Consider the following 72,089-nt stretch of genomic DNA (forward strand, 5'->3'; position numbering starts at 1 on the left):
GTGCGTATATTATATAAATAAAAAAGATTGAATCATTTAAATTCCATAGAATTTATACATTGAAAATTATAATATTGACTTACATATATATAATGACATTATAAAATTATTACATTTTAGATAATTATAAGGACTAATACTTAACACACAAATTTATTTTATCCTTGCATTATTCTATTTCGCATTGTTTTAATTTTATTGTATATTGAAGATGACCACATTTAGAGGGTCAAAACGTATATTGTAATTATGTAATTGTACTTTATAGTTTATAATATAGATAACTTTCACTAATACGATCCAGTGTGTGGCATATGCTTGACCTCTTATTTTATTTATTTTTAAGCCATTTAAATTTATATATTTATTTAATTAATTAATTAATTAATTTTATTTTATTTTATTTATTTATTTAATCAGATTAATTAATTTTTTAATTTAATTAATTTTATTAGTTCGTTTAATTTTTTACTTAATTTAATTTAATTTTTAATTTATTTTATGAATGTAGACATTGTAAACAGCAGCTTAATGGACAAAACGCTTTACATGTGTGTGTCACACGTACGACTGAAAAAATTTTGAAATGATCCTTTTTTAGGACTCGGTCTGTAGATCTCGGTATTGGCTGCACCAATGTTATTCGGACTGGTTGCAATCGAAAGATACCGATGACATTATAGAATAAAAGTATTTTTAGATTTTTTATTGGGCTTTCAATTTCTGAGTAATATTAATCTAAAGTTTGTAGATATCAAAACTCCAGATAAAGCTAGCGGTAGCATCGCGAATTTGGCAGCGACATGAACATATACACGATGATGTTCACGCGTCAAGCGATCATGTCAAGAGGTTATATTTTTATTTTATGCACCTGGTGTCGCGATGCTACTGTGTCGCTTGATTAAATTGTATTATTCCTGTATGTCTTAATAAGTTCCTATTTTCAATTATTTTTCTTCTTGTCTAATTTCATGTTCAAGTGAAATAAATACTTCCTTCCTTTAGCAATTAGAATTTTTTTAGATTTAAATAATTTTAGATTAAATATAAATTATATACATTTAAATATATAAAAACTTTAAAGAGAAATATCAATTATATAAAATAATGATAATTTTATACCTTTTATACCATTACGCATTAATTTATTAATCTCTTTTAGAATTATATTTATAAAATAGATATATTTTAAAAAATTATTTTGCATATGAGGCATCCAAACAAATCAATTAGTCGAAGCATCTATAATATCTACATGACACTTAATGAACCATCGACCGTTTCAATACGATGGACACTTGAATTAGCAGAGTACTGTCGGCAAGCCGGTTTTCCCACCAAAGAAAGGGGAGAAAAATCTCCAGGAAAGAATCGATTCCCCAAGTTACCTACGCGTATTCCACGTATCATTAAATCACATGGCTCAGCGGGCAGCCATCGGCAATATGCTACTTGTTTACTAAATCACTTCTCATTGACTACTCCACCAGGCAAATAACCGCTGACAATAATGAGGGACACTTGATTGTGCATCAAAGCCGAAGACGCGTGTCCCGCGTACTGTTCGTTCGTTGAGTGCGTGTGTGTGGTTGATCACGCACAATGCCACGCGTGCGTACGCGGACGTACTTTGTAGATATTCGACCGTGTTCGACTGATCATATATAATGCCGAATAAATATGTATGTATGCGTATATGTGTAAATGTGTGTAACCAGCAATGTGTATGAAATGTGAGGATGGTTCAGTACGTGACATCATCCCAAAGGGAACGATAGACAAACCTTAAAGATAGTTCTTTTTAACCGATCCCATGAGGTGTGTTAACCCTGTTCCCGTTTTTGCGGAATTTTGTTGTAAGTTTTACCGCTCTACTCTCTTATCTTTACGATGCAACATAAAATCGTGTACGCCATTGTGAAAAATTCCCGTCGGGAAAACGGAGATGGATGGGTGGTACCGTGAGAGTTTTCGTGAGCGGTATTAACAGTGAAAATCGTTTCTGCCTATATTTGTTCGTTTCTGTATTCCCTAATCCGATTTAATTCGCGTCAGTAATGTCGCGTTTCTCGGCAATGCCGCGTTCTGAAAGGTAACGTTAATTACTTAATAGCATTGAAATATTGTGAATACCTCATTGTTGCATTGTTATATTCTAACGCCATTAAGCACAACGCGCAACTGAAAGTCTAACTTTAACTTTAATGAGAAAACGCAGTAGCATTAGCCTCAGAGAACAAAAGAAAATGTACGTTCAGACAACGAAGTTTTTTAAAAGATTCTTGCGAGACGATTAACATTCTTTTCGTGTTGTTACATATAATAACTCTCTCTCTTTCTCTCTCTCTCTCTCTCTAGACTTTTTTTTATTCAGGTTGGTGACATTCTTTCATAATTTGATTACAGATAGATGAATAGCACGCGCGCGCGTATGATTGAAGTGCATTGGATTGCACCCGTATGCTATATCGATTGTCGGCGAATCTGCATGACAGAAGTCCAAATGTCACTGGATTCGGCGACATATGATGTCCGATCAATTTGAAGTCGACAATAAGAGAAACTCCGCTATGCCGAGAACTATCTGGGATCGTTCGCAACTGTTACGTCAACATTGTACCGGGTGATGAGTATGCAGAAATGTAAAAATGAAAACGTGCTTGGTCATTAATACGAATTTGTCGTATGGCTATATTTCAAATGAGATCGATGACGATTTCATTTCCGTTCGAACGTTTCACCTCCGCATTCATCGGAGATGCGTAACAGCAACATCAGTCTCGAAGAATGACGAGGAATCATTAACTTTTTTCCTTCGAACCGTGTAGCTACGCTTCTCGTGTAAACATCGCCTTTTTTTATTACACTCTAACAGTCTAACAGAATCCCTACGTAAAATGTCGTTGTGAGGGATTATTGAACTGTAACAAATATTTTATGTAACATATTCGAATGGGGGATCTCGTACTTTTTCCTAGCTTCGCATTTACAAATTGAATTTCTGCGAATTAATGATAGATAATGGTTGGAATTTGTATCTTCTATGTCTCAATTGTTATACCTGAATTGTATCGGAATTATATTTGCTTCAATTATACTTCTAATTTCTATATTTACCGGAATTAGAAATAATTAAAGCAAATATGTAGCGTAATTATTTTATGAATCCAAACATAACTTTAGAGAAAAAGGACGAATGATAACTACTGCAATACTGGCATTGCATTAGGCTGCGACTGTGTATTCAATCATGCAAACAGGCATGCATAGTGCATCGCGTGCTAATGTTACCCACATTAGAGCGTATATAATGATTGACCTCTCCCCTCTTTCCGACTACTGACTGGTGCTTATTACGCGGTATCTAGAACCGGCTCACGATATCGATACAGTATATAAGGCGTATTAACGTGTGCTGTTGCGTCGAAGATGGAAACCATGACGGGAGCACACGTGCAGCCTGTAGTATAAAGGGTAAGCGAGCGAAAAGGAGAACAAGAAAGAGAGAGAAAGTGCATGCGGCCTACACCCCGCGTGCTCCGATTCCAGATGATGTCGGCGTGTTAAGTTGACCTCACCGGGGTTAGAAGTCGACTCGCGTTACTAGTCTCCCAGTTACTTCGTACCAATCGCAACTGCCACGTACGTGCACACTGTGTTCTCTAAATTGCCTTGAAACTGCCGTAACTGTTTCGCGCGATTCCGATATCACGAAATTCGAGACGAGACTTTCCAACGTGCCGTACGCCATCAAATACGCTCAAAATTACGCGCACCAATACATCTAATTTCACATTTGACGAAAATTACAAATCGATCAAATTGATTTAGCTAGTTAGCGTAATGCAGTATACCGAAATTGAAAAGGTCAAATTCTCTGGCAGATGTGTTCTTACTTGAGTATTTTAGTATGAATATTATATATAAAAAAATTAATGTATTATATATCAAACTGTAGACAGAAAAAACGATTCTGCAGAAGTATCTTAAAATACAGCTTATATAGATACAGATCCGAAAATAACTTTATTATCAAAGTAATCATGTAGAACATTCAAACAGATTGTTAGAATGTGAAAACTTTTTGTATCATTGCTTAAGTTTTAGCAAAATCGTTTATTCCATGTACTTTATAATTATCTATTATATCTGTCGTATTTTCTTTTCTCTCGTCGTCGTTTAATATCTCAAGAGAGAACTGCGTTTGTCTATTCTTCGAGAGTTTTTCCAAGATTAATATAAAGACTTCCTATTACACTGACAACTAAATTAACGTTTGCAACGGAATGTCTGCCACATCGTGAAACGAAAAATGCGCAATCTCTCTTCGTTTCTCTTCCGAGATACGCGGTTCATTCAGGAACGGTTGAAATCGACACAATAGTAATTCACGATTCTACGCCAGTGATGTAGTCTCGACGTGCCGCGAATATAGCACGTCATTGTGTCTTTTTCGACGCTTTAGGGTCGCGAACACATATTGCTTATACGCTTCGAGAACGTGCTCGGATGACGCATATTTGTTCTATTTGGTCGTGGACGCCCCGACGTTCTACGGATTCCACGTGGCATGCATCGGGGATGTGCAGGTGCGCGCGGAAAATACGAGGCGGGAGTGTCCCGTAACGAAACAAACTTGCGTGAGCAATTTAATTAAGAGTTAACCCCGTGCAATTTCTCGCCGATTGCGTAGGTCGCTCGTTTGCGCGTGTCAGGACTCATCACGTTGCAGGCTGCGCCAATAAATGGAAAAACACTGCGAGCGACATTTTGAGCGGAACGTGACATTTTAGAGTAAACAAATTTCGTAATTCTTAAATAATTGTGTAGCTGAAAAATATTTGTGTAAGTTTAAAAAAATATGATCTATTAATGTAAAAAAAAGATTATGCTACAATATGTAAGCGTTCACAAATAAACATCGCAATATGCATTTGCTAAATTGTTATTTGGAATTAGCAAGAAAATTGCTTGGCATAAAAAAGTAAGTTACTAGTATTTGAGAATCTTATTCCATGCATTTAGTTAATGATATATCTTTTAATTGACCAAACAGACTTGATTACTTATACTGATTCCTCAAGTAACTATAGCCAACTTAATTTCTACCGGGAGTTGAGTTCTCTGGAGTTTACTTGGTAATATCAATTTATGTGCTTGCAAGGGATGTCAAAAAATTATGCGAAGCTTCTGTACCTACTTTGCGGACAAAAGGAAAAATAAATGAAACAGAGATTTATTATTTTCTTATATAGAAAAATAATGAAATATAATGTGTAACCTACAATAAAAAATATTTAATTAGTATGTTTTAAGATAAATAATTATATATAAAATAAATCATTTAATAAAAATAAATAAAAATATCATTGCATTATATTTCAATTAGAATTATAATACTTAGATTAACTTTAAAATTATATTAGAATATATAGAATGTTATTTAATCCTCTTTCACTAACTTTATTGAGAAATTGAATATTCTCTTATGAAAGCATTATTCATGATGATATTCGTGATAGACATCATTAATATCATATAAACAGTTCTATAATGGCGCAACAATATAGTAAGTAATCCACATTGTTTCCAATGTTCATTTATGTAGAAATTTTGATATGCCATCATTGATTATGATTAAATATCCTATTCTCCCATATTCACATAAAATATAAATTTATTATTATAATATATTTTAGCAATTTTTTTAAATTACGTACCAAGTAACTACAGTAACTACACTATTTCAGAAAAAATCAAAGAAGAGCAAGTATCTATTCAAATTTTATTTTATTCAAAATTGTATTATTGACTCTTTATAGCCTTATAATTTACGATTGTTTATTTGTTTTTAACAAAAAGAGTCTATAACTAGTTTTTATATTAATTATTTAAATTTTTGAAAATTGTATTATGTTCAGAATATCCCCTTACACTACAATGTTCAACATTAAATTAATTAATGTAATCCGAAAATATTAATTAATAGCACGATACGCTACAATAATTAAAGAAAAATATTACATGATTACTAAATATGTCACAATCATACGTACAAATCACAGGTTTGATCCGCGAATTAATTTTCGCAGTACCATTTATTGGTGCTTTTGTGACTTCTTGAGAAGACAGCTTTCGCAATCATGATGCGATCGATCGACGATCTCGCGCTCTCATCGAGGAGGAGTTATAAATGCAAGGATCTTTCATTCACAAGACCATCAATAACGCGCAACGGGTCCTGAAAGCTATAGGTGCTATGTGCCGACTCCACCCAGTTTCCACGCTTCGCCGCTCCCGTCTAACAAGGCAGGTTCAAGTGCCCATTGTCGGGTTATGAATACGGGAAACATGTTCGAGGTCCTCACCCCGTACGTACTCGAGAAAAGCAGTTACAAAATTATGATATATCGCGCGTCACGCTGACGGCTGCGACAACGTACGCATATATAAAAGTGCGAAATAAACCCGCGGTATATAGAACCTGAACATTTCGTAGCCGTAACTGGAGTATGCTCCTTTCTCTCTTTCTCTCCCTTTTTCCCTTTTTTTTCCATATTTATACAGCAAACTCTGATTTTGGTAAATTTGATGACAGTGAGCGATGGGAAAAAAACTATTTTGCCATATGCGTTGACGCTCATGCAAAAATGGAAGTTAGCTAATTTGTTTTCACGTTATAAATTTTGTCTTTGATTTTATGTGATATCTGCGTGAATTTTTATGATGGATTTTCTCGTAATAATCAAGAGTTATGTTAATACTATGTAACTTGGAAATATCAATTTTAATTACGGTCGTACAGAAATATTTAGGAAAGATGTACTATAGAAATGAACGAAAACATTATTCTAGATTGTAATATTTACAGAATAAAAAGTATAAATGTTTTTTTTTAAATTATTTCACCATCTTCCAAAACGCCTCTTGCAATTGCATGCAATTGCTGGCAGGACAGGTTGTGCAGCGTTTGACAATTGATCTGTGCCAACCTCACGAGTCACAATAATTACAGTTAAAAATACACCGAACTTAGAAAAATTTTAGCGACGCGTAACATGAAAGAAATCATCACAATGGATTTTACCATGTAATGTTAAAAGTGGCACATCATGCATTTATTGATGTCATAAAGTTTCAGTTAGAAAATAAATGTGACCGCCGACTGCGACTCGAGGGTTCACGTTACATTCTGGCACAATAATGGTAAAGTTATTAGCTCCCGAGGCGCAATGAATATGCAAGCGATCCGCAATGAATCGGCAGACTTTCCCTAATAACTAGACGATGATTTTATATTAATTTCAGATACCGTGAGAGAACGCAATCGTTATGCTTAACCAAGTATTGTTTGATTTCGGAGTCATGTTTCAGCTCGCATTAAGCTTCGTAGCGGAAAATAACATGAAATTACAAAAGCTATAACGAGCAGTTGCATAAATTAATCAGTTTATCGATCAGACATAATTTTATTCGACGTGTCTTTCTGATGGTCTATGTAATGCATTTTAATCACGATAGTACCGTAATAATTATTAGCACCCTACGCGAAATCCATTTGTACCATAACTTCTCTCCTCTTTGGCCAACAATTGTCGTCGGACAACGGATCACCCTTTGTCGCGCATTCCACACTTTATCTCCCTCGCGTTGTTTGCGCAAGTTGCATCCACAACCCTCTGTCCCCTTACTACCTAATTTAATAAACGTCCCCGCATAAGGAAGGGAGAAATTGTGGTTCGTCCGCTAGAAGAATGACGATTCGCTTCTCTGACGCGTATAGCTCATCTCGGCATCTCTTTTTTCAATCGCTGTGCTTGTCGTGTCCGGAATGTTCAATTTGTACATACTTTGCACTTAATGTCGCCTGCTAACGTTCCTCGCGCCAGTGCTTGAACGGTATCGAATGACGCAACGGTGCGGAATTTAATGACGGGTTCAGTTGAATTTACTCTCGTTTGCGTTCTTGCTCACAGCGTGTACTTCGCGATTAATCGTCCTATAAATTGTATCGTCCATTAATTATTCAACATTTGTATTATATATCCGATCCGACAAATAATTGTTTTAACATATTTATATCAAAGGGTTTAAAGCATAAATAATGTGCGATCTTTTTATACGATAGTATTTGTGGATAGTTATAACTTATTATATTACGTTAATCAATACTAATTACGAAATATGTCTAATTTATAGAAGAGATAAAAAAGGATACTTGCGATATTGTGATCGGTGGATAAAACTTTAGATAGCCAAGCTGAAGTAAACTGAATAAGGGATTTAATGTACCTCGATAAGTGAATAAGTTGTTACATTAAGTTACTAGTGTAAGCCAAAATATATGAGCAAGATAAAATTATATTTATAATCTCTAAAAAATAAAATGTTTAATACGTTTCATTAGAAAAAATTATAATACTATACTCTATTTTCATAATAATTTGATCTAACTGTATATAGGAGACTGAAGTCAAAAGTATATATAACACGGATATAAATAATTATAAACTTCTATCTCTTTCATACACTTTTGTATTTTGTTTATTTATGTAATTTATTGTAATTTAATTTTTTATGTAAATGTTGCAACATTTATACGTGTTATTTTTAACTCTCCTAGTTTCTCTTAATAAAGCTATTCATCCATTTTAATTATTATTCCCAGAAAACATTTATATTTGCATAATCCCGCTTTTACACAGCGATTGGTAATGCCATTATACATATATGACAAATCACATTTCGCTAGTCACTTTACGCGTAATCAATGAACATAAGCGAAAATTGCAATTAATTAATTGAAATGCGCATTTCATATTCGATCGTTATCTCTCATCGGTATAAAATTCGCCGTCGACGAAGGATTTGGTATTTCAATTTTTCGACTAAAAGAAGAAAAAGAACGCGATAAAGCTTTCGATGGGAAAAAGCAATACGCGCTATCAAAGTGCATATAAAACCCCTTGTTCAGTCCGCTCCAGATTGGCTATCTTTCTAAAGTTTTATCCACCCATCGCGATATACCGCAAGTATCCCCTTTTATCACTTCCATAAATTAAGCATATTTCATGATTAGTACTGATTAATACTGATTAATCAATTTTTTTTTATAATCCCCATATACATTTTTATAGGCTGAATCTAAAATAACTTATCTTTTTACTTTAGTCATGTTTTGTATACACATATATATATATATATATATATATGTGTGTGTATGTATGTATCTGTGAGCGCTCTTTCTTATTTTATTCGCTTATATAGTAAGTATCTAGGTCTTTAATTTATTTTTTTGGAATTTGTTTTTGTGTATAATTACGTTTCTTAAATATTAAGTTATCGTAAGTCCTTTGAATTAAACATAATTTGACATTTTATGGACTATTATTTAATACAATATATTAAAAAGACTGTGACCCAGATGGTTCGAGTTAAAAGTCGCGACTCTGTTGGCACTTTATCAAAGACGTCAGGCAATACAGCACTTTCATAGTGCAGCCAGCAAAAAGAATTACGGAGAAGCCGCACTCTCGGTCGCCTGTGAAGCTTTAAGAAACTCTGAGAAATAAAGATTTATGATTGAGAAAGCTGGTTGATCTTGGAGCGAAGTAGAGAAGAAAAATAAGTTTCGACATTAAGGGGTATCAAAGAACTTTGTTCATTTTTTTTGTTATTTTAAATTTCCTAATTTACGTATAAAGCGATGTCTATAATGAGATTTTAAGGGGTAAAACTTAAACTTTAAACTTTAAGTTGTAAGAAATTGACCAATCACAGTTAAATGTGTGGAGAACAATTGACTATGGTTGGACAATTTTTTACGGCTTAAGTTTTACGCCTTAAAATCTCAGTAGACGTCATTTAGAGAGTACATAAACTATATAACTCGAAAGATGAAACATATTTAAGTATTAGGTATAATGTTATTTCATCTCAATAATGATAAAAAGTATAATATTACAACAGATATAACAGAATCGTTCAAATCCTATATTTATGACACATTGATTATACGAATAAAATATCGAAAGAATTCAAGACACTTCGAAAAATTTGATTACCATCCTCAGAAGAATGGATATTTGTATATCGCGAATGTGTTGTACATGTTGATAGAACTTAATTATTGTTAGAAGATATGTAATACCGTTTAACATGTTATTTACTTAGCCTCTACCACCTTTTTATTTGTCCTGCGTACCGTTTATGTAGGAAAAATACGCAAAATCAAAAAGGATGTCGTTTGTTTTTCATAGTGGGCGTAAAAAGGACGTACACGTGTAGTGCGACATACATAAATTGTTGTTTACGTATTTTATTTTATTATCAAGAGTGATACAGCATGTGGGAGTACAGAGTAGGCAGTATTATCGTTAAACATATGGCACCTTTCTTCTAGTAAGATTCGATCGATGCGTTAGTGAACCTCGGTTCATAGGAAGAATGTATAGGCAAGCTCTTTGATACAGCTCGGAAATTGCGAAGCACAACCTCCGATATTTTCGCTCCTGACATTTTTCACACTTTCAAGCGTGCAGAGATAAGTAAATAATAAAACGCTGTTCCGCAATTAATCTCTCATGTGGTGGATAATATACTTCAACAAAATTTTAATTTTACATCTAAATATATATCAAGATATTTCTAGATTAATAAAATGAATAAATTTTTGATGAATATAAAATAAGCTAAAAAATTTATAGAGAAGAACATGTATTTTTTTTTAAGACTTGCGCATATTTAACCTTTAAACATTATAGAAACATACATATGGCATATTCAATCTAATTCGATTGCTTATAACTTTCATAAAAATAAACGTATTGCAAAAAAAAACGCTGATGCCATTATGTATGATAGGCATCTTTATTAATTATAAAAATTATATATATACCAGTAATGGAAAAAGTATTAAGAAAGTGTTAGAAAAGTATTGGAAAAAGAAAAATTAAATGTATCATATATAGATACAGGCGTTTAACACTAGAATCGCCGAAGTTTGGCACTCCCCCCTCCCAGACCTCTGTTGGGACAAATTTGTTTTATTTAAATTATTATAACTGACTACCGAACCAATGTAGGTCAGTTATAAGAAAAATCAGAATTTTCGAAAGGTTCACCATCAGATTCACATTCCGAAATATCATTCAAGAGATCCATAATTTCGTTTGGTTGCAGTGTTTTATTACCCACAGCAGACATGATTTCACAATTACGCACGCCTTTGTAAAAAAAAAACAAACATACGATCGAGTGAACACTGAAATAATAACTGAGAAATAACGTCCGATCACGATGTTACGCTTTGATCACCCCCGCGAGGGTAGATCACGCATCATAACTTTCCTTGAATAAAATGTAAACAAAGTTTGAGTAAACACACGGTTTAGACTCAGAATTCGGGTAAAAAATGGCCCAGTGGCGGTTCTAGGTAAATTCAATATTTTTTCAGAACCTATCGTATGGACAAAGATAAAATTGTTGGTAGTAGTACATTAATTAATTAAAAGTAAAAAAATTTTAAAACTTTAGATAAAAAAGTGATAAAATTAGAGATGACAAAAATTACCGGCGGGACAAAATTGGCACGACGGCGGTTTTAGTGTTAAAGATTAAAAATAAATATTTGTCTATTGTCAATTAACATCAACAATGATCGTTTTCATTAAAATGATTATTTTGTAACGGTTGAGAGCTTTCTTCACTGTAATAGAACTATATCTTTCTTCAGATTTAAAAGTATAATCCAATCAGTACAAAGAAAACAGTTGCAAAATAAATATTCTACTAAACGTGACCATTGTGTCTAATGGCCTCATTTTTCACGACAACCTGATTGATTATTTCATAATTCGTTTCTCGTTAACCGCGCGTCTTTTTGAAAAAGGTTGTTTGTTTGATCGGTAGCATCAATTTTATAAGACCCACTGCAAAGATCTCTCCGGGGAAATCAATAGGATCACTCTTAAACCTTTTTTCGTAGACCTGGCCTTCCGGTTTGAACGCAGGATCGACTTTTCAAGTGACACCCATGATGATATCCTGCGGTTTTTCGCACTCTATTGCGACTATTACTTCGTATGATATCTATAAGAGCAGGATGCCATTCGTTCGATCTCCATTCACCGCGCCGTCGATGAATGAAGTCGAAAAAGGCACTTGGCCTTTGCATCTCAGCAATGTCCTCCAACGCCAAGTTGAATCTCCTTTGCCACCCCCGAGAATGCCCGAACCACCTCACTTTTCTATTCTCTCTTCGTTGAGCTACATTTTATCATTGTATACACTCGGAAGCTCAATGAGAATTCCCGACGATGCGAAAAATTTAAATTTTACGTGGGCTCGTTCTGCCTATATCGGGACTCTTCTATAGGTTACAGGTACTCCAGTTACAATGGTGAAGTCTCGAGCACTTGTGAATGAACTGCTTACTACGGTCCACCATACGAACCAAGAAAAAGAAGAAGAAGAGCCTAACCATCTGGTCAGTGTGACTTACTACGAGAATAATACGAACTCTCCGAGATCATTGAATTCAACGGTGATCCCAACGGAGATCTGGGGTCTTTATGTCCAATTTAGGGTACTCCAAGAGAGATAGAGAAACCGTGCAGAAGAATGATCTAGACACGGACACATGTTTCATTGAAAAGTAGCACTCATTCGCCAGAAGTTTGGCCGTCGTCCTTTCGCCAGGATGGAGGCGGGGTCGATTATTGATTTCGTATTAGCGCCTGTAGACCGCGAGCGAGGGAATTTCTCGTAAATTTGCGTCGGGCCGGAACGATGTATTTCTCTTCCCGCGTTTCTCCTTTTTTCTCATATTTATAGCCGCAATGGTATGTACTCAACTGTCTCGTGCTACCGCCCGCGTTCTTTACGATCCGCGTATAAAAACACTTTTTATGCTTTATTAATGACATAATAGAACGATGGTCGCGTAGATTGCGATGCTGAAAGTCAATATTTCATACGCCATAAATTTCGATTGCTTACTCACTGAGAGAGTGAGGAAATTTTTACGCGAATAGGAAATTTTTCGTGTAACAAATATATCGAAAAAATATCGTAAGAGGATGCTTAAAATAAACCTAAATTTTTGACAAATAGAAAAATAAAAAATTCAAAAGATCTCTTTACTATATCTTCTGAATTTTTTATTTTTCAAATAAGGTCACGTTATGTATTACGTGTAGTCTATCTATATTTATTTTCGATGTGTAATAGTAAGATGGCGGTATAAGACGAAGAAAATTTATTATTCACTCAATTCATTACATATTTATGAATATCGATTTCATATTAGAGGTGTGTTCTCAATATTCCTTTTGCGACTTTGACTTTTTCGAGGTTCGTATCGCAGATACAAGGATACAGGGATGTCAGGTGTCGCCGCATAAAAGATCGATTTCCTCATTTAATTTGTCATTAGTGGCACGCGGTACAATTTATAGCAATACTGCGAACGCGTTTCTTGAGACCATAATGAAACCGAGGAAATGCGAAAATCGTGATAGTTGATGAATAGTTGACTTTTCCTATTCAGCTTACTACCGAAAGATGTTTTCTTGCGAAAATACGATATTTATATTCAATGTTTTCTTTTTCTATATGAAAATAGATTGACGATGAAACAGACTGAAAATACAATTTATTAGAATCGTTCTTGCGAAACGTTGCACATCGTTTATTGCAATTTAACGAACGAAGAGCATTTCGCGACGTTTAATCCTTCAATTTCCGATCTGTCTCATCCCTATGAAGAAAAATACAGATTGCTTTCCACGTAGAGGAAAAAAACAGAGTATCGCGTTTTATATCTTTCTAGGAGGCAATATACTGTCATTTGCTTTTTTTCCAATCGTCATAGATTTTTTGCTAAAGGGTGAAGATCCATAATAAGTGTCTATTTGAAAAAAAAAAAAAAAAAAAAAATTATTTGCGCTTTTCATTTTCTCGGTATGCTATATGTATACCCCATCCCAGATTCGCCTACATTGACGGGAAAGAAAACGTTCTCGCCAAAGTGTAGCAACGATTTTATCGGGAGTGTACCGCTTCCTTCCCCTTACGTGAAGAATTTTACGGGAGGTATCCCCGCAGGGGTTTCGCGAATCAATTTATTCGGCGGTAAAAAGGACGTGGGGTCCCTTTTTGTCGCGCGGCAAGAATTTCTTTCGAGAGCACGAGCGTCGGGCGGACGCGAATCGAAAATGTATCGAAGGATCGTCGTCGTCAGAATAGAGAAGCTTCATCAATTTCCATCCTTTGTGACGAAGCCACTCGCCCCACCTAAAACCATGATCGGTTGGACCGTCGTTAAAACTGACCCCTTCTCTCCTCTCTCGTCTTCCTTTACCGTTGAAAATTGCATCACGTGCGGAAGCGTAAAGCCAATCTAAAAGACGCGACGTCGACGCCGATACGCCATGTCGCGTCGCGACGCCCTTTTATGAGTTAGCAGTTCACTTTTCATGCTTAATTGCCGGCTTTATACCTATGTGAGATGCAACGTACTGCATGCATCTTGCTTCGATTAACAGCCAAGAGAGTGGGTGTGAACTGACATAGACAAAGAGTGAGTTATGACACAAATTACTCTTATATTTTTTATATTTATAAAAAATAATTTATTGATAAAATATTGTTGCAAGAAAATTTTATACCCACCATTAGTACGATAAAGCAATTTATCATTTAAAATAAAGTTCGAATGTAAAACAGGCCAAAATATTTAAGTTAAAAAAAATTAAAATAATATCTAATTTATTTAGAAAAGATTAATACATATAATACAATAAAAATTCAGTTTGCAATATATATATATATATATATATATACACACACGTCGAAATTTTTATTATATGTATTAATTCTTTTATTTTTATTATATATATTAATATTTTTTAATTAAATTAGAAAATATATTAGAAGATATTATTTTAATTTTTTCCAAAAAATACTCTTAAGTATTTTGATAACTAAACAACAAATTAAATTAATGCTATAATGTTATATCTAATATATGTTTATTTATTTTTTAAAATAAAATTTCAAATATTTTTATTTTTATTTTTTATTTTAAACAAAGTCTCTTTGTACCTTTTGCAAAGCTAGATAAATGTAACTTACGGTATTACAATACAGTAAAGAAATTCTGTAGTTCTTGCTAATCATCGATTTCTTCACATATAGCTGTTGTTCAGCTTTTAAGCGAAATAATCTCTTGCGGTAAAATGTTACAGCATCCGCGAAAGAAATGATCCGCTTTAAAAATACCTTCAACTGCTTTTTCTCTTATTCGTCGACTTATCTTCTCATTCGTAAACTGCACGCTAGTTTTTTTTTGTTATAAATCTTAAGTAACGTTTATAATATAAAAATTTTTTGACGCATGCATGATAAAATTTTCAATTGTAGCTCTTTTTAAATATGAATATATGTTGCCACGAATTTTTGAAAATATTATTTTACGTACTAATCAGTACTTAAACTATTGTTTAAAAGAAAAAATTTTATTAAAGTTTTGCGGATTCTATTCCTTTTGAAACAGATATTAAATGATATTAAAAGCGGCAAAATTCTGTAAATTTAAAATTTATAAATTATATAAATTTAGCAGCAATGTGTAAGAAGTTATAGCTTCTTAAAACTGTGTATTTTGCAAATCTAAAGATATAAGAAAACATATATTTGTAGATTGTATTATACATATAAGGGCAGTATGTGAATTTTAACAAAAGCATGTGAGAATTTAAATTAAAAGCTAAATTATTTCGCAGTAAAGTCGTGTATAAGCTCTTATGGATTTCCCATCTTGTGCAAAAAGGCCAAAGTATTTACTCTTTTAGTTTTCTTTACAAAGCAAAAGCTTCTTTAGAGCCAGAAATTGGTCCTGTCAATGCCTTAAATATAATCTATGTCTTTACTTTAATTTCAGTTTTATTAAGAAATATTTATTCTTGCATTTATAATCATTACACATAATTTAAACTTTAATTAAAAATATATTATTTCTTTATACGAGTGAATGTCCTTTATATTTAGTAGCAGTAATTTCTTAGCTCAGTTGGATTATTTATATCATTACTTGTATCTTTTATATAAAGTGATTGATATAAAGCCAAACCAAGGATCGAAATTTACGCGAACAGTATGTACATTTAATTGCAACATTGTATTTTCTTCGCACCAATAATGGTGTCGACTCCAATAAGCTTCTATTTATTTTATATCATTTATATTATTTCGAATTAAATGTATTTATATAATTAAATTTATTAACATTCATGTGAGAGTACTTTTAAATTAGTGAACCCCAAAACAAGCGAAAGTGCATTAATATATTGTTGAATCTCACGATATAATTCGCAATAATAAATTGTAAGCATTTCTCACCACACGCGTTAATTACTAACTTCGTGGTTAGTAATGGTTTGTCGATATAAACACAACGGCTCTCGCGCATTTTCGCACGTAATTGTAATTCTGCTCCACAATTACTTAAATTTTGCCCTAATTGCGAATTCCACGATTCATGATTCTATTATCTAGTGTATAGTCAAGTGGTTATTACGTTTATTGTTTATAGCCATACAACAATGCAATAGCGTTAATTAAAATACGCATTTTCGTAAAATAAAAACAAATTGAAGGATACGATTGAACAAAAATTAAAAATTATAATATATAATATCATTATAAATAATTTATTTCTTTATTTATTCACATAATTTTTCATTCATACTATTATTCACATAAAAATTCTATAATGCCATACGCGATATAAAAAAAGAATTTTATAAGAACCAGAAATTACATGAACGGATAAGATAGAAGTAAATTTATAGATCGGGGCCATGCACAAGAACTCGACCATTGTTCGATGAAATACAACGAAAGCAATAAAAAAGCACTTAAAAGAGGTAACCATGGAGAGTACATTTGTGGGTTAGCTTGTGAATTTCGTTTGGTTTCACAGCTCTAAATACGTTCTCTTTAAACGACTTCGTAAACGAGCTGCAACTACCGTGTACCTTTCCACATGTCCGTGTAAGTTTTTACCTTTCTTTAGATCTCCCTTGTGTACGGTCGGTTGGATCAACGGCGGCGATGTACTCGAGGAAACATTTACGGTTCGCGACGAGCGCTCTCTTCGTGGAGAGGCGTGAAATCCTTCGTGCTTTTCGAAAATCCTCGAGAGATCCACCATGTCGAATCCCGATGGAGGGCTCCATAGCGCATCCGACAAATAGTTTGGTTCTAACGCGAGAAATAGGCGTGGAAACGAGACAGCTGCCAAAGACTTTCGCCGACTTTTGCGGATTCGCGTGGTTCAAGCGAACTTTTCGAATAATCGCGATTTATACCGTGAAGTTACGACGCTTGTCGTTCTTATGTGCACTGAAAGAATCTGGTAATAAGTACCAAATGTTCAGTGAAATAATTTCAATCAAATGTTTAATTAATAAGAAATCAGTCAATGCTATACACATGCAGTCGTTTTGGCTTTTGTAGATTGTCTGCTTTCTTTCATTCTATACCTTTGACCAAAAATTAATGAACTTTCTGTTTTTTTTTTCTTTTTCTTTTTCATTCATTTAGTTTTGTCTGTTATTTATTCTGTATCTTAATTATTACGACGTGGAGGAGCTCGTTGTTGATTGAAAAATTGTATTGATTAGTTATATTAATTAATTTGTTCTCTGAAGAGAGCTAAAAAGTTAGCCGAAACATGTAAGAGCGTTATTTTTATAATAAAAGAGCGTTATACAAATAAATGATTTTTGTCACTTATTAATGGTGTTTTTAATTACGCGACTTCTGTGTTAGATTCCTATTGCCCTTTATTCTCTCCAATTTGTTTTTGAAGGAGTTGTAAGGAGTCTTAATTGATTTTATTATTTTAAAGTTTGTTTGATTAATATAATCAAAAATAATTTTACTTTTTTAAAATATTTAGTAAGTATTAGCAAATAATAATATAACTAACTAACGTTTGATAATAAATATTGCTACTGAATATTTAGAAAAATAAAATCATTTCTCATTATATTAATCAAACATTTAATTGAAATTATTTCACTTAATATTTACCAATATTATTAGATTTTTTCAGCGTAAAAAAAATTTCAAATGTATTTTTGAAAATATAATGAAAGTTAAATTGAAAGTAACTTTTAATTATTCTATAACAAAATGTATCATTGAATATCGTAATAAATTCATATATTATGTTTAATGAACTTTTATTGACGGTTTGATAACTGCTAAAAAATTCTTTTTAGACCCTGAGAGATTAAATTTATTAAAGAGTTTTTTAAAGGCTTTCAGTTACAGCTAAAGATACACGAATAAAAGAACTTCAGTTAAAAAATACATTTACTCAACTCGAGGATGGTATTTGAGAAAGTATATAATATGTATACTGCGCGATCTGTCCTACTTATTTAGGAATCCGGCGAAACTTTTATTGTGCTTATATATAGTATACTGTCGATAAAATAAAATTCCCAAGGAGTACGTATCTTTTACTGGCAAGCGTACATTTCCAGCAACGATCACAAGATCGTTTGCTTGTTCATCTTTGAACCTTTGGTATTTATGATGAAAATCAACGAGTCTTGAAAATCGAACGATCAATTTTCTCACATAAGCAAACTTATTTTCATTTTAAAGTACAAGATTCACCTTCGATTCAGCCAATTTGTCAGAGAGTCGAGCGAGACAGCGCGGCGCTGACAAAGCCGACATGTTAGGGGCAGAAAGTCTTACATTGTGGCGAAACATACCACGCGAATTCGAAAGGCACACTGGCGGGGGAAGAATATTGAACTGAAGAAATCTGGAGAAGCAGCGAAAATTTTCGAATAGCTCGATAGTTTCGCTGGTAGGGTACGCAAACACCTGGTGGCTACCTGAATACTGTGTGAGGCGTGACGTAATTTATCCGGTGGCCGGTCACGAGCGGTAACCCCTCTTGACCCGACCTTCTTCTTCATTAACGCGGGCAATAGGATGCGCTCTCTGACAAATTGTTGAATTCTAAGGCAAGGCAAGAAAAATCGAGTTCAAGATTGGGAAACTGATTGAATTGGAGATCTGTACCTTGAAGACCTTGATACGATAAATCTAATTCTGAATTAAAGACAAATCAAAGACGAATATATTAGAATTTTTTTCAAACTACTTTTGTCAGACTTCTACACTAAAATGACTAATAAAAGAAGTGAATTAAATTTATATACAGCTTATAAAATTTGTTTTAAAAGAAACAATATAATAAATTACATTAATAAATAATAATGTATTAATTGCTAACCGATTAAAATGATCTAGATTTTTCTAAAACCTAAGTAATTTTGAATTTGTAAAAAAATCATCAAAATTTTTACTACTCCATATAAATAATCCTTCCATATTAAATTAGAGATAGTTTTAAAGTGTATTTTCTGCTTAACTTTTCTAACAAGATAAAATGACAATACTTTATCATCGAAGACAAGGATCATTTGGCTTAATTCTTGAAGTGAAAAAGTACTGATGACTCTCATGCTTCGACTCTAGGATAAAAATTTGTCGTTGGTGTCGGCAGTGTCACGACAGCCAATAAATTCTTGCCGGTCCGGATCTCTAATCCGACTGCCTATTTCTGCACCTGTGCAGGAGACTATAAACCGAGAATTATGCTCGGTCGAATTCGCTTTTACTACCGGCCGTACGATTCAGCGCTGGTTTTGACCCCATTAATTATTCACATGCGAGCAAAACCGCAGCGACGCTATAGAGAATTGATGAGCCTGCCGTTTCGTCGTTAAAATCGAAGTTAAATAAAATTTCCTGCAATTATGGTAGGTATAATACATATTTCTGTTAACACTGTTGTTAAATATAATGCAATATGATCATGTCTCGTAAAATTGCAATTTAAATGATAAAACTCGTTTAATTAACATTAAACATATCCGCGGCAACATATATTAAATATTTCTTAAAAAGAGCAAAACTGTATAATAATTATTAAAATATAATAATTATTAAAATAAAAGCGTTAAAATAAAGGCAATTGAAAAATATGTGACATGAAAACGCAAAAAAAGAGAAGATAAATTTCGTTTATCGTTTTGATGTGACATGTTACATAGAATATTAAATGCAGAAGTTAATACTGGAAAATCTTAAAATTTAAATTGAGCATAGTAATAAACATAGTACATTAAATTACAAGTCTTTAGACGACGATGTGACTAAAACGCGAAATCTCGTTAAACTTAAAGTCACGGTACGTTTGCCCTTCCGAACAGCTATAGTGAGTAATCCTTGCCAATTCAACTCTCTTCTCGCGTAATTCACTACTAAACGGAATCGAAGAGCAGATGCCGTCACGATGCATAGCGATCAATTGACGAACCCAATTACAAAATTTACGAGTTCAAGTCGAGATCGAGACGTGATCGTACGGTTCGCTTATTAATTTACGTTCCCGCCGGAAGAAAATCTCGTCGAGCGAGGACAGGATCGTGTGTGCTGAGCAAAGAACACGGGCCATCGAGTTCCCGATGGTATCTTTATATTGCATTATTGCATTAAGCACTTCTGCACACAGCGAAGGGTACGCATCGCACCGGGCCAACAATGAGGGCACCCACGGGGGCCCTGTGAATCCTACGAACGCCGTATTATGGATCGCGCGCACAATAGGTGGGTTCGATCAAACACACGCAACTCCTCACCCCGAATGCACACAGAAAATCCTAGTCGTCGATACAACGCGACGATACACTTTCGGATATTCTTGCGTCGGATATAGCATGATCGTTTGCTTCAGTTCCATTGTGAATCGACCATACCATTTACACGAGTATCAAAAAATATTAAAAATACTAAAGAGAAATATACTGATTATAAAACATGCGATTCGAGTGGTAAAAAAATTAAACGTTATTAGTTGATTCTGTAAGATGCATGATTATGTACCTCTTTATTAATAAATTTAAAATTGTTTAATAAAATATAACTCGATTGTTTACCTATATAAATTTATCTGTTTAAACAAAATTATTCAAAAGTGACTGTAACGCCAGTAATCATGTATATTGAATACAGTGTATGATATCGGATATTCATCATCTCATTGAACTCGTGAGAAATTCAAATCTGCGAACTTATATATCGGCTTTACCCGATACGCCATTCAATAGCTGTCGGCTTGCATAATATAGTAGATGTTTTTCGAAACATATCGTCATAGCCCGGAGGCGATCATCTTTTCTCTTTATGTACCTAAGAAAAATTATAACCGTGTAGCCCGCGGGCCTGCGGTGAATGCCATAACTGCTGATCTCTGTTTGGTTATGGAACTAGTCGGGCAGGTCGGGCTCAACCGTTTTAACGAGCCATTAAACGACAGTTCGCTCGTTTCATGAGAATCATTGAGTTGCTACCGAATTTATGATTCACGCAAATATCTAAACAAATACTTGTAATTTGTTAAATAAATCGCAAATTTTATTTTCTAGCCAAATAAATTTTAAATCTGACTGAAAAGTGAGTCATAAAAAAAACTTATCCAAAGATAGAATAATCTGCAAATTATAACTTACACAGAAAACATTTAAAAAGTTGTTTATTTTTATCATGAAATATAATTTAGATTAAACAGGATTTATGTAAAAAAAAAATTGTAAAAGTTTATCGGTAATTATATGTATAATTGATTGTATAGTTCTATAACAGTCAAAAAATATACGTGTCTCTTTTCATTTCATTAACAGACACAAATGGAACTGTATGTTATTTTTATAGTCACAATAAAAATGTCACATATATAATTGACAAATATCACTCTATCTATTTGCTAAACTACCTCAAATTGTTGACGCAAGAAATATACAAAGCGATAAAACATTTGTACCGTATATATCTACATATGATATTTATCTATAAATTATGCTACACGTGTCACATGGATATCGATTATATGACAAGTATACCTATAGCATCGTTAAAAATTTTTATATAACAATATAATATAACTTATATTAGCAATATTTAACAATATAAAAAAAAATTACTTTTCAAAACGAGTTTGTTCGATTCTTGTTTCGCGAAAACTGTATGAATCAAGTAATTTCATTACATTACTATTAAATAACGTGGTAGGAAGTTTGATAAAATCTTTTTCATGTCCCGGGTTACCTACAGCATAAAAGTATTAAGAAACGGGGAAGCCGAAGAAATTCCTTTTTAATTTCTTTCGGAGTCATTTGACGACGCGCATTCTTCAAGATTTTCGCTATGGTCGTCACGATACTCGTATCTTTCAAACGATCGCACGTTCTTTCACGTAATTTCTCCTGAGAGATAGTGCATTATTTTCAAACGAATTTTCTGCGCCTTTATGCGACGTTTAGAAATTCTATTACGATGAGAAATACGAAGAAAGTCAGATAAATAAAGATGAAAACAGCACGCAAAGTATTTTGATACGACGTTTTATGTCGTATTTTATCTTTACATTTATTATGCTATATATCGTAGGCATCCCATGAAATACGATATTTATTCTACAATTCGTATTATATGTATTTTACATTCATCTTGTGGAATCACACTGTGATAGAATTTTTCTTATTTCGTATTTTTCTTTTATCTACTAATTTTTTGTTCATTGAATCTCTTTTAGTTTCAAAAATTAATTTAAAATACTCTGATACAGTATACAATTAGAGTGCCCGTATCACGATAAAATTATACGACAAAGACTTTTCTCTATGGAAACTAAAATCTTTTTTAACATGATCAGGGGAGTGTGGTTTCACAACGACCATTCCCCCTTTGTTCCTTTTTAAAATAGAGGTTGATTAATCGAAAGAATATAAAAAATTTTATTTTGTATTGGAATTGTGAATTTAAGTATAATTATAATATTTTTAATTTTATAAATTTTATTTTTTGTAACTGCAATTTATTATTTGCTTCACAAATTCTAATATAAAAAAATTAAGCAATTAAAAATTTTTATATGTTACTTATATTATAAAAAAATGTTATTTTTCTATATTTTTACTTAAAAAATTAATTTATCATTAAAGTTAATAGAAGCATATTTTTAATAAAATATATCTTTTATCTGTATTGAATCAAATAAACGGGTTGCTTTGATTCTTTTTTCTTTTTAGTAAAGCGAAGACGGCAAGCGTCGAGTCAAAACGCAGAAGTTATTCTGTCACCGTCGTTAATCTATTTAACAACGCTTTCAAAACGTTGGTAGGGCGGCTCTTGAATGCTCGACAACGCAAATATCCGATTGCAAAGACCACAAACCTATGTCAAATACCCACAGGGCGTGAACCTGAGACCACGTACCTGAATGTGAACGGAGTTTGAACAGAAATACGTCTCCTTTGCGCAAGGAGTTTAGATCGACGGAATGATTGTAATAATGACATCTTGTCGTCGCCAAATATCGATCGTAACGATAGTATTTGCTTTTACGATTAGCTATTTTACAAATATTTCGAAAATTTTCGTATCCTTCACCTTTAAGGGTGTTTCTTACTGAATAATCTTTATGTGCAATAGTATTGTGATTCTACATTAAAACATTCTTGTTTCATGTTTGAAATTACATAAATCGCATTTCATTTCAGAATTCTTAGTTATAATTTTACTTTATGGTTGACAATTGACATAGATAATCAATCAAAATTCTTTGTAGATTCTGAGAAACAATTAACTTCAAGATAAACTACAAAACTTACTTCTAAAGCTAATATTAGTAAAAGATACACGAGACAAATCTCTGTAATTACTTTGTGGAATTTTGTTTCTTCAAGACAAAATTTCGTCGAAAGTTTAGACCATGTCCCGTGGTGCCATGATTTACCGCTTACATTACACGAACGTGATTCAAGAAGTTTAATGCACCGACCTGCTCTGCTTTAATGAGGATCCTTTAAAGTTCTTGCAAAATAGAAGATGATATAAGAAAGCATGGATGGTAATATAAAATGATTAAATGCGTTTTCATTTTATTAAGACATATATATGGTATATATATATAAATATATATATAATCGTGTATTAATCATTTTAATTTTATATTCATGGAAATCAATAAAATACGATATTAAAACTACTTTTCTTTTAAGAAATACAGTCAACACAAGTATCTTCTTTCTTTGTTATTGAATGCCAAGAGAGATAAAACAACGTTTGTACCGATTGTATTTTCTGAAAGGAAAGCAGCCTAAGATATCACTTGGCAATGCCTCTGCATTATTTAAAAGACATATTTTATGTAGAAATCATATTGATTAACAACAATGATAAGAATTTCATATTGATTAAATTAATATATTACGTAAAAATAAAAATTAAGTAAATTTTATATTTAAAAATAAACATAGAAATTACGTATAGAGATATAGCCTATTCTTATTATTAAATATGTATAATAAAATCTAAATCTAACAATTATACAAAGGCATTAAATTTTGACAGATTCTTATCATACTGACTTTTAAAATCAGCTACAGTCAGTGTAAAAATTATTCGTACAGAGAAAATATTTAAAAAATAATCTTATTTTAAAGAAGTAAACATTTAACGAGAAATGACTCATCAAATTGATACCGAAATATCAATAGAATGATTTCGACACCAATTCGACATTGATTCAACGTCTAATTGGCGGTCATTTCTTGCTAGATAATTAACAATTTATTCATGAAAATAAAATAAACTATATGTTTCTCAAAATTATATATACCAAAATGATATGTATTAATTATAAAAAATATATCGTTTAAAAATAAGCAAAAATTAAAAATTGTTTGAATGCTCAAAAAGTATTCATATAGTCGAGAAATCAGGAATACACGTAAAGTTCGTTTGTTTATGTTAGAACAGAATGTATTCATTGTATAAAATTGTTAATTATAATGTTCATGTTCTACAAATAAAGCTTTTTTTATAGGAAATTTTCTTGAATACTTTTTGCACTAATTGTATATACGTTGCCTTTATAAAAGAGAATTGAAAAGAGACTGCCAAGTAAGTACATAGACATTCAATGACATTTACGATAGTATTTTTGAATGAGCTTTTATAGATAATGGCTAAGCGTATAAATTTAATGATCTTGTTGGAGGTCGCAGGAAGTTGAATTGATGTATAACCAGGTGTACTTGATCTACTCAAACGCAGAGACGAGTGGAGAAGCACTCAACGTGGCTTTAACGGTTCACTTGCCAGGCCGAATTGTCGAATCGAGCCACAAATAGAAGCTGGAGGCTTTAGAAGAGACGCGCAATGTGACAAACAATGCAATCTAGAATGGGCTCATTAATTAAGTACGCCCCTTTTACTCGAGTATGACATCGACAACCGACCGAAACACGCAATGAACTCCTTTACAAAGGAAATCGCTCGTGTTCGTGCAAACAGTATAGCTTTGAAATAAGAGAATTGCTCTCCCTATTCCATTTCTTTAAAAGTATGAATGTTTTAATGTAATATTATATATTATATTATATATCTATATAATGTATATGTCGAATTATAAGAAACTCCTTTTAAATTATCGGGCTTGTTTTTCCATGTAATCAATTCAATATTTGCACGGATGCATTCAGGAATTCAGGATATACCACTTTATCTTTATTGTTCATCGAATGTTAAACAAAGATAAAACAACACTAAACATTCGGTGAACATTTCTGAACGCAACCCTGCAAATATTGAACTAATTACAACTCAGTAAGATTCTCTCGAGATATAAGAATTAAAAAAAATAGCATTGAATGTATTATCAATTTTATTGTTTATGTCAGAAAGTTGATTGTGATAATTTGTAACCTGTGATAAATGTGATATATATATATATATATATATATATAGTGTGTTTGAAGACTCTTAATAAAGATATGATGATATTGGTAAAAGTAAGTAATCACTGCTCATTCGATAATTATCGAAGCATTACTTGCGACAAAGAACAAATATATCAATAACACAATAAAAAAAATTTTATTTAGTTAAAAAATAAAAATATACCAATAAAAAATTTTTAATATTACACCCCCTACTGCTAAACATTATCAAAGACTGAAAGTCGGAATTTTACATAAAAATGTTATAATTCAGTTTATTTGAAATATTAAATTTTCCTTTGATAGTTGATAAAAATCCATTCACAGTTAATAAAGTGTATGCACATGGACTCGTTCGAGTATGATTGAAATTCGCATCATATAATCAATCGACGATATATCGAAATAAAAGACGATAAAAAATTCAATTATTCGGCCGGTGCTGTTATTTCGCGAATAATACCTACAATTGAAATTAATCCGCGTGGCCGCGGTGCGATCTGAATTTCATGTGTCGATAAAATTAATTTCGTTGCACTTCGTGCTCCAATTAAGACCATATTCGTCTGGTTAAGGTTGCATTATAGCACGAAACGCTTTTAAGCCTATCCATGCGCGCGGAGAAGTGTATCAATTAGATTAGATTTTTGATGATGAGATCGCAAATGTGATGGTTTTATTCGATTCGGAAATAAAGAGATCATTCTTCGAAGATGGAAATAATTGATAAAGGAAAAAAAAAATGCTCTCTGATATTCGTATCTGATATGCTAAAGCGCAATGGAGAATGGTATTAATTTGCATGCTCAAAATTAATAAGATTTTTCTTGCTATTATGATAAATAGGCGAAGATCTGTCACCCGCGGTACATTCGATTCTCTCGATTCACTCATTTCGTATTTATTCTTCAGTTCACACTTCTGCCGTGCCTCCGTTTTTTGATTTAATGGCGCGATTGGTCTCGCCGGGAAATAAAATTAGCATAGACATAAGTGGTCACAATTTTTTACGACCGGTTAGGGAATCAGGATCCGGGCGCTCATTATCGTGCTATTATGCGACAAAAGTCGCGCGCATTAATCCGTCGCGGAAGGGTTCAACCGTAATGTCATGCAAATTCTTCATTAAACGTTCAACATTTGAAACCATAAGTCACATGCGATGGTTGCCACTGATCGATTCGCGTCACTGCTGCAGGAAATGCGTATCGGCAAGCGTGTCATTTAATTAGTCCCGAAATTATGGGTGATTAGTGGCTCTAATCGTACTGTCGCGAATATTTTTCCAGTTAAAATCGGGAAATAGAGAATACACGATTCATTGTAAATCTATAATATATAATAACAAGGTAATAATTTAATCAATAAAATTTTTTTTAATACAGCAACGAAAGAGACAGCAAATTATAAAATTTGTCAAATTGAGAGATTTAACAAAATTAAGCTCGTTTCAGATGATTCATGATTTGTGTCAAAAAATTCAGAATAAAATTTTTTTATTATAACTTTAGATGCCATGTAACATAAAAAGTATTTAGAGAATCAGAATGTGCACATATTTAAAATATATGTATATTAAAATACATGCAATATAAAATTAAATTCTGAAATCCGACGTAAATTGCGTATCACCTAAAGTGAAATTTAAATACATGTATATAATTATATATACATATATATGTATATATATATAACATTCTCAAATTTTGACACAAGTACAGATCGTCTAAAGCATTAATTATTAAATCTAATATTATATATAATATTATATATAATATAATATTAATTGTCACCTATATAATTAATAAAATATTTTCGTATATTTTCTAAAAAGCTCATGTCGTGAAAAGTTTATGTGAGATCGTATTTTCGGACAAAGATTTAAAATAAATCTTTCAGTTACGACGATTTAAAATAAATCTTCTATTACTTAATCTAACCAGATTAAGTAATTAAAAGAATTGAGATAATTCTGGAGAAAGATATTTTTACGATGCAACGAGAGGATTGGATTAATCGTATCACTTTTTTTCACATTTATATTTTGATATCACATTTCGTTGAAATGCAATAATAAAATTCTCGTTGAGGATGATAAATGAGTGCTAACTGCGTTATTATATCAATTACAGTTATAATAATATTATTAGCGTTCACATTTATCATTCTCAAAAATCTAAATTTAGACATAACTATTACTGCGTCTTACCGAAACAAATAATATCAAAATAAGAATACGAAAAAGAATGATGTACGATTCACGTTTGCAACGTAAAAATATCTACCTTGTTCCCCCGGAATTACCTGAATAGTTAAAAGAAGATTTAATATCCAGAAATATAATTTTTCATATAGAGTTCTTTTAGAAAGCATGGATAATACACGGATTGTACAATAATATCTTACTCGCTGACGTTAGCAATTGCAAGGAACATTTTATATCCGCGAATACAGAAATATCCGGCAGGATACATCTTCGCAAGACGAGAAACGTCGCGGCGATCGACGTTTTAATTTAGCTCCAATGCCATGGATTGAATCACATCTTGGATGCGTCGGTCGGAGAGGTACTCACATCCCAGTGAGTCAAACCCGAATTCCTCACTCGATTTCCATTACAAAAAAAAAAAAAAGAAAAACGAAAAAGCTTTGTCGAGCAATCCACAGGTACAAAAGCACTGACGACTCTCGTTCACGATCTCTATCGTTCTCAGCATCGAGATAGAAGGGGCCGAAGGTACGTTAAGTGGTGTCCCCTCGTGCGTCCCATTGTGCTGGCGCGCGTCTAAGTTAATCCCGCGTGCCTCGATGCGGCTGATAAACTCCGGGTTAAATAAGGATTAGCGCGCTGACTCGGCGAGAACGATGGGTCGATTTTACGAAAACTCTTTCCCGGAAAAACCGCGAGTCGGAGAAACACATCTCGTGTGACGACTAGCTAGATCGATATCGTGGCGCGTTAAAGTGACGTTAAAAGGCATGGAACGAGAGGCAAGGATCGTCATTGGTGGATTATCTCGTGAAAATTAAGCGGCGAGTGTCCTAAGCTTATCTGAAGATCCTGTGTGTTCATCAAAAGAAACGCACAAAGCAATTGCTCACAATAATCGCTCAACTTATTTAAAAATATTGCTCAATGAATAATGCTTAATTTAATATAATATATATACAGTGTGTAATCAGATACACATTAAAGTTCTATGCATTATTCAAGAATAATAATGATACAGATATATCCGTCAATAATAATCAAATTAAAGTAATAATCTTAGTAACATACTTTTAATATTGTATCATTAACTTTAATTATAAATCATAATTTGATGAGTAATTAAACACGTATGAGAATTACATGTATACACATAATAAATTATTGTATCCAGTACACGTACTTGTACATATACAACAATTTATTACGTTGATACACTGTCCTACATGCATAAACATATGTGTGTTCAGTTATTATACTTATTAAATGATGGTTTACAATTAAAAAGTATTAAATATTTATGATAAAAAGTATTACACATTGCTTGTCGATATAAAAATATCTTATAACGTTACTTCATGTAATTGTTAATAAATAAAACTCTGAGGCAACTCATAAACTTTAACTTATAAATGACCCATCCTTGTCAGAATAGTCAGAACAAATGTAATGTGACAAACGATAGAAAAATAAAAAATGCACCCGTAAATGGAAATACATACGATAATGCTCACATATCAATAAAAAATTTGAAGATTCTATCCAATGATATAAATTACAGACTGCTTAAAGTGAACTTCATAAAATTAATTTCCGATCTATCTTTTGTCATTTTATTTATGTAATGTGATAAACAGAGTTAAAGAAAATCAGAAATAATAAAATCAAAATATATAAAAATATACATAAGAGGGCATTTACAATATATACATACCTATATAAGGCGATATATAAAAATATTTATATCTCAAACAGCATCTTATATACATCATTAAAAATAAAATATTAACTTTAACTCTTAAAGCCGTAAATTTCCTGAGACATGGAAACATGTTAAAGTCAACATCTTTGTGTAATTCTCGTTTAACTTTGTTTAATTTTAACAATCAGAGCAATGCCACGTATAATAATTTACAGTATTGAATAATGGCGAGCAGAATACACATGAAGTCACGCCGGTACATCAAATATATATTCACTTACCGATTGATGTACCGCTTCTGCAATCCGATGAAATGAAACTCCTTCTTTGACTGCTTCACTGCTCCAAGATACCTCAGCCTACGAACACAATAAAAAATTGAAGAATTCAAAATAAATATATGTAAATAAAATATGCATTTGAATATACATATGTATCAAAATACACTGTACATAGCATTATAAATAAGATTGTATTTTAAAAAATTATAAATTATATCTAGAGTAAGCTTCCTAAAGACAAAGTGTCAGATAATACAAAATGCATATTATTACATCGCTATAATGATACAGTATTGAATCAAGACGAGCAGAATATATGGAATCACATCAATATGTAACAAATATATTGATTTATCAGTCGATGTACCATCTCTCTGCAACTCGATAATCTCCTTCCTTGACTGCTCCACTGCTCCAAATGTTCTATCACACTAATATATCTAATTCTTCAAAAATTGAAGAATTAGAAATGCATTCGTACTTAAGCAAATTAATCATGATAATACTAAAATGATGTTAATAAACTGTAACTGATCAGCGTCATTATTCGCGAGTATCACATAACCAACGTGAAACATCCAATCATCCACCGTCGATTACCGAATGTAATTACGACTCCGCCGACACGATTTATACGTTCGTGATAGACTCGCGACAAATAATAATCAATAGGATATGATCGTCCGTTGTCTTATTCGAGCCTCCCGCACATCTCACTGAACTCACGATAAACACTACTGACGTGGACGCGACACGTAAACATGATGTTTATTGTCTCGCGATTCCGTTGAACTTCAGCGAGCACTCCGCGCGTCGAATATCATGCTCGTAACATACTCGAGACAAGTAGTTAACGTGATACAACTAACCTGCAATATAAGCCGTCATTCCGGATGCATTTTGCGCTTGAAGTACGTCCGAAATACGCTCGAAACAGGAATGCTAAATGGCGGTTCGCCGCTACATCGAATGATGTTGCTGATCCGGCTCGCGCTACAACTTCACGACACAGGATCCACGAACGTTATAACGCGCGGGAACTTGACTTGAGGACTGAATGAATATCATGATCAATCATGACATGCAGTATTAATACGTAATAAGAGTTGAATTCTATAGCCTCGTTTTATTGAATGCCATAACGCAAAGAAAAAGAAAAATATATAATCGCCAAGCAAAATCAATCAAGGGGGTAATCGCTCAATGTAATCGTGAGACGGAATTACTGAAATCATTATAAAATTTGAATTATAAAGTTCCGTTGTATAAATCAACAATCACATATGCAACTACAAAATAAATTATGTAATATTAGATAAAATAGTTTATTTTACCAAATGACCGCATATAATATAGTGAAAAAAATTACTTATTACAAGTAAAATTGTCATAAATAAAATCGTATAAAATTATGTAATCTGTGAGGCAATATTTCAGATAGTGGTTACCTCCTCGTTCGTGAACGTACCTTACGTCGTGAAGTTAGCGCGAGCCCATCGGCAACATCGTTTCGACGCAGTGGGGGGGATCGCCATTTGGCGTTACTTATTTCGAGCGTATTCGACCGTATTTCAGGCGTACTTTGAGCGCAAAAAGCATCGGGAATATCGGAATATAATATCTTATATTGCAGGTGAGTTGTATCGCGTGTGTTAACTTGTCTCGAATACTCGTTACGAGCGTGATATTGGACGCGCGGGATCCAAAGTTTGACCGGAGCGCGCGAGACAGTAAATAACGGTCATGTTTACGCAACCGCGTCGGTAGTGTTTATCGTAAGTTCGGTGAGAAGTGTGGAAGGATCGAGTAAGATAACGGACGGTCATCTCCTGTTGATTACTTATCGCGAATCTGTCATGACTACATACACGAATTATATGTAGGGGGAATCGTAATTGACGGTGGACGATCGGATGTTACACTTTGGTTATGTGACACTCGCGAACAATAACGCCGACGATAAAAGCGCGGATAAACATTCACTGTGTCATATTAATTAGTCGCCCTGCGATGTGAGGGTGATAGAACGTTGTCGATCGATAATTTGACGATACGTCTTGATAACTTGACTTGAACCTTGGAGATTACACTTCGCGTTGCCTGTGCGTTCCCGGGGCATCGTGACGTAAAATAAACGCGTCGAGAGTGTCGTGCGAAAAAAGAAAGTAATCGAGCGGTAATTGTGTTGTGCTAATTCATGCGATGGAGCGTCTTGGACGATAAATTATCTGAGAATGATGGAGTAAAGAAGGAACTCAACCGAGGTGATACGTATATATCTCTCTCGATAGGTAAATGAATAATATATTTATTGTATATTGCTGTAATGTCATGTATTCTGCTTCCTATGGTTTAATACTTCATTATTATAGCAATGCGATATGTATTTTACATGGTCTGCCACGTTGAAGTAGAATCTTTATCAAATTTAACTAAATTTCATATTTTAGAGAATTTAACATTACAATTCAGAATATAATTATTACATAAATTGCATTTATAATTTTATGTGCATTTTCATACATGTGTTTTTAAATGTGTATCTTTTGTATCTCTCTCTCTCTCTCTCTCTCTCTCTCTTTCTCTTTCAAGCAGAATATTTCATCATATCATAGAAATGACATCAAAATGATTACTAAAAGTAATTTTTTAATAATTTACGTTCATTAACGTCATTTTATAATTATTATTAGTGCGATGGAATATTTGAAGTAGTGTGGAGTAGTCACGGAAGGGACTCATCAAGTTGCAGAGGTGGTATATCGACTGTTAAGTCAATATATCGTATTTGTTATATATTAATGTAATTTCTATATATTTTGCTCGTCGTGATGCAATACTGAATCATTATATTATAATATGCATTTTTTGTGGTCTGACACATTAAAATAGAATCTTTAGAATACTCACTTTAGACAATCTATAATACAAATTTTAAAATATGTTTTTTTGCTTTATGTGTGGTACATTTTGATACATGTGTGTCTTTAAATGCACATTTTATACATATACATATTTATTTTGAATTCTTCAATTTTTTATTATACTAGTGTGCTGGAGTATCTTGGAGCAGTGAATTAATCATGGAAGGAGCTCTTTGAACTATAGAGGCGATACGTCAACTGGTATGTGTACTATATTTGTTACATATTAGTGTAATTTTATGTATTCTGGTTACCATGATTCAATGTCATACATTATCTGGCATTTCATTGATTGGGATAGATTATTCTGTCTACTTCATAAAGTTTATTTAGGAGGTCTATGAATTATATTAGAGATTTTTATTTATAATTTTATATAAGATGCAGTTTATATACATAATATCTTTTCAAATATATATACATCTACTATATATGTATTTCTGATCTTTTAACTATTTATTATATTGCATGAGCAAAATGACAAAAATAAGTCTGAAATTAACTTTATAAAGTTTGCTTTAAGAAGTCCATAATTTATTGTTAAGATAGAGAGAATAATCTATCCCAATTCATTGTTAAGATAGAATCTTGTAATCTTATGCATTTGATATACACGAGTATTTTTAAATATATATTTTATTTACGTGTGTGCATTTCTGATCTTTCTATCATTTGTCACATTACATGGATACTGACAAGGAATTATTAGCTCTGAAATGAGCTTTGTATAATTTATTTTAGAAAATTGCATCAGATATCAAAATAGAATTCTATAGAATATATAATTCTGTGTAATTTTTGTTTGGATACGCATATCTTTAGATGTATATGCATATATATATTCATGCCTTGATCTTTCAATTGTTTATCATATTATATGGATACAAGGACGTGTTCAGATTCCCACCCGAGTGCTCTCCGGGTATCATGTCATCCTTGTTTAACATTTGGCAAACTATAAGGATAGAAAGATACCTGGGTGGCACTCGGGTGGGAATCTGAATATAGCCTTGAATATTCTGAGATAGATTATCAACTTTAGAGTCAACTTTTTAAAATTTATTTAGATAAATCTGTTATTTGCATCAGACATTAGGATAGATTTCTATAAAATATAATAATTCCGTATATATATTCGTTTTGATATATACTGTGTCTTTAAATATATTTTTATGTATGTATGATTTTTTTATTTTTTAGTTATTTGTCATATTATATGGGTTAATAATTCTGAACAGGATAGATTATATCAAGTGAATTTTTTATGAAGATAACTTTTGTGATATATTGTAATTTACATCAAACATTACAATAGATTTTATTTATAATTTTAAATGCACCATGCATTTTGATACACAAATGTCTTCTAATATATATTTTATATATGAGTGTATTTTTGAGATCTGCACTTGTTTGTCATACTGTATGTCATTATCCTGACAAAGATAGATAATCTGAACTACACACTTAGGTATATATTATATAAAGATACTAAAGTTATAAAATATAATTGTAACCAATGATATTATAATAAACTATGTCATGTACTATAGAGTGTTGACAAAGTAAATGAAATATACATTTGAATTAAGTAAATTATTTGAACAAAAGAAATGGTTTTTGCTATATTAGATTGCACAGATATAATTGCATTGATATAGAATCTATTAATTAGAGCAGAATATCGCATTTTCTGCTAAGTATTCTTTCAAAGCGATATTGTAACTGCGACTATAGCACCTGCCAAGTTATTATACCACGTGATACATGTGTTTTCGAAGTTGTCAGTCAACAACCTTTAAGATTGTCCGTGGCTCTATCGCTGGCATCATTCGAACGAACAATTGAAACGCGCCTTCTCGATTTTCGCTTTAGAGAAGTCCATTCAAAATCGACTGTCTGACCGCACGTCAATAGAAAGAGATTGGGATTCCGTCCCTTTGAGTTTCCTATGCGGTCCACCCAACGCGACCACAAATCTTCTCCGACCCTTCAGCTCATATAAGGGTCGTCGCGACGCGTTTCCATAGCACGTTTTTGCCGGAAGGGTGACGACACGTTACGAGTGAGTTAACTGCGAAACAAAAGTACAAGGGCAACTCTTTTTGTCGCCGGTAAACGAAGGTGCTGCTTTCTTTTTTTGAGGAGAGAAAGAGGGAGGAATTGTCCCGTACTAAAATTAAGTGGCCATTTTGTGGCGTTAATTGTGATAAATGCCGCGGCCAAATAGCGGTCGGGCTTGTATCTGCAGTGTAATTTGTCGTTGAAGAAAAAGAAATACTTTGCTTCTGACGTGATGATTTATTAATTTATTTTTGTTACGATAAACAAATATATTGGATCTCTTCTGCTTTTATTAACTTGTAAAGGGAATTTAATGTTAAAATTATTTGCCTGAGTAAAATTTATTATAATTTATTAATTTTATTGTATTCTTTGTCTCAAAATATAACGCTGTTTTAATGGCTTTCTTGTCTTGTCTTGTAAAGGTTAATAGTAATCTTTTACGATATAATGAAAATAAAATCTTGAAAGAATATTGTGCAAACTTCATAAAATTATTTCCGTAAAATTATTATTAAATTTATGCTTTTTTTTAGTTTCCTTAAATATGCTTATGCATTAATGTTAATTAACATAATGTTAATGAAATTTAATATTTTTTAATTAAACATTTATGATTAAATAAAAAAATAAAAATTCCATATTTGCGTATTAAAAAAAATTAACTGTATATTTCACGATGTCGTTAAGTAAACTTCACATTCCAAGAACGGCTCAGTGGTCTAGGGGTATGATTCTCGCTTTGGGTGCGAGAGGTCCCGGGTTCAAATCCCGGCTGAGCCCAAATTTTTCATTTTATTTTTTAATTCAAAAAACTAAAGATTGATCTCTCAGCTAAGATTTCTTTTAATTTGTATTTTTTTGTTTGGTTATATCTGTATAATGAGATATATGCCAGCTTTAATACACATTATATTTTATACGTGATTAGCGTTGCTATCATGTCTTATCTTTTGACAGAGACTGTATATATATCTGGTTGAATTCTGATATCTATTTTCTTTGTTTAATTTGACAAATCGACTGTACGTGATATGAAAGTTAGATGAGTACTTGAAGAAAAATGTAGAAATAAATCTTCGTACAAATAATATCTGCTTTACATGCGCGATAGCGAGTAATACATTAAAATGTATAATAGGTTTTACTCTTTGTACACTGAGAATATAATAGCTTCTATTTTTTCGTTTATCGTTCAAAATGACGTTAGAACTCATTTAAGTTAAAGCTCGTGATTTAATATCAGCTGCAAAGATAAATTCTGATTTATTTATCGTGAAAGTTTGAAAAATAAGATTTTAAAGTTGCGCGCGCACACTTGTTACGATACATAAAAGTTCACACATAAGCTAATTTGATTTTAAATTTATTATTATTATACTTTATAATAGATGTTAATTTTATTCCGTCTCTAATCATATTTTTTTCTTTCTTTATCTATATAATCTTTTTTTGTTTAGCTCAGGTTTTTTATTCTAGACTTTCAAAAAATGTAAAAAATCGAGGTTACTTTTTAATATGTAATCGTATTTCTACAGTATCAAATGTTTTCTTGATTTATTTCTTTTTTTCTTCTTTCTCTTTATATCGGAGAAACTTACAATTGGAATAAAATTTTGCTTGTGCTAAAAAAGATCCAGAGACCATGTTTAAAAAATTACTGCATATGAAAATATGCAAAAATATTATAGGTACGTTACGTATATTATGGACTTTTTTACACTAAAAAAACGAGTATACTAACTTAACATTTTTTTTAGAATAAATAAATACTTATTAAATAAATAAAAAATGATAGTTAAATGAAATTAATGATTCTCGTACAAAATAAATATTCAGCTGGTACTAAATTAAAATTTATTGAAATTTATTATATATTTTTTTATTGGTATATAGTATTTTCGTATACGATATTTTTCGAGAATAAAACCTCAGAGTGTAGATAGAAAGTTGATATGAGGAATGATATACACGAGTAACGGTATTCATGTATATATTTACTAATTATTTTAATAAAATAATTACCTAGATGTTTACAAAATGCAATTTTTTGACAATAATAAAGTTATTATTACTGCCTGATGTAAAAATAAAAGCGTCTTATTACAATACGCCGGTGAGATAAAAATTTTTCCATTTATTGCCTAGATAGAAACAGGTTTACAACGATCGATCGACCATTGCGGCACGCTCGGACAGGTTTTCGGTTAAGTTAAACTAGTCCCAAAGGTAATTTCCTGAAAGTTGCCGGCTCGCATTAAGCGAACACGCTTGGGACACAGGTGCGTTTAACGTGTGTATTTCACGGTTTAATGTGAAGATCACACAGGAAGAGTGCACGGATGGACGGCGTTCGTGCGGGTGATACGCCACCTGCCATGCGTAATGATGATGTAATGACTTGGTGAAACCCTATCTTTATTGTTTCTCCTTTAAATTGCCGCGACTGGCGAGATCCCCTTAGCGGCTGTTACCAATTTTCGGATGAGAAGAAAATATTCTCTCCTGCATATTTCTAACAAAATAAAACTTTTAAAAAAGATGGAGTATAGCTTGCAGTTGTTTGGTTTCCTTGTCATCGAGAGTTAATTGTATGTATTTTCTCTGTTAGTTGTAACGTAATTTTAATTTTTTGTCTGCAATCTTTTTGGCACAAACAAAATTTCACCTTTAAATTTCTCCAAAATAAAGGAAGACAGAGTTCGGTTGCATCTTCTAAAATATTTTGTTAGAAAACTATCGCAATAATATAACATACCGCTTGGAAAATAACCTTGAATTTTTCTACATTTTTTAAAAAAGAGCATATATATAGTAAAAAAATTTGGAGGGAATAAAATATGATTGCAAACGGAGAGATAAAAAAAAAATTATAGTCACGCGGAAAATAATATTAGGCCGTGGCAAATGTAGAAGTACATTCGTATAAAATTTATATCCAGACAGCGTCGATCACGATGCATACATGGCAAACTTGCTGTTGCATTTCCTATTTTTACTGTTTTATTTTATTCCTTTTCGTCTCCGCGCATTGGACACTTTCTAACGTATAAGAAATTTATTCTCCGGGTTACCATTTCGACGTTTCTCAATCATTGAACGACTTCTACTGCAGTAAATCGATCTTCTCGTCGGCGCGAATAGGACTCGCGACAATGAGAAACCGGGTGACAACGGATTGTCATGTTTGCGGGCGTCTCTGTGAAATTATTCTCGCGTCACTGGCCATACACGATGATGACCGGCGACATCATGGCTGCGTGTGATGCATTCCTGCGATACCGTGTTGCACAATGCGTCTATGACACAATGAGAATTCGTCGTTCGCAAGATTTATTCTTTTTCGAGAGTTTCGCGCTTTGTGTGAAATCAACCATGTCGGGAGAGTTCGGAAACGCTATTTAAATAAATTTATAGTGCCGAACAAATTTATCGTGATGATTTTAATTTCTTATCTCCTCCAGAATATTATCTCAATATCGGAACAGAATTCGTTTCAGGAAGATATAGTTTTATGATCTTTATGGTTCTACAAAATTGTCGATTTTTCTTATTTTTTTTAGAAAACTGTTGCTAAATCATAAAAGATTAATTTTTCCTCTCTCGCTACAGTGAATTTCTGTTTATTTTCTCTTCTTTTCTCTCCTTCCTTCCTATGCAATTTTGATAGACTCAAAAAGAATTTTCCAATATGGATATCTCTCTAAAAGAAAAAAATATTTTCGCGTTATTTATTGAAAAATTCTCAACGTCACATCTGCTGGTATCAATCGGTTGGTTCAAACACGAACTGCCCGGAGCCACGCCATGAAAGCGATCCACAATGGTCGATGTTGCTGTCACCATTGTCCTCCGGTTGGGTGTAAAGAGGCAAAAACGGTTTCAACTTTCGAGTGCCCGCACCACCCTGTCGCCTCGCCCTCCGCCGATCTTCCGCGCTGGAGTGCTGTCGCGGTGGCTTTTTTGAGCTTTGATCGAGCGCCTCTTCAGTGTGCATAAGATGAAATGAATTAGTGCACCGGAACGACAATCCTGTCTCTCTCTCTTCGTTTCCCTCTTTTCTTGTCTTGCTCTTTATCGTTGCCTCTTTCCCGCGATTTTCGAATCGCGTAGACCGTTACAGCCGTGTCCTACCAATTTCTCTGGAGAGCACAGACTTGTTTGGACTTATTACAATCACTCGTGTAAACCCTCTCCGACAAATCGGACGATCCGTCATAGTCGTTGAATGGAAATAGTTGTATAGTCGCAAGTTGCTATAGGAGTAAGAAATTATTCGCGGTTTCGTCGGATTTAGCTATCCCTGGACAGAATTCAAATTCAATAAAAATAAATTAATTGTATAAGCGATGGAGTTTCTATATAAGTATCATTTTCTGTACTATTTGCAACTTATCAAACCGAACAATTCATGTAATAAAATAGAAAAATATTCGTGACTCATATGTTACATAAACATGAAATATACAGTAATATAAGTAGTGTAATTGTTATACACTATACATAATATTTTTATGTAGCACTGAGAAAATATATTTTTTTACTATCTTTTCTATGCATAATAATTGAAATTTTGATGTAAAGGAATGATATAAATAAAGAATTTAAATGATGAACGCAATATGAGAGCAAAGTAACTTATTTCTTGAAGAAAACTTTCGGTTAAATTTTGTAAGATTTCTTGTTTTTAATACAACAAGAATTTTAATTTTTTATATAAAAGAAACAGATTAATAGCATGTGTTATCTTATTGCTTGCCATCTACTTCAGTATTAGAAATACGTCAGATCTTTCAACTGCATTACAATTAGATTGTTATGGGGAAATGATCGGATTGTGTAACGCGATTTATACGTAACGTTATATAATTAACAATACTGTAATAACGTAGATTGTATTTTAGAATTCGGTAAAGTGAACTGAATAACTCTTAATACTTCGTCATTATTTTCTTTGGTTGCCGTTCGCAATTCCATTACGTTTCTCGACAGCAAGGACGAAGCGTGCTTAATTATTCGTGCGGTTTCTCATTGACGCAATCAGTGTGGGATTGCGCGACACGGCACGTCGCGATTTAGCAGACGGGATCAACTGACACACGCGAATACTGAATTGGCGTACAAAGAAACGTCTGTATCTATGTATATATCATTATCGTTGCTGATGATCCGATTGAATCCGAAATGTGAACACGCGAGGGCCTGGAAAATTGAATTGCGCTCGAACATCGTACGTTCATTTAACTTGATGCCGCCGCAAATGAACAAAATATTGAATTTATTTGAAAGATGGAACGTGGCAAATATTGTCATTAAGCTTCTCTACGATTATTATTATATTTGTTAAACGCGTGCATAAAAAAAAGTTATTTTTCCGAATATTTACTTAATTTTTATTTACCAATTTATTCTTTCTATATACCGTAATCTTGCAATTGATTAAAAGCGTCGTAACTCAGAAGCAGCCGCCGTCTCAGGTAGAAAAGATTATAAAAGTCGTCGGGATTTAAGAAGCACTCCATACATCACTTGTATTCGCATTCACTTTAAACTGCCATAACCGAATGCGCTACCACTCTTAAGAGGCGAGAAATTGTCGACGAGTTCGCATTCCTTAAACGTTCTTTAGATTCATTCTGAGCGATCATCCGATTGAAAAGCACCGGCCGCCGTTGTGTAGGTCGAAAGGCAGAAAGGCGGATCGTGCAAGCACGATTTTTCGATTTCGACTTTTCGTCGTCATTCAGTCTGCGCGATCGGTCCCTCTCCCTCCTACACGTTATTGATCCTCCGAATAGATGAATGAACCAAATCTACGCGATCACGGGGACTTCTTGGCTACCGTGAATGGGGCACGGTGTTGTCGCGTTCGGGAATAGAAAAAAAGGGCAGCCGGCTGGTTTTCACGTTTCGTCGGGTCCCGCGAATGGCAACACAAGTGTGCCATTGTCGGCTCGGGCTCAAGATTTCAAGAGCGCGAGAGATCTTAACGTATTGTCGCACGGCTTCTTAGCACCATTAACTACGTTTTACCTTAAATTTAACCTAAAGTGGGGACCCTCTTGACAAATTTTCGGGATTTAGGGCAACACGACCGGTTTCCCACCGACAATGGCGAACGAGCCCTTCAAGTGACCGCGTTGCACTCTTGTTGAGTTGTACTCTTTCTGACCAATCGTTTAACTGGAAAATCACACATAGGCGCGCGTTACGCCATTGAAAGTGGTGACATGTGTCGGAGACACTTCTTTATGATGAACATTTAATACATTATTCGTAGGCTTTGTATATGAGAAATTATATTTTGGTAATCAGTTGTAACTTTCCAGTTCGTAACTTTTTATTTGTTGCCACACTTGTCGTTTGAATTCATATCGTCATATTTGAAATGGAATAAATTGTATGCATATATATGTATTTATTCAAGATAATACAACAACCAAATAATTGAAATGATCCTTATTAATTACCTTTATTTATTGCATATATATATATACATATTTCATAATAAATTATATTTATATTTTTTAAAAATATATGATATATATATTGACACTATATATATTGAATATATTAAAGAGAAAGTATTTTATCTATCGTTAATGAGAGTGTAAAAAACTAAATATATTTTTGAAAATAATTATGCATTTTGGATATAGAATTGTTTTTATTATTTTAATTATTTTATGTCAGTAAAAATGACTTGTTTATTTTTTAAATTTATGTAACCGATGCGGAATTATTTATATATTTACTGAAGATGGCCAGATATTGGTCGAAACGTCTAAATTAAGTGAAAAAAAAACTTGTGATATATTAAATATCACAAAAAACAACCTGTGCAGTGCGGTTTTATGCTCCTTTATAATTAAAATTTTTGCTTATTTTTTATTATTCAAAATTATCTTTTGTTATTTTGTATATTTTTTATGGAAAGAAGACCTTTTTTATAAAAATTCAAATTTTTACAAATTTTAAAATTGATATAATAGTTACAACTATTTTAAAATTTATATTTTTTCTGAAAATAATATGAGCATATCTGTGCTGAATAAAATTAATGAACATGTCGTTTTGTTTTTTTGTTTCAAGGTATTGAGATTTTAATGAAGCTACAATTTAATAATTGTGACATTTATTTTAGTTAAATTTATATTAAAAATATACAATTTGGTTTTTTACATAAATTATACAAAAATATATCTTCAATACAGTTTTACAAAATATATTTACAATATTCACAATTTGTTGTTAAACGTATTCTGTATATAAGCTCAGTGTACACATATAATCTCATTGTCCCTTTTCTTAAAGTACTTATATATTCATTCATTTACTTATTCAATTGGTAAAGGTATCGTGAGAGTTTGAACTTTACATTATTTTACAATTCTTGAAAATTTATATATTGACTTTCAAATTTACGAGTTAACGATACTCTCAACGGTATGCTTCGTGCATGTTATACTTCTGAACACTGGAGTTGTAATCGTCTCCGGATTCGGAGTTTGATAATCTACCACCATCTTCATCTTTCTCCTCTTGTCGTTCTCTTCACTTTCCTCTGCCAAACTCCTCTTGCAACCTCGGGAGAAATCCCGCGCTTCGTATCTGAGTACCTGATCTTCCTGCACGGAGTTTATTCTCGAGAAGTCGTACTTCTCCTCGGCCTCGACGTCTTCATTCGCGATCGATCTCTCGAGACGCTCTGTTACGGCGAGTCCGCGACTGAATTTGCCATCATCACTCTCGCTCTTTATCAATCTTTTTTCGTCTTCATCCTGATCACACTTTTGACTGAGCGATTCCTCTCCGCAACTGTCCTTGCGTTTACCGCAAGTCCGTAGACAGCAGCATTTTTGACTCTGGCCAGTTGGTAGATCTTCCTTCTTATATTTCACTCGGCGGTTTTGAAACCAGATCTTCACCTGTTTCTCCGATAGTCGCAAATTCGTCGCGATTTCAATTCGACGTAGTCGTGACAGGTACATGTTCGAGGCAAACTCGCGCTCCAACTCCAACAGCTGAGTGCTAGTGAACGCGGTTCGGATACGCTTCGAGCTGTTGCTAATGGAGCTCGGGGATTTTGGTGGAGGCGTCGGGGTGCTGTTGCGGGACGGAGACTCACTGGGTGTTGAAACGTCTAGCGAAAAAGATCAGAGGTTAATGGTGTTGCTGTGAGAAATAGTTATTGCGTAGAAGAAATTTAATAGACTAAATGCTTGTTTTTACATATTATATTTAGCGAGATTGAAAGAATATCACGAAAATGTGCATGTTAAAATAATATCTTAGAAACTTTAAAATGAAAAAAATATTAAATATTTTTAAATATCTAATTTTAATTATAGATTTTTATATATGACTTACATTAAATGTAATTAATATATAATAACTATAATGGTATACGTTTGATATTTATTATATCATATTAACATCATATAATTGTATTATGTATAATTAAATGAAGATAATTGAATGAAGATGATAGATAATGTTTTGTGAAGTACGATTTTAGGTATGATTTTAAACTCGTATTAATTGTTAACGATTAAATTGGGTATATAATCATTAAAACAATTATTATATATTTATAAATTATTAATAAACAATTATTGTGGATTTATTACTAAAATAATAAAATACTCTATTATTAGTAAGATAATATTAGTTATATATTTACCTGGTAATCTGCTTGTCGAGTTGTTTAAAGGTGACGGAGGACTCTGTCCAGGTATCGGCAAAACACCCAGCGTCGGTGGAGTGATTGGTACAGGCATAGTGGGTGGTCTGGGCACTGGTCTGATCGGTTGGTATCCCAAACCCATATTAAAAAAACTGAACATATAATTAGGTAGATTCCCATAATATGGTAGCGGATATGACGGCGGCGAGTTGTTGCCGATTAAAGAGTCCACTAGAAAGCTTCGAGACATTTTCTCCTCTTTGAGAAATCCCCGGAGATCAATACAACTGTTCAAGTTGTGTCCAAGCCGTGGAGTTCACACGCGACACAAAGTAATCTAACGATCATTGAAACCTTTCTCGTCGCACTTAACTTTCTGTTTAATTCTCGTTTTTTAATTCAATGGTACGAAGAACGAGACTTCAAAATCACTACGTTTTTTTCTTTGATCTTTTTGATAACTCTTTCTGGTTTTAAGACGATTATCTTTTTCTGCTTTCAAACTCGCACTTTTTAATGTTTTCAATTGTAAGAGATAAAGTCGAAAATGTAGACTCGAAGATCTTAACTGCACGGAGGTGCATCAAATTCTGTATTTTGAGGACCCTGGTCTTGTTATATATACGGGGTGCAAACTCCACCCAGGGGTTGGTTTTGATTCGGGGCCCCTTTATACGGGGCCCCGCCCTTCTTCTCCACGAGGGTGCCCCATTCGGGATTCACCCTAACTGCCCTCCCCAGGGAACGACAGTGAGTAGGGTATTTTCTCGCAGAGCTAATTCGACGGGTGGCTAATATCACCGGAAATTTTATACGGCCTCTTTACCTATCTTTCTATTATTATCGACGCTCCCTGTCATACTCTGCCCGCCGTTATTCCGGAGTACGACCGATGAACTCAAAGTATGATTTAAATCGATCGAATAAGCTAATGTAGATATTAGATTTTCTCTTTCTTTCTTAATAAGTTAATAAAAAGCTCCAGAGTATTCTTAACTCTGAGGTCAATTTTAAAACTCTCGTGTTATCGCAAGGAAAATAGAAATAATTGTTTGTTCATTTTATTATAATTTTATGATTTACAAAAACATTTTGTAAGAAATATTTTGTCGTACGAAATATTATTCAGAGATACTATAATTATTATTAATGAATCTCATTATAATGTGTGTTTTAATGCTGATATAATTGTCTAAACGATGACCTGAATTCATACGATCCAGTTTTGACAAAAGCAATGGAAGATAGAAGATCTTTTTATCTTTTTTTGCGATTTTTCTTTACGGACAAGGGTGGAGCGTTTTCGTGCTCCTTTCCACTTTTTCTCCTCGTCAACGTTTAACAACTGGGCTTCCTTGGAACGTGCTGAAGAATCTGCGCGGGCAATCAAGATAAGCTGGTAGGAGGAGTTAGCTAAAGACGTTGGTACCTACCTCGATTTGTGGAAAGCGTCATTAGTAGTCTCCGGCGGTACGAAATTAGGTAAATGATGCCACAATGGATTTCCAGAAATTAATTAAAATTGGATGTAAATGTACATCTAATCCGATCTTTAACTGCCATTGTATTTAAGAACTAGTTTAGAAGAAGAATAAAAGAATAGCATGTTTTTAATTCACTGTTTATCTTGTTGTTTCTTAATAATTCTTTATTTCATAATATTAATTCTCTTATTGAACCATTAAATTTCAAACCGAATGAGACAATGCTATGGCGGTCTAAGCTGGATCACGAATGCTTCTAAATAATTGCATGTGAATACTTACAACTGGTTTTTAATCCTTCAAGTGTCTATTTTGTTTTAATGGGTAGCTCTTAATGCGTTTAAACTTGCGATTTTATATTTATATGTATAGATAAATGATTGACTAACGTAATCATGTTTTTAGAGAGTATATTGTTTTCTTACTTCAGAATTTAAACAACTAAAAAAATTGGATTTTCCAAGAAAGAGAAAATGTTTTAACTTAACAGAAAATTATTAACCAATGAAATATCATCGACGAAAAAGACTTTAACATAGACAAATGATATTTTTGTCATTTTTATTTTATACTCTTAAAAACTATTCCTTTTAAATTGTGACAATTAGGGCGATTTTTTAAATTTTAGTTAATTTACTTTTGATAATTGATAAAGTAATGTTTATTTGATTCATTCATGATAATAACTTGAAAATCACATTTTTTTATTTATGCCATTTTTGGAGTAAAAGAGCGAATAGATTTAAAATTTAAATAAATTTGTATTTAAGTAACATAATGAAATAAATCTCTATTTTCTTGTTGAACATTCGATTTACGAGTCGCACAATTTCTGGATCAGTGAGAAAACAAATTTCGACATTATCGCCGTCTATTACGTATAGGTGGATCAGTTTCATAGGAATGAAATTACGCCGGTGTGACGAGCGTCGATTTACAGACGAGGTCACTTTCCGTCGGCGTCTCTTCGAAGGGGCAAAACGTAAATTCGTTTCCCACTGCGGGTCGATATTCAGCGCGGAAGCTCAAATGAAATCTCGGATCTGCTTTAGAAACTGAGACTCTGCTAGTCTTATTTTTTTCCTGCTCCTTTCTTCTTTCATTTTACGAAAATTTGCATCTCCGAGTGTATCATGCTGATGAAATCTCGCAGCTGAAATAAAAGTCACTGTTGCGGGAATAACGAGAGAAAAATGGCGAAAGAACTATGGAATACAAAATCTGTAGCTTAATGGTCTAAATATGTTGACTGACCAAGGATCGTTAGAAAACGTTTTGTCTACTTGGAGAATTCAGTAGTGTATTTTATGAAATTTCCTTAAAATAGTATTTTAATGTCCTTGCATAAGATTGCAGAAGTTTATTTTTTATTGCATTATTAAAATCATATAATATACTTTAATAAAATTATAAAAGAAAACTAAACGATCAAATGAATCAATAGTAGTTTTGCATATAAGTGTAAGTTCTTGCAAGTAAGATTTATAAAAAATTTATAGTTATAGAGAATTTACTATTTATCAGTTTCTTATTCATGTAAATGAAAGCCTAATCATTATTCATAGAATATATGCAGTTGAATTTTAAATAGAAACATATTGCATCCGTGCGTAACGTATTTTGTATTGAGATTGCCTTCGAAAATCGCCATCGCGATACAGCGATGCGTATCAACGGAAAGTCGGAAAGCGAGGTAATAACGGTAATACCGTTTGACTTCCATACACGCGACTAATTTCTTGATTAGCCATTCCCGTAATTTATCGAGCGAGTCGCGCAATAGATGAAACCGTGATGCGTTCACAAAGCGGAAAATTAGTGTTTAACATGAAACGCCGTTTCGAATATCCACTTTCACGATCAGAGTTTCGGCCTCGTCATTGCGCGAGTGTATTCTTGTGCGAACGATTCCATGCCGGCTGCACCTGTCGATGCACCCGAAAATTAATTGCGCGCGACGACGCATTCGTTATGTCAAGGAAAACGCGACTTAATGATCGTTTCGTGATTGGGGCAAAATTGGGGCAATATGATACAATGATAACACGTATGTTTTAATAAAATACTCTAGAAGAGAAAGAAATAATAGTTGCTGCAGTATTTAAATATTGATAGTTACGGAATTATTTGGCTTGCAACTGCGTGCCGTAAAAATAAATAACGAAATCTCGTCTATTAAGTGATAATAAACTATTCAGTTAAATGGAAATGTTCTTTAAAAGGAAGTCTCAAGTTTCGCCTTTGTTGTAAAAATGCTAAACTTTCAATTAGCTTAATTAGTTATTAGAATTTTATTATTATCAATGATTAATTTACATTGAATCGCGATAATCTCTAAGGGTTGAAAGTCTTGATATTGACAGATAATATACCATATTATTTAGCGCACACCGGTGAAGTTGAAAAAACATAGCCACGATTTTAAACCCCCTAACAACACGACTAATCCCATTATCGAGGCATACATGAAGGGGCGCATTCCCCCCCACACTCTCACATCTTTGCATCCGCCTATTAAAAATCACGGTAACGTTATCTTATGGGGCTGAGATCGTGAATAATACAATAACGCTTCTCTCTCCCTTGCCTCAGCATATGTCCGCCGGATCTGCGATGCTAAGGGGATGCTTGCTGAACCCTTCGACTAGGGGTCGAGAACCACCCTTCCTATTGCAAAGGGAATTATTCGGACTAGAACCATGTAGTCTTCGTCCTGCGGATTCACGTGCGTCCTTAGTGACGTATCTGTAGCGTCATTACATAGGAAGGATATTTTAATTTCGTCCATAACCCTCTACCTAGAGCCGTCCTATTGGTCGCTCCCTTTTATCCGGGGCGTGACTACCCTCGTACGGTCTCGCTAGCTGTCCAATCTTCGTGGCCATAAGCATCAAAAATTCCCGTTTTGAGAGCAGGCCTTCAAATGTCTGTCGAGAGCATCGAAGCGTTGCAATTTTTAATCAGTAACAGCCATAGCAAAGCACAGTATCACGGAGTGATGACAGTATAGTTTAACATACATATAAGATTTTAATTATTTTATTAACGATATAGATATCCAAATGGTTTTTATAAAAAGTTTGTTACTTATTATTCAGGGTGAGTTACGATAATATTGTGGAATTTTAGTGGCATATTCATTATTTAAAACCGAAATCAGAACTATCGCCATGTAAGAATATCTTTTCCAATATTCTTTCAAAGATTGAGGATGAGGGATTTCTAAGATTTAAGTAAGGAATTTACCTTTGACATTTTATGTATTACTTGCGTATAATAAGAGACAAGGACGTTATATGTTTATACGTGTTCTTATAAAAGACACACTGGGGGAAAAGAGAGATATATGCATAATCTTAAAAAGAAAATTGCCTTCGTCAAGTTTATTCTTAATAGGAAATCTCTACATTGAGATTATACGTTACAAAGACACAGATTTAGATGATTTTCCATTTGATCTTGATACGAGATACTCTCAACTCCAAATCCAGTATCGATCGCTACTCAGGACTAATTGAATCAAAGCGAACTATATCGGGAAACTCGGTAATAATCGTTTACTGCGGTCACGATAGAATCTGTTTATTGTTAATTTAGGGTAAGAACATAATATCCGCAGATGTAATATATCACGATGTAAAATGTTGTAAATGTATAGTCAACATATTTTTAATAATATCCTTGTAATACGTTACGTTACTTTATGCTCTGTTGACGATTTAGGTTATTGAATCTAAACACGATTGAAAATCTCTCTGGAATATCGGGATAATCGCTGTCATATATACGTACTTACATATACGATTCGACTTAGCCGAGCGAACTTATTCCCTTCGTTGTGAAACTTTCAAAGTATCCTGCTGCGAAGCAATATCGCCGTTGCAGAGGTCTTGCGAAATGCTCGAGACTGCACTCAAACTAAATATTTGAAAACATATCTCGGTACCTTGTCCAGAAAATCGCGAAATGAAGCTGAGAGCCAAAAGAACTTTTTCGCGATCGTTTCAACGATAAATGCCTCTGTGCTTGAATGGTAACCTCTTTTGATACACTCCGAGATAAACGTCGGCAAACATATTACACGAACATTGTATTTTTCTCGAAAACCAAACGTAAACTTTAACTGTACGTGTCTGGAACTGACGGCTTAACGAGCCAGAAAGGAGAAACTTCCATCCTCAACTTCTGTAAATCGTATTTCGACACTTCTCACCTTTCCTTATAATTCTTACTTCATCTCGTTTTCTGATATCAGCGGCTGACTTGTCACTTTTACGGTGAGATATTTAATCTCATCCTTTCATTCGACAATAAAATTAACTAAAAGTATTTGAGCATTTAAAACGATAATTATTCGCAAAAAATATTTTTTTTATCTTTTCCTGCGTATATAACAGTCAAAAATTGGAAAGAATACATTGGATTATAATTGAAACGAATAATTTACGCAACGTTTAAAGTAAAATTTGTATGTACGCGACCCTTGGAAAAAATTTTTTATAGGTGTATTTTATCTTTGAGCTTATATAATAGAGACATTACGATTTAGGAGAAAAATTTGGATTATTTTCATTGACGTTTGACAAATTTTATTTCATCTTTTTTGTGGTAATAGGAACCCGAACAAAATTCATACTTGATGTCAATCTTTGCCGACAACTCGGATATTTACGTCGCCATTTTCCAATCGGTCGCGACGCAGTACGCTGAAAGTTCTGCCGGCGAACTGTCGTACATTGTGAGAGAATCCGCTACGAACTTTTCATATTTGCGTCTAATCGAATAAAAGTCATCCGCAAATCTCCTGCCTTGACAAATCGAATTTTCGTATAATCATAGACACGAAATTTTCATTTTTATATAGGTTGAAAAGGTTCATTTTTTAATCTATTGATGTTGCGATGTTTAATGTTTTTTAATAATGAATGATATTTAATGTTTTCTTTTATTAAGCAAGTAAAAATCATTAATGTTTAATAAACAACTTAAGCATATAGGGTAGAGTTGACTAAGTCGTACCGACGCGACGGTTAAATCGTACCTTCATTGTATTTTCTAAACGAAACATTTTTTTTTTAAAGATAATGACACTGATGTGAAGTTGGTAATATGAATTAAGAATTATCATTTTTGTTTTGTCTTTGTATCGTCTGTTTACGAGTGATATTTAAAATTGATTTTGTTCGGTGTCTAATCTAAGTTTTGGCACAATTTACCTAAGGTGTTATCAGTACAAAGTGGATAATTGAATTATAGTATTTTTCAGTTATAATTGATATTTAAACTCTTTTCGAGTATAGTATCAAATTAGCAAAATTTTTATAAGTTATGTTACTATTAGCAAATTTGTAAAAATAGAGGGAGTTGGGTAAATCGTACTTGCCGTTGGTTTTTATATTGTACCGATACGATTCTCGCAAGTGACACAAGCTCCCATAGGGTCTGAACACACAGGATTGTGTGTTCAGACCCGTAATACATTAAGACTTTCAGGACAATTGACAAGATTACTTTTTACTTGTTTACAAACGATTAGATTACTTACTTTCCTTATATAGCACGTGGTAGCACGCTATCAAGAGATATAGCGATATCCATTAATTCCAACGTCATATTATACGTCAAAGCTTGTGCGTTGCTTACGTCTACAACTTAAGTCTGTATTTATGTGTTACTGCAATCCTGTGCTTAGACTCATAATCTCCTGGTGGCTCGTACGCATTGATAGGTTATGTTTATAAATTAGATATCTGTTAGCACATCGGACGCGAATAATTATTAAAAAACTTATAATTGTGAAGAATATAAGGACTTCGAAGAACAAGATTTTTTTTAATATACTGATTTTTACTGGCTTTCAACAGTATTACAGGCGAATACGTTCTTAACATTTTTCCATACTTAATTTCAAGTTATAGGTTATAGAACCTATAAATAACAATGAATAACGGAATGCAGCCTGTGTATGCAGAATCTAACGCACAAACTGACGTTATTTACTGTAATTTTAACGTTAAAGATGTTATTTTAATGTCAAAATGACAATAAGCAATCAGCTTGTTTGCTAGGTTAGAAGTACGAACTAGGTGGTATAATTTAACGACCCAGTCTCCAAATCGTATATATACCAAATAAAGCTACTTTTTTTTTTTAATCTAATTTAAACAATAATTTAATGTTTATTTTCGCAAAAATATCATTTTGTTTTATTGCCAATGAACCAAAGTTTAATGTAAGTATAGAAATAATTCTGATCTTTTCAGTACTTTTGTTACAATTTTGTTTGAACATTAAGGATATAAGCAACTTCTCCCTATAATACGATCAAAAATTTTTTGCTTTATTATTTCTAAGATAATCGAATAATTTATTATCTTTACTATTTGTTTGGCTGAATAATGTGTTTGTGCTTCACCAACTCCAGTATGACGTCACATTTGTGTTCAAACTTTATATCAGATTAAGGTTGATGCGAAAGATTTTACGCATTGATAGTTGCTAACCTGGTCTTTATGCCAACGTCTGTTAGCAAAAAAGAAGATCGTGTACTCCACGAGGCACAAAACAGGATATTCTACGAGATAAACGCGATAAAGCGTATAACATGAAAACAGTGGACAATAACCCTTACGTTGCTATGTACGTGATCTATTTTAATCCAAGCTCTTCGATATCTCTTTCCAAAACATCGATCTCGATTGAAATTCATGGAAGATGAAATCAGGTTTTCTTTCCCGGTATGTACACACGGGGACATCGGCAGATTGATGTCCTCGACAAACTAGCTGCTCCTTCGGAGTTTTTACTCCTTTCACCGTCGATAGTATCATCTCTCTGCCTTCCACCGCTACCCTCTTCCTCCTGTCGATCTCTGAAGTAGAGCTTCGGAAATTAGACTTCGGCTCATTTCACCCGGCTGAAAAAAAAACGTGTATTCTTCGCTCAGAATACGAGCTCACAAAGGAGCATCCCATTCGAGTCGAACAACCCACGCCGTTGGTCATCTATGAAAGGGAAAAGAGAGAAAAAAAGCGGCGCCGATGGATATGATCATGGGAATGGCAAATACGATTTCGGATATTTTCTTTTACTGCCACGTCGGGCAAATGATTCGACTATAGTCGAAAGGGCGAAGACTCGCAAAAATCCTGTATAGCGCTAGGCTACCGTATCCTCCTTCGCCACATTGTCGATCAATTCACAAAGACGCTGCGCGTAGATCGGCTGCGACAATTTGCTTTATTTGCGTTGATACACCGTGCCAAAGGGCTACTTAACCCTTTTCGGAAAAGTAATATTTTAAGGACGTTTGTTTTTCGATGAAATCAGATTGACGAGCAAAGAGAATGTTTCCAGATGAATTAGCACAGTCTCTTTTGATGTAATTATTTGCAACTATTTGACATAAATATATACATATAATCAGAATTTACTTTATATCTTTGAGCAGCTTGAAATTTCTGGTAGCAATGTAATTAAACACCCATCCAGTTACTGTCCAGCATTACTGTATTCTCATTAGTTGCGATAATATTGCGTAAGACGCCGTATAAGAAATAAACAAGAACTTAATACATTTTATTTAATAATTGAAGTAGTTTTTCTATTAAAAATATGTTTAATTTACGTAGGTATCTGCCTAGTTATTGACCTGTATACATAGATTATTATTGATTATTATCGATTAATATTAAAATATTATGTAGACCATTTATTATCCTATTTTTGTTGAGTAAATGGATTCAGAATTTATGCATCTTTTATGCACAACTGCAGACAAAGCGTTACATCTTGAGAAAGAGAGATTGGAATATTAAATAATTTTACTTCTCAGTTATTATATAGACGAAAATTAATATAATTACTTAGTAACTACTTAAGAGAAAATGTATGAAATTTGTACTAGTTAGAATATTTTTGTGTAAAGTTAATAATTAATAATTTTTGTAAAGAAAACAAGTAAAAGTAAAAAAATATATATATATGGTATATATAAATTCGCTCTCTTTGCGTCTTTCGCTCAGCAATGAAAGTCACGTAGGAAGTTTCCGTACGAAAGTAATTCGTCTAGGATTCGTCGAATACAGTGCGAATTCCAAACGGATATATAGCAATTTCAAAGTTTCTACACAGGTCGCAAGTTTCTTCAGCTCGATAACTTCTGTAGTTACGTTGGGGAAGAATTAACTGTTTCAGAATTTCGATGTCATTTTCTAAAGGATCTGAATCGCTTTATTGTTCGTTATTTACTTTCTTCAACAATAGACTCTTTTTTTCTTGTTTTATTTTTTTTTACAAAAAAACTTTTATTTTTCTATGATTATTATCAGTTGATAGTGAGAAAAAAAATTTTTTTTTTACCTCTAACGTTTCTCTTTTGTCACGTAAATTTTTCTATGATGTGTGTGAAAATCTACTAAAAATTAATTTAATATAACTCTATTCTATTCTCTTAATCTTGCGTGTTAGGAACAAACTTGTAACATTTCGGAGATTGAGATACCTTGGGGCTATACTAGTTAAACGTTAGTATTCACAGAAACTTGTGGTACGTTTCGCTAATAAGGAAACTTCTTAGTCCTAATAGTTTCAGTCCTTGACACGATCCTAGACAAGAATTTAGTTACTTTCATTTTCATGCAGAGTAATTATTTAAAGATAATATTACAATATTATTTTTAATCACAAATTTTATTTAATCATTATAATAATATAAGTATATAACAATATAAAAATATATTATATATATATATATATATATTAAGAGATAAAAATATGACATTTTACTTCTCTGTTTAAATACCGATAAAAACTGATATATTTGCTAATCAACTACTATATGTATAGGATTTTTTATTTTTATTAAGATCTTTCTAATTAATCGGTCACGTCAAATGTGAGATGTACATACTATAAAGATATATATTTGGTTTAAAAGTGAAAGAGCATCGAGTCTTTTGTTAGCGATGCTATAATATTGTTTCGTGCTATGTTGTCGACAACAATGATCAGTCCCGCGGTGATAGGATCATTCTAGCGTAGATTATTCGATAATTTCACCCGTGTTACGCGTGTTTTATTCCACATGCAGGAGGGACGTCTTTTTCCCCTTCCCCTTTCTAGCTATTTTGCCTGTCATTCATTTTTTCCTTTTTCTATTCTTCTATAATTTTTCAGTCTTTAGTTTTCCCCTTTTACTTTCTTTCTCTTTTATAACATTGTAATATATTTTTGTTTATTGTGTAATATAATATTTTGAAATTGTAGTATATTTTTGTTGCTTTATGTATTTTATTTATATTTCGTTTAAACGATACATGACTATTTATTGTTAGCTTTTCACTGTTTTATTTTTAATTTATTTTAATATTCTCTGTTAAAGTGAGATCTTTCTTTTATGTTTTACATTTGTTACTTTTGTATTTTTTTAAAACCCTTAGTCTTTAAAATTTGAGTATTTGTGTTTTGACACGCGCCGAGGATTCCACGTGAAAGCAGCAGTCAGTTTCGCTCTCTTTTGCGTCTTCTTTTGAACATTCGTGATTAGCGCACGGTTTGTCGAACAACATGAATTGGATGACGATCGGCCGGCCCGTAGCAGGACCTATGGTGAGAGTATCATGAGATGTAATGACTGGTTCGTCAAACGTTAAGAGGTCCAAAAGATCGACGCGGATGAGAAAACAGCTAAGCGCATCTCTCTTTCAGAAATAACGGAACAAACGAATTTATGCTAATCCATTTCACGCGAGAGCATCCACCAGTTAGGATAATACGAACCGCCGAAATAATCGAATCATTGTGTCAATTTCAATTCGTTTTCAGATAGTCGTTGAATCGAACCTTGGTCTCGCAAAGAAATATTTGCAATATACAAATTCTGATTTTAATATTGTATAAGTTAGCATATAGAATGTTTCGTATTTTTTTCGCTTTCCAATACACAGTTGGAAAATTTGTGTTAAATTTGACGCAGTTTATGCGTTTTAAACTTAATTTTTGTCTACTTAAATTTTCGTGTTAATTTAATAAGATGAGTTTGTTAGAGAGACAGAGAGAGGAAGTAAGGAATAGTCTGTAAAAAATTAACATAAAAAATATAACATTAAAACAATTTACAAGCAATTTTGGAAGGATATTTCTTCAATAAACAACATTTAGAATATAAAATTAATATAGTTTATTCATTTATATATATCTTAGAATTTATGTTTTAAAATATATTATTTTTATGATACTTTTTTTATTTACTCATAAATTGTGTTTTTTTTATATTAAGAAAAGTTGAAAATATCAATTTAACATGAAATATTTAAATAACACAATCACATTAAATTAACATTTGGATACGTAAAAATAATTAATTTTAACAAGAAATTTTAACACAAAAAATTTAACAAGAATCGATTTTAACATAAATATAAAATATGTTTGTTATATGTAAATATAAAATATTTTGTATATGTTTACGAATAGACAGAAGACTAATAATTCTGGTATAGAATAATTTACAATTAATTTTTAATTTATTAAAATTGAAAGAATGTTTGAATTAGCAATTTTGTAATTATTAACTTGTTTTCAAAATTTCTATGCTTTTAATTCAGTAATCGACAGTTTTATTGAATTAAAAGTGCCATTGCTGTTCTTTTTACCTGGATGCACATAATACATATTGCACACGTGAAAAAATAACGCAAATTATACGGCAAATCCAGCAAATCCATTTTACACGAAAAAGAACTTGAAAGATAAAGCTCAAACAGAGACACAGTTACCTTTTTTGTGAACCAAGAAAGAGGATTACATTGCGTACTACAATTTCTTACGTATTCTTTAAATCGTCTGCCACCGGCGCAAAAGACGGATTATGTATGGCGAAAAAGTTCTTTCGTGCTCGCGTACAAGAGAATTTGGTTTGTTAGCTGTTTCTAAGCGAGATACTCAACAAAATATTCAAGGATATTCTACATCATTCTTGGTTGTTTCTCGTTAGAAACTTGATTCACCATAAGAATATTTTATGTATTTCAAGCATTTATTTATTGCAGCAAAGTTTGGCTAATGTTTGCGAAACAATGTTTTTATTATCTTTCATATAAAAGTTCAGCATGAAGGACGGTGTTAGATGCAAAATGTAGACTCTTAAACTTTTGATTTATTTGTTCTAACATAAATTATTTTAGATAATACGTGATGTGAGTAAAAGGAATAAATATAAAAATTGTGGAAGATGTAACTGCAATAGAAAATATATCATAGTTTCTATTTTTATATATTTTTATTTTTATGTGAATTATATAATTATTATTTAAAGTGTAATATATATTTATTGGCAAAACTAGTAATTTCTTAGATATAAGGAACATATTGGAAACGATATAATTAAAAAAGCTTTTATATTTTATTTAAGTATAAATTCTCGAGAAAAAGTAAAAAAGTATATATTCCGTCGTATTGGTTTTAACGATGCGATCTAATCCCCTAAAAGCTCACCAGTCCCCAGTTCTCTTCTAAGTGGCTTCGCGAAAAATGAACTTTGGATGACGAAGCAACGCCAGAGATATCTTTTCCGCTCCGAATTTCGCCCGTATCCCCTTTTCCGACGGATGTTTTATAGATTCATCACATGGTTCATGGGAAGATACTAATAAAAAAAAACCGTCGTTATCCTCGTTGGTTGCGTCGTCACCAATTATTTTCATATTCTAAATGTCAATTTATGTAATGAAGATTAATTGAAAATGCAAAGAATAAGAAAAACTTACTTAGTATCGTTATAAAAAATTAATTTAATTTTCGTATTATATATTGTTAATCAAAGAACACTTTAACAGGGGGTAGAATAGAATTTAAATAAAATAAAATAAAATAAAACAAGAGATAGAGAAAGAGAGAGGGGAAAAAACAAAAAAATTGTTTAAATTTATTTTTAAAAATATATGTATGAATATAGCGATTATTATAATATGTTGAAAAACTATTTAATTTTCAAAAGTAAAAGAGAATGTGCATTAAAAAAACAGGAGTGTTTTGCAATCTCTTCAGACCAAAGGTGAATTTATAGAAACCTTATTAAAGTTAGCTTCTCTCTGGGACGATTGCTCGAAAACTTCGTTAAACTATTCCATCCGTTTTTCCCGTCGACGATCAAACCTCATTTTGCCTTGCTGTCCACGTCGGACAATGGACGAAAATTGCGATTTAACTTCGTTGTGAGTAACGCCCATAACGCTATTGCGCTTCCGACCGACCACGTGCCGGCGCATAATGCACGCGTGCGGGGATAATATTTTGCCAAAGACGCCTCCTGATTAAGGATATGCCATCGCGTTGCGTTAACGGGCATATTGTCGTCTCATGATAATTGCATTATCGTTGAAGTTGAAAGGACTAGCTGCTTTGAAAAGAACAAAATTCTCAGTACATTCTGTCATGATTCGGTTATGCTGTATAATAAAAATCGTTAACTCTGAACTTGGTGCATTCGTAGAAATAATACAAGAAAGGTATGAAATAAATGTATGAGATAAATTTTAAACATGAAAGGATTAAAGTGTTATTTTTTCTTTTAATGCTATTTTTCTATCATACGCTTTGTCTGCAATATGAGATGTAATAGGATAGAACATTTTATTATATATTGCACTATAAATTTTCTGTGAAGTTGTAAGCATTATTTTAATTAACTTTCTTCCTCTATTTATATAGCTTCATGTACGTGTTATTTGTTTTAATTACAAATTTAAACTTTTAAACTCTAACTTTTTATCATTTAACTTTTATACCAGTTGTTTATCTGTACGAAGAGATACATATTAAAAAAGAATGTAGAAAAATATGTTTTATCTGTTATTGCTCAGGAATAAAAGAAAATGTTCTTCAAAAAGCTAATGTGCAATACAGAACTGTATAATAGAATGCATGCTGTTATGTGCTGAGTGTCTGCTTGTGTTGAATAGCACTATTGTTTTTGTCAGCACTGTTTACCTTTCAGCAGCAACGACTAAATCAGACTAGCGAAGAATGTTTGCGTAATAATTTTCATGCAGCAACTGTGTGCAGCGCTCGTTTACTGTTCGTGACAATACAAAAATTATTTAAGCTGGAGAAAATAATGGGGAATATTGAAAAGAAAAATTTAAACATCGCTCAACTTTTTACTTGTATTATAATGTCATCTCGATAATCGATATTTTCACTAATTGTAAGTTTATTCTTTTTTAATTTAATATATTTCATTCCATGAAACATTTATACATTGAATTTTTTAATATGTAAAATTGGGAAATATAGAATTTTTATTAAAAATTTATGGAATATTTTAAAGATGAAAAAATTATTATTTTGAAATATATTATTCCGAATTAAAATAACAAATTTTTTTTATTAATGCAAAATACGTACATATATATATTTTAAGCAACCTTTGAAGTCTTTCGCGTAAAGGTGTTAAAATTCTTAACTCGTTATTACCTGAATTTTCTTTACGTCCTTGAAGTTTACTTAGACGCCAAGAATATATCAGCTATAATTCGATTCGCGCGGAATCATTATCATTCCATCCAGGTGTGCGTTTATTCGCTACGTATTCAAGAGGCTCACAGCATTCCCGTGGAAGGGGGGGCGACACGAGTCTATAAAATCCCATAAACATCCCCAAAGAACGCTATAGGGGCGGTCGTCAAAGGAATAAAATATCGCTTTCTGTGGCAATTTTACGGCAATTTTCCGTCTCGCTGGAAACCGCGCCAAGCACATCAAGAACCAGGTGTCGTTGATTCTGACATTCGCGCCCGAAGGACTCGCGCTACTGGTTAGATCTTTCGAAATCATCGAGGGCCGACGATTAATAGCCGGAGAGATTCGGGAACATCTCTGGTGGTTTCCAACAAAAACGGATACCACGCAATATAGACAACGCGTGCACCGCCGCTTAAACGATTAATGGTCCGTGTGATCATATTCATTCTGTTTTAGGACTTGTTCTTTTTTTCTCTTTTCTCTCTCTCTCTCTCTCTCTCTCTCTCGACTCTTGTTTAGCAGGCTAGCAATTTCCATTTCTAGCGATCCTCAATTTATTGCAAAATTATGCTAATCACGGATACTTAGTGAACTCGTTAACATAAACCACGCTTGTATTGCGTTTATCATAACCACTGTTGAGTCTCTATTATTATATGGAAATTATTGCAATAATGTTAGCTACGTAATGTAATTAGTATAACATTATTATTTTATTATTGCGCTAGCTATACAATAATATTCGGTGCGGCAATTATCGTGAATTTGTTATCGCGTATTCTCTACGCCCCTGGGAATTCGATATCATGTTATCAACGTTCAGCTTTAAGTCGTGCAAAACACCGTGTTATTTCGGGCTGCGGTGTAAAATAGCAACGTGACGGAATTTGTTAGTTGGGCATTGAACGCTTTGTCATAGAGTTATCTATATATTTCGCACAATATTGTAAATCCCTGCCCGATATAGTCTATAAAGTGAATTTCTCTCGTGAATCGCCAATTGCAGTTTTATGTAAAATACTTGGCAATTCTAAATTCGTTATTGACGTTATTTTCTACTAGAGGTGAATAGTATATTTTATAGATTTTTAAGGGATATGCGTTTTTAAAATATCGACACGAAACAATTGCTATACAGATTATATTTTACTTGTGTGCATATAAGAGATCCAAAAAGATAAAAGAAATATTGCGATTATTTATTGCGATTACCTATAGAAAATTTTTTAAAACATAAGGTCTGTTTACAATTGACGCTATATAATTTTTCTTATCGATATAACCGTCTACATCACAAGAATGCAATAAAAAAAACATGTATAGGTATAGTTTAAAGAGCATTTTTTGTTCTTGGTATTTTAATCTTTAGATAGATAAAGTGCTCAGAATATATTTGTTATATTTAATATGTATAGTATATAATCAACGTATATAATCAAATTTACATTATTTATACTCTTATGACAAAGAGAAATGAAAAAAATAATACACTTTAAGACTTCTAAGCAATACTTTTTTCTTTTTTAAAAAGATTATTTTAAAATAATTATTATACGTTATAGATGATAAGAAAGATAAATGAAAAAATGGAAATATCTTTGGATAAATCTATGTATATTAATCTATGTACCGTATAATATATAATATATTAATGTATAATACATGATGCTTCCGTGAGTAGACTTTATATTAACGGCTTATAAAATTTTGCAAAATATTATATATTTTAATTTTTATGTGACTTCGAAACTGTTAATTAAAAGTTTCGAGAGACGTACAACCGATGCTAGTAATGTATTCACTTGCCATTTCTGACGTCGGTCAACCAATAATATAATTATAAGAGCACTTTTTTATTACTTTCTTTTTCAGAATTTAAGTTGCTAGTTTTTATTATGTCTTGTATTTAACAAAAATTTTTTTTTCCAAATTATTTTAAAACGATCCAAGCACACACATACACAAATACGAATACAGGAAACATAATTTAAAGTTGAGGCATCGAGCAAATATAAACTTTTTTGAAGTAAAATCTTGATAGCAGAAAAAGAAATTACGAGAATTAGATCGTGCGCGCAAATAGTGAAGCGTAAAAATTAAAGTCAATATACGTGATTGCTTCGTATATTTTTGCTTTGCTAGTTAGCTTCGCCCTATTTGCGGTTTGCTCTGATTGGTCTCTCTGCTATCAAGATTAATCACCTCAAAAGCTAGTACGAGACGTATGTGTGGGTGAGTGTGTCGTACCGGTGATTAGATCCTACCGCAATTTTTCAAGCGATCGTACAATTATGTGAACAGACGTATCTGGCTTGTAGCTGGCGAGCGAGCTCGTCCGGAATCTGTCCGTCGAATTATGTCGCCCAATGAGCTACGTTATCAGAGACTGACATTGCTAACGTGTTGTATCGAACCTCGAGGACACGACGGCGTCATCATTGAAATCGGACAAGTCATACGTCCCATTATAGTACATAAATGGTTACATATAGTCAACCTGTTCATTTCGGTCAACGAAATGTGATCCAATGAAATGTAATGTCAATACTGATTGACGAAGTGTTTCACACGAGGATCATTTATAGTGCAGATAATCATTAGCTTTAATTACTTGCAAATTATAAATATCAAAACTAGGAGAATGAGGTATAATGCATAAATAAATGAAAAATTGGAAGTGTTTAATTTTCAAAGAATTCAAATTCGCTCTAGTTCTTCTACATCATTTATTACTTAGTAACACGAACCGAAGGGCGAGAAAGATTTCATGAAAAATCGAAATGAAACATTTTGATTATAAGCGCAAGGGCATCGACGTTGCGATTTATTTACGCGATTTGAATGATACAATGGCGGACAGTAGGTCCGTACATAAGTACTTAACGTGTTCCCCTGGTGATGCCGTTAACGCGTGTCGAATCGCTTGTAACGTTAGCAATATTCGAGCCCCTTTTAGTAACGTAAACCTGAACAGGAGACGATATTCCGGATGCAGCATTTCGATATTGTGCTCGAGTGGAGATGAGTGTCGAGTGGGGCTTATCTTTAGTTATGGTGCGTTAGTTACGCCATGCTTACTTCGCGATAAATTATATCACGATGAAAGAACGTTCCTAGTGCATCTTGTATAGGTAATTTTGCGATGCAAACTCAAGAGAAAAATATTTATCTCGATTTACAAGAATCCGAGAAGTCTTCTTACTTTCACGTCGGAGAATATAAATTGATAGAATTCCTCAATATGCGATGGAAAAAAAGTAATATCTAGAGATTAATTGGTTATATATATATATTGTTGCATTTATTAATCTTTGAATTGTATATGCACACATAGTTGTATAATATACTATACCATAGATTCAGGAGGAACAGACAAGTTTATTATACCAGTCGTCCCTTTGATCAGATTAACTGCGAAAGCTTAGCAGTTTTCTCAATAATTAGATTTTATTGATCACATTTTTTCACCACTGTTGAAATTAAAACCGTGCTTGCCGAAAATGACGAAGTAAAGGAAGATGTCGATGTCGATACCTATTTCTAATATTGGCAGGGAGATATGTATGTATGTAGAATAAGTATTTTGCATGTATTTTTTCAGGACGTTTTTTTCTCTCATTCAATCAGAAAGTCGGAAAGGGTCTGAGGAAACCAGATTACAAGAGAAACTTATTCCTTGCGCGTAATTTTCGACGGATCAATGAATTACGCGATTATTGTCATAAGCATATGTCGTCTCGGTGGGTTCGCACATTATCGTTGTTCTTTATTATGGATTTGCCTGTGCTAAACTGCGAGTTGAAGGTCGACGAATTGCCGAGAACTTGTTTGCTCAGGCAAAGCCCGGTCTTCTTTCAATACCGCATCAAGCGGGATGTAATCCCTCGATATATAGCTCTCATTTGTAACTTGTAATCTTCGGTAAAATGTTCGGTATAACTCAGAATTACGCCCCTTCCGTCTGAATGTCAGACTATAAACATCGAGAACTGGGTCGTTTTGATATCTCTATATCGACGTCGCGAGTTTCAGCAATTGAACGGAAATAAAAAGTGAATAGTGTGATTGACGTAATCAGCCACGCTTTCGATTATATCTCGTAATTGCTCAGCTTCACATTCATGCGAGAATATATTATCAGCGACTTGTAATGAGTTTGCTCATTTTGATTGAATATAATACTATCACTTTTAATGCGACGGTGCACAAATTAATTATAGCGAAGCGTATTATTTAGTTGTCCTTTGTATACTCGTGCACGCCTATCCCACTTTATAACATGCTCAAACAATATTTTCAATATTTAATTGGTTGCATCTTGAGATCAATATATCGGTTATCTACGTTCATATAAGTACCTAAATTAAACCCTAGTATCTAAGATGCGATATCCACTTTTTCTTTCTCGCTCAATACGGAAGGACAGCTTGTTGCTAAAATTATTCAAACTGTTTTGTTGAAACAAAATGCGTAGGTGTAATTGTCACAAAAGAGCTTTATTAATTATGACTGAAGGTACTTACATAATTGCATGCTATTAATTTCATAACAGATTTTAATATTCAATTAACGTGTCGATAAATGGATGGTCTTATATCATTAAGACGCAAGTATCTCTCATCGTATCTAGCGCTAAATAGAGTTCAATATGTAAGACTTTCATGATATTATTAAACGATAAACATTTATTTTAATTAATAGAATTTTTGACACAAACATTTTTCTTTTTTATAACGCATATAAATGATAAAGCCGATATAGGTAGATTAAATCATTTTTTTACGAGAGAAGAGATACAACAAAGTGAAAATAAATCCTGATAGTAAATACTTGAGATATATTTAAAACAAGTTATTGTGTATGCTTCTTTTAATATAGTAATTTATTATAATACAAAAAATCGTGAAAATAAGCGGATAACCGATTTGATTGATCCGATATTACCGGATCCACTATTATTCTCCTTTTTTTGTATTGCAGCATGAACAATGCAAGAGGATTCATTGAGAGGCGTAATTTTGCACCAGGAATTTCATATGGCAGAAACTCGCGGCATAGTTGTGTGCATTTTACACGCATACATGTCTTTTGCTCGATCCCCTTCGAAATCAATTATCACTCCATTCCCTCGAAATTACAGTTAATGCCTATGCCTGTCGGATTATGGGACGCGCGCGAATTTCCAAAAAAGCGCAAAAGTTTTTGGGGTCGACGTAAGCGGCTTAGCAGCGCGTGCCTATGCCAGCTGGTCTAATCGATCTATCGAAAACCTATCTCTACGGGTATCGTGCACACGAAGGAGCTCACGGAAGCATTAATCCCGTAAATATACCGAAATTATACGCGCGGTGAGCGGCTTTTACTCCGGGAGAATAGAGAGGTGTATAGGGCAAGATACCGAAATTACACGTAAATTTTCCCGTAGAGAATATCTGCTCCTTTATGCGCGTCATAGATTGTGTTCGTGCGCTGAATCTCTAATAAAATACAAGCGCAATATACATATGGATTCATCTTTATGATATGAGATTCAGCTTTATGTTATGGGAATGAAGTTTTGGCTTATGACGAGATCATAGATTATGGATTCCGTTTTTTTCAGAGATGATTACATTTTTATATTTCTTCTGTCTCGAAAGATCTGCGTCTTAATTATGCCTCTGAATTTCTTTGCTGGCTAAAAATACGCGAAAAAGATCTTTTTAATAATGTTGCTACGAATGTTGTTACGAATAGGAATGTATGTATGAGATTGAAGCGATCTCGAAATAAAACGAAAAACTGATGTTATTGATAAATCGCTCGCGTTTTTTTGTATGCTATGTTATTTTTACGGGATTCTGCTATAATTACGAGTAGTCGAATAACTGCTGTACCAGAACCCAATAAATACGACAGTTATGTATTTGAAAGAACCCGAAAAAACTGACCACTATATGGCGCTGTCAATCATTTATGCTAGCAAAAAGAAACCCTTTCCACTCGAATGACGTTTGATTCGAAAAATCCAGTCCTGTCTGTTCTTTGTAGCTATACACTATGCTACATTTTCTATACTTAAAATGAGACAAAGATATATATAATTAAAGAGATACTTTATATTTGTTTATTAAACTGATTTAATGTAAACATAATCAAAATATTAATTTTTGTTGCAGATCATGATACGAAACATGATTGGCGATGATGTTGGTGAGTAAAATTTAAAATATGGGTGGTGGTGGTCTTTAGCGGTAAAATCGATTCATTTTTTCTGTACTACAGATATTTGTATACACAGCACATAGAGAGAGTGAGGGATAAATTATATCATTAATGCAGAAAAAGGAGCTACGAGCAAAGCTGGGTGTTTTTTAAACGATATATATATATAAATATTTATAAACAAATAAATTATGCGAAACAAACATTTCCATCTCTGTCGGATTATTTTCAATGTTTAAATTACAATTTTAGTTCCTTTTGGTCAAATTTCAATCTTTTATCTTTAATTTCAATCTTCAATATATAATCTGATATCGGCCTAATGGTCAAATATTATAAAACGAGTAGATATAGAATTATGTTAATCATTTCAAAAAGCACATGTTAAACTAAAAATGAATTTAAAAATAATATAAATATCACACACACATAAATATACGGAGAAAAATGTTAGTTTAAATGTACAAAGAATACAATAAATTTTAAAAAGAATAATTAAATTTTAAATACCTGGAAAAGATGTCTACTATCGAAATATGATATACTTATGTAATTTATTTAATAACAGATGTTATATTATTAATAGAAACTCGATATTACTAATATGTAAGAAAAGAAGTTTTACTTTAATAACCTGTAAAATAAAAATGCAAAGAATTTTTTTATATTTTTATAGAGCATGCGTAAATTCCTTTATTTCGTTGCATTTCTTTTCAGGAATCGAAAGGTATAATGTCTAAAAGAATTCTAAATTTTCTTTTGAAAATAAAGTACACGTATTCAAAGCTATACAATTTTTTCTTCAATGAACTACAATGTGAACTACAATTCGCTGCTATTGCTGCTGTTATAGATTTCTATATATATTTTCAAGCATTAATATAGTCTTTGATAATAAATTTTATGCAATAAACTTGAGTTTTCAAAGTTGGAATCTCTGAAAATACTAGCATTTAATTCAGCAATGTTAAATATATTAATACATTATATAATGTTATATTTAAACGAAAAGAAGTGTGTGTGTGTGTGTGCGTGTGCGTGTGCGTGTGCGTGTGCGTGCGTGCATGCATGCGTGCGTGTGTGTGTGTGAGAGAGAGAGAGAGAGAGAGAGAGAGAGAGAGAGCATTTTACTAAATTATTTTTCTCTATACGAAATTTTTGACTAATAAATTCTCGACGTATTTAAAAAACTTTAAAACTGTTGTCATTGAAGAAAGAAAAATTGATGTATTCAGAGGCGTAATAATGGAAGACAATGCCCTAGAGTTAAGATTAGACAAATAGATTGTTGAGACTATTCTATTAATATCTATTTGTGACTCACGAGCCGTTGAAAATTGTTTACAATTTACAAGAAACTCGCAAACGACGCTAATGTGTAAGAAAAGGAAGTTTTATTTTAAGGTTTTGTATTTTGTGTGTATACTTTTTTAAATTGCTGTTCGATTAATTTTAATCAAACAGTAATTAAAAAATTGTATTATTATAATTTAAATTGTAATTTGAAAATAATCTAATAGAGGTTGAAATGTTTGTTTTGTATAATTTCTTTCTTTATAAATATAGCATTTAACGCTCAATTTGGCTTCTAATAGTTCCTTTTTCTGTATTATTAAATTTTTCGAAAATCTTTCAACTTTAGTATTTATGTATATATATATATATAGTTATTAATTTATATGTTCTATTCTGTCTATTTATGAACATGTGTTTTTGCTTTAAAAAAGTTGTTAAAATGCTAAATGTTAACAATAAAGCTTAAAACCGCGTTTAGAATATGCCAGCATTTAAGATTTACCCTGCGCAAAATATAGTAGATATTAAAATGATAAATTGGGTCATTTCCCACGTTGACTGAAATAATTACACAAAATTATTTTTCAACGATCTCCACGTATTACATCGTGCTACGAATGATAAATATTTGATTTTAATAATTAGTATAATGTTTAAACAATATAATAATTATTTTTTTAAATTCAATTTTTAAGTCAATTAACTCTTATGCTTTTTTAATAATTTATATTAAAAAAAATTTTTTTATATATTTTATATTTTTACATTAATTTAAAATTAAATTAAAAGTATGTATAATAATTTTCTAAAACAAAAATCTCTTTGCAGTTCTATAAATGTAGTATCGACATCTTTTTCATAGTAAAATATTCAATCCGCATTACATTGACACTTACAACGTTATCAATTTAAGATATATTTATCTATTCATGTGTCTACGAACGATCAGTACATTTATCACATATCGTGATATGGATAGACAATAAGTTAATAATCATTCTTTCAAATCTTTTATGGAACATGCATAGTTAACAATGTGATTTTATCTTTTGCTGTAATGTAGCTTTGTTAGAAGTATAATAACGACAGATAAATTATCTTTTAAGGATATGGACAGTAGATGAAATGGTACGCATTATTATCAGTTAATGTTAAAGGGCAAGAATATACGAGGAATATCGATCATGAATGTAATCATGTTACCGACACATGCTTCTTTCGAGTATATTCATATGACCATATTGCAGTAACCTTTAAATCGATTGCCGGTAATGCGTACAAGATAAAAGCCTCTGTAGTGATGATAAAAGCAGAGTATCAGCATATGATACATACTTCATATACGCAGGGTGAATCAGAGTCGTTTTGAACCAGCTTTTTACTATATGAGAAATATATTATCGACTGCATATGGTAGAAAGCTGGTTCGACGACTCGGATTCACCCTGTATGATATTTGGAACGATATTATTTTTGAGAAAATTTTAATTTGCTTTTGATAAGCTATTTTCTATTAATCTAAGGATGACAAAACTGCATTTACTATAAGGTTCATTAAATAATACTATGGTATGATATAAAAAATACTATTTATTGATAAAATTATTGCGACATAAATACTAAAACATTGATAAAAGTATAAGTTGTGTATTGCTGCTTATAATGCGTACATTATAAATGATAAAAACAATTATAAATAAGTTTATGACAATTTGTTGCAATATTTGGATTTGCATTCTTTATTAGGGAATTTTTGTAGTACCGTATCTGGATAAACGGTAAAAACTTCTTATTATTATAGACAATAAGATCGAATTTCACTAAATGATGAGTTATATCATGATGCAGTATATCCTTTTTTCCAAATGGTGTCTTTTAAATAGGCGCCTACCATAGGATTATTGAGCATTTCCTCCACGATATCCTTAAAGCCAAGTTGACTAGCTAACATGTATTTACATTCAACATCTGATAATTCAGATATTAGAATTTTCATGTTATCTGTCATGGAATGATTGATACTCTTTTCTAATCTGTACCTAGATATATATAATAGTACTTTATAAATAATTATTTAAATATAAATTTTAAACGAGATATATATGTATACATATATAAATCGCATATTAAACTTACCTACGCGCACAATCTTCTACAATCATAGGCGTAAGGTTGACAACTGTCAAAAATTCTTTGAGATATCCCGTATCTCCTTTAAGAATACAATGATGATAAATAAGATTAACCCAATCAACGTGATAATTATAAGCACGGATAACAATAAGAGCTTGAGGAAAGTTCAAGATATGACACAATATCCTCTCTAATTCATCGCTTTTCATATTCAGCAGACATACTGCTTGTTGATTTTGCGGTATTGTATTTAGCAGTCCAATTTGAAGTGCGACTAGTTGGGCTTGATGTGAGCACTGACTAGCGAGATTCAGTTTTTTATCCTAGAAGTGAAATTATTAAATTATGCATTAATTTTTTTATGATAATACTAGTGAAATGCATACGTATTTCTTATTCCTTTTTTACCTGTAAATAATATTGAGTAGCATGAGTAAAGTTAGTTACTGCCAGTTGTAATTGTTTTAAGACATTATCGTTTCGAGTAAACTTTATTTCTACGGGAATTCCAGTTATGCCCTTTCCGCACTCTTTTAATATGTCAGATATTAATTTTCTAATTATTTCCTTCGCCTCATTTTCCCACATTAGGGCGATTTCATAATACAAGCGAAAATGAAGCGCCACTAGAGTAAACAATTCCTTGTCCTCTGGGCATTGACGCTTCAAGAAGTCTAACAGTGCCATTTTCAGACCTGGAACCTGTTTAATTAAATGTTTTTTTTACGAATGTTTTTTAATAGAGTAAAAAAATATGTCTATATTATATCGTACAAGTAATGATACCTTATCCAAACCCTGTCCCAGTAAAGACTCGAATTGATCGTTTTCTTTCAAGATTTGGAACACGTAATTCATTTCAGTAAATCGACCAACACCGGTTATAAGACGTACCTAACAATATGAAGAAAAATTTGAATAAATTATGTAATTTTGAAAATAAGAATAATTGATTAAATAAAATATTAATAAACACACCAGTAACGCCCAGTATTTTAAGATTTGTAACATATTTGCGAGGCTTTGACATTTTCGTAATATTGAGGCTATTCCTTCCATGTTACAAGAAGCCGTAAAACAGTCGTGGGATCTTATTAATAATTCCACTATTGTTTTTAATCCCAAAACTATAGCACAATAAATAGAAATATATATTAGCTCATCTTAAAATAATATAAGTTGCTTTCCATTTACACACAAGTGAAACTGAGTCTGAAGTGAGCTGAGTATGGAATACTCAGATTAATGACGTCACTACTTGCTTACTTTGGTAAAATTAACAAATAACAACACAGGTTTATAACTTCACTTTTAAAGTGAGTCTTCGAAACTCAATAAAGCATACGGTCTCGATTTTGTGCAGTTTGTAGGTAAAAACTCAGGTCAATCTCACTTCTCAGAATGCAAAAGGAACGCGCATTCAACTGAGTTATGACGTTACAAGTAAGAATTATCTGAGAATCGGAATAAATGGAAAGCAACTATAATATTGTGGAAAATCATGATTTTTTTACCATTTTTTTTTTCATCATGAGTACTAACGTATCTTTCCAGCGATGATTGTGCTGCCTTTAATAATTTTAAACCTAATAATGAAATATCGCTACAAAGTTCCATTATTAAATGAAAATGTGAATTCAAGGAATAGCCCCACATAAAAATCAAATCCTCTTGACCATCTGTTGGGAGAGATATATGTATTTTTAATATTAACATAATTATTTGAAACAAGAAATAAAGATATTTTTCTCATAATTACCTTCTATAGCACGAATTATGTACATTGTAATGTTTTCAGTCAAGAATATTGCCACATTTTCTGTTTTAATTTTGTAAGACATTATTATGTCATTAGCAGTCTCAAATTTATTTTCAATATTACTTTCTACAATCTCTTGTAAGAACTTTATCGGATCTTTTAGCATCAATAGTGATTGATATGTCTTCCCTAGAAGTATAGCAAGTTTATAACATGAAACAATTCTAAAACATGTCTCTTTTCCGTGTGCGAGGATTTCCGATAATTTTTCTAAAATTGAAATACACTCTATTTGAAGATGGCGATTGCTGATTGTTGTGTCATCTGTTTTGCTGGATTCGACATTCGATGAAATTGTATTCACTGTAAAAATGAAATATATGGAAATTGAAAAATATTTTTAGATAGGCAAAGTGTAGAAATATTATCAACGTTAAAAAAAAATAACAAGACATACAGGATGATGACGATGAAAATTTTTGCAGACCGCGATTACGTAAAGGTCCATATTTTTGTTGCTTCTTCTGATTCTTTTCTTCTAAAAGACTCTTTTGCTGTGCAGTTAAGTCCATTGGTGAAATTTCACCCTCTGCTAAACTTAAACACAACATCAATATTTGCAAGTCCTATAAAAGATATAATGTTTTTGAAACTTAGTAATTTACTTATAAATCTTCAAATAAAAGTAAATTATTTACTTTGTGATTATAATGAAAAATAATGCTTATTCGTAAGGCAGTATTTAATTTGCCCAGATCAATTAATTTATTTATCAGAATTTCTGCAGCACTTTTCTCATTTTCATCTATCAAGGAGCAAGTGACTTGTAACTTATCTAAACCAGATAGTAACTCTGTTTTTAATTTATTAAAAATATTATCATTATTGTCGAATTCTATATTTTTAGGTCCAGCTAAAATACACGATTTCCACATTGCCATTTCCAGGGTATCGATGGTTTGTTGATCGATTTCGGTATTTTTCAAAGTCTCATAGGCCAATTTTAAAACTTCATATCTAAAAAAAAAATAATAATTGATTATATATAAAATTACGCGTTGTGTTATATAAAATATTATTTACCTTTCTTTATGCGATATAACTTTCTCAGCATGTTCGACAAAAAATTCAACTGCTACTTGAGGTAGAACATTGTATTTATTAAAATCCTGAGCACATTGCATCCAAAAGGCAGAATTTACTTGACCATTCTTATTTATAGATTGTTTAAAAGTATTTCGAGCCTTTTGAAAAAAAAATATATATATATGAAACTTGTAATATATAAAGAATGTTTGACTTTTCCATAAATTTCGAAAGATATTACTTGTGCTAATATAATTTCGGATGAATTGAATCCGGTGTAGCATGCTAACTCTAAGGCAGTGCTATAATTTTCGATTGCTATTAAATCATTAATACATCTTTGAATCTCTGTATCAAAATTATATGTATTATTGATTGGAGTAACAATCCTGAAATTTAACTTTACATCGGTTTTTTCCAGAATTTTCATTATATCCAACAGACGTTGAAAATCTGGTACTGCAACTATAATGTACAACAACAATTTTTACACGTTACTGCAATTATATTTAAAACAGATTAATTTACAAAATTGAGTACATTTTACCTGGTAAATCTGTAGAAAAATTACATTTTATTAGCGCTTCGAGAAATTTTATTCGTAAAAACGCACTTTGAAAGCTGTAGCTTAGTGCAGTAACAATGCATTGGGTTGCAACATTTGCAACCCAATACAAATTTTTCAAATATGTGAAATGGACGCTATCCCAATCCACAATTTTCTAAAAAGAATAAACTTATTGAAGTTAGCTAATATATTGAGATAGTTTTATTGTAATTATGTACATACATTGGTTTTAAGTGAGGAACATTGCGATTTAAACTCTACTAAATATTGTTGATTTTCCTTGAATTCG

General features: G+C 32.4%; 2 protein-coding genes and 1 non-coding gene across 3 annotated transcripts in view; 1 reads left to right on the top strand and 2 right to left on the bottom strand.

Annotated features, from left to right (window-relative positions):
• Positions 1–35,771: 35,771 nt before the first annotated feature.
• Positions 35,772–35,843, top strand: TRNAP-UGG (transfer RNA proline (anticodon UGG)). Its single transcript has one exon. It is a non-coding gene; the product is annotated as a tRNA-Pro (tRNA).
• Positions 35,844–42,481: 6,638 nt separating this feature from the next.
• On the bottom strand, positions 42,482–43,996 carry LOC108782660 (GS homeobox 1). The gene is made up of 2 exons (XM_018550980.1): positions 43,744–43,996; positions 42,482–43,203 (listed from the first exon to the last, which is right to left on the bottom strand). Exons 1-2 carry the CDS (start codon positions 43,994–43,996, stop codon positions 42,482–42,484), a joined length of 975 nt encoding a protein of 324 aa, XP_018406482.1.
• A 24,081-nt stretch (positions 43,997–68,077) lies between these two features.
• The window catches only part of SPG11 (spatacsin), a 7,744-nt gene continuing 3,732 nt past the window's right edge, over positions 68,078–72,089 (bottom strand). The window contains exons 10-22 of the mRNA XM_018550938.1: positions 72,023–72,089; positions 71,780–71,954; positions 71,474–71,697; positions 71,230–71,390; positions 70,845–71,163; positions 70,604–70,772; positions 70,147–70,509; positions 69,902–70,066; positions 69,366–69,514; positions 69,174–69,281; positions 68,796–69,089; positions 68,391–68,710; positions 68,078–68,293 (exon numbers count right to left, since the gene is read on the bottom strand). The exon at positions 72,023–72,089 is cut by the window's right edge and continues 53 nt beyond it. Coding sequence (XP_018406440.1) covers positions 68,092–68,293; positions 68,391–68,710; positions 68,796–69,089; positions 69,174–69,281; positions 69,366–69,514; positions 69,902–70,066; positions 70,147–70,509; positions 70,604–70,772; positions 70,845–71,163; positions 71,230–71,390; positions 71,474–71,697; positions 71,780–71,954; positions 72,023–72,089 — 2,716 coding nt within the window. The 3' untranslated portion in view covers positions 68,078–68,091. The remainder of the gene's footprint in view (positions 68,294–68,390; positions 68,711–68,795; positions 69,090–69,173; positions 69,282–69,365; positions 69,515–69,901; positions 70,067–70,146; positions 70,510–70,603; positions 70,773–70,844; positions 71,164–71,229; positions 71,391–71,473; positions 71,698–71,779; positions 71,955–72,022) is intronic.

Source organism: Cyphomyrmex costatus, unplaced genomic scaffold (assembly GCF_001594065.2).
Source record: "Cyphomyrmex costatus isolate MS0001 unplaced genomic scaffold, Ccosl1.0 scaffold132, whole genome shotgun sequence".
Taxonomy (NCBI): Eukaryota; Metazoa; Arthropoda; class Insecta; order Hymenoptera; family Formicidae; genus Cyphomyrmex; species Cyphomyrmex costatus.

What these genes read in the sequence shown, in the direction of transcription:
- LOC108782660 (XM_018550980.1), bottom strand. Translation starts at nt 43,996, where the DNA reads ATGTCTCGAAGCTTTCTAGTGGACTCTTTAATCGGCAACAACTCGCCG. An exon ending in CTCGACAAGCAGATTACCAG is followed by an intron (nt 43,204 to 43,743) that starts GTAAATATATAA and finishes CTTTTTCGCTAG; the next exon opens with ACGTTTCAACACCCAGTGAG.